General features: G+C 37.9%; 1 protein-coding gene and 1 long non-coding RNA gene across 3 annotated transcripts; both read left to right on the plus strand.

Annotated features, from left to right (window-relative positions):
- Positions 1–12,408: 12,408 nt before the first annotated feature.
- LOC133853758 (adenine phosphoribosyltransferase 3) lies at positions 12,409–20,202 on the plus strand. 2 transcript variants are annotated; one of them, XM_062289776.1, is made up of 6 exons: positions 12,416–12,724; positions 13,123–13,233; positions 16,381–16,473; positions 17,839–17,988; positions 18,870–18,928; positions 19,871–20,202. In XM_062289776.1, exons 1-6 carry the CDS (start codon positions 12,643–12,645, stop codon positions 19,922–19,924), a joined length of 549 nt encoding a protein of 182 aa, XP_062145760.1. In that variant the 5' UTR covers positions 12,416–12,642; the 3' UTR covers positions 19,925–20,202. The 2 variants fall into 2 exon arrangements, 1 of the variants encoding a protein (XP_062145760.1); XR_009896732.1 differs by lacking the exons at positions 18,870–18,928; positions 19,871–20,202 and adding an exon at positions 16,819–16,900 and having other exon boundaries at positions 12,409–12,724; positions 17,839–17,974.
- A 3,499-nt stretch (positions 20,203–23,701) lies between these two features.
- Positions 23,702–26,222, plus strand: LOC133854860 (uncharacterized). The gene is made up of 3 exons (XR_009896871.1): positions 23,702–24,240; positions 25,728–25,819; positions 25,952–26,222. It is a non-coding gene; the product is annotated as an uncharacterized LOC133854860 (long non-coding RNA).
- The last annotated feature ends 45,867 nt before the right edge of the window (positions 26,223–72,089 follow it).

A 72,089-nucleotide genomic window follows, 5' to 3' on the forward strand; every position in this document is an offset into this window, starting at 1 on the left:
CATAATAAGGCCATTTCTATATTAGAGAAATAAACTCTGAATATCTGAAGACTCTGAAATAAACAGTATTCCTGTTTAAGACAGCATCATTACATGATAGTGATTCTGTCAACAAAATAAAGCCAATAAAACTAACAAACTCCCTCTTTGGCCATTCTGGGACAAAAATCACTTGACCGGTTTAAAAATACAATCCCGGTTCAAAAATAAAAATACTCCCCCTTTTTGTCTCAAAAGGACAAAGGGTAAACATTGTATAGAAAAATCACAAAAATACAGTTCCAAAGTCCAAACAAAGGAAAAGAAAACTGTAAAAAGCCAAAAAGAACATCTTGTTGAAAAGGGAGAGGAAGACAACAAGGTTAATCCTTTCACAAGAAAAGCATCACACGCATGTATCTAAACTTGAGAAATCAGTCAGATTGCAAGTCAAAATATGCAAACATATAGTTGAGAGACAAGTATTTAATGAGCATAAATTTCCCTGCAGACAGAAAACATAAATAGCTTACTCAACTCATGCAATGCGTGTGTGTGTGTAAAAGCTTTCTCAATAAGGTATGATGTTTGTTGATATGATTTAAAGCAACTGAATTTTCAAAATAAGAGAGAAATTAATGGTAGATCAGTCAAAAGTCAAACCTTATTTTACTAGGGCCTAGTCACCCTCATGTGATACACTCCCCCTAAGATGCAGCAGTTTTTTTTTACTTAGTCCTTTAGTGACCATCTATTTCCGTAATGAATTGGTCACTGATTGTTTCTATAGGGACAAGTTTAAGAACATATTTATAGTACAATAAGCAGTGCATCTTTTCAAATATCAATTTTTACTGAAGAATAAATTTTTTTATCACTTGGTTCTGTAACCTATAAATCATGCCAGAATTTATGAGTTCAAGGTTCAACTAGTGAGTTGGTCAATTTGGCCAACATACCAAAAAAAAAAATTCTCATCAAAATTTTTAGAAGATAAAAATCAGAGAGTAAAAAAAATGTACCTTAGGGGAGCTTTGGATAGTGCACAATATTTCATTGTATGAGAAAAGCAACTATCTAGTATTAAGATGCAATAGGAAAACTTAGCAAATATTAGACTTAGGATCTCAAACATAGGTAATCATATTATATCAAAGCACAATGAACTAAGATATCAGATTAAAAAACATGAGATAGCTGAAAGACTTAAAAAGAACAACCTGCCACCTTTCCCCCAATTTTTTTTTTATTATTATTACAAAAACACATCATGCTTCCAAAGGAAAAGACTAAGGAACAAAATAAAGTCTAATCCTAGCATGAAGAGAGACATGTCTAGGACATGCCACAAACAACAATGGCTTTTCTAAGAGACTCAAACCTGCTTCCATCGAGAGGTTTGGTAAGAATGTCAGTCAATTGGTTGTCAGTGGGTATAAAAGAAAGAGATACTACCCAGGATTCCACAAGATCACGAATGAAGTGATGTCTGATGTCTATGTGCTTGGTACAAGAATGATGAACCGGATTCTTGGAAATATTGATGGCACTTGTGTTGTCACAGTAGATGGCCATGGTTTCCTGAGTGAATCCATAGTCACACAGAAGTTTCTTCATCCATAACAATTGAGTTGCAACAACTTCCAGCAGCAATTTATTTGGCATCAGCAGTTGAGAGGGAAATAGAAGATTGTTTCCTACTCATCCAGGCCATAAGATTAGTCCTTACATAAAAACATCATCCATAAGTACTCTTTCTGTCATGCGCATTGCCAGCCCAATCTGCATCAGAGTAACCTGCAAGCACAAGATTTGTTTATCTAGAATACCAAATGCCATGGGTAATAGTATCATTAACATGCCCGATGATACGCTTGACTGCAGTGAGGTGAGATTCCTTAGGATTTGCTTGAAATTGAGCACAAACTCCAACATTGAAAGCAATATCTGATTGGCTGGCTATAAGGTTGAAAATTAAATTGACTTCTAATTTAATTGTGTGTGTGTGCAACATGTAACAAAATATCAAAATGCAGAATTTAAAGAAGACAAATATTTTGTTAACGAAGTGGAAACTCAATTAAAAAAAAAAACCACTCCGGGGCAGCAAAACCTAGAAAATTCACTATTAGAAAACAAAGCTAGTACAAAAACAGTAACACTCACATACTCGATGCAGCGATTGTATCTTGCACTCTGACACGTAACCCAACGTGAACGCCTCCCAATCAAGTCTCATACTTGAAGGGGTCTTTTATGGATTCTTTTACCTTAGGGCTCCTCCCTAAGATAGACTTCAAACACAAGCACATCAACAGCACAACAGAAACAGCTTGAGAGCTAGCGGATCTTCACAATTTTTCTTTAAACACCCTCTCTAAGCTATAAAGAATTCAATACCGAATTTTGTCAATAATACATGCCTAGAGATCTCTATTTATAGGCTATAGAAGACCTAAATCGACTTTGAAGCCGTTCAGACAAACAACTATGCAACCGCCTTTCCATAACGCGCTTCACACTCTCCATATTAAAGCCGCGTCCAAACGGTGTTGCCCTAGCATCCGGATGGTTGCAACTCTACTGCACGTAATTTTCATAATAAGGACTGCGTCCGGACTGTGTTGCCCTAACGTCTGGATGGTTGCAATTCTTGTCCACGTCTTGCCTTATTAAGGACCTCGTCCGAACGGTGTTGCCCTATCGTCCGAACGGATGCAGCTGTCGGTGAAGGAAAATTGGAGTCTACTCGAACCCTGAAGTGCGTTCAAATGGGTTGCCATGACGTCTGCACGGATGCAACCTTGAACTGTCCGGCTTCTTGACACTGATGGGCGTCTAGACGCATGACTAAGCCGTTCGAATGGAAACTTGGGATCCAATTTCTCTGAGTTGGAATCTACACAGAATCTTATTTGAACATCTTGAAACACTTTTCTAAAATGAAGACTCTAAAAAATACGACATCTTTGAATATGACAACTTTACATGATAGTGATTTTGTCAAACAGAATGCAGCCAACACAAACTAACAAAAGTAGAGAAGACTCCGGATCATACTTTTGTAGAGAGTAGGATCGACTTGCTTGCCTATAAGATCAGCACTAATCTTGACACTTGTGCTCATGGGAGTACGAGCATGACTCTTCCCATCTAGACTGAACCACTTGACCAAATCTTTGGCATACTTGGATTGAGAGATAAAGATCCCTTCAGCAGTTTGCTTAACTTGAAGCCCCAGAAAGTAAGTCAACTCACCAATCATGCTCATCTCAAACTCTTGCTTCATCTCCTCAGAAAAATCATGAGCTTGGAAATCCAGAGTTGCTCCAAATATGATATCATCTACACAAATTTGAGCAATGAGCTTATGATTACCTTGATTCTTGATGAATAGAGTCCGATTAGCTTGTCTTCTTATGAACCCTTTAGCTAGAAGGTAAATAGTCAGACGCTCGTACCATGCCCGGGGAGCTTGCTTGAGGCCGTACAGTGCTTTCTTCAGCTTGTAGACATGTTGAGAATGATGAGGACCTTGAAACCCTTTTGGTTGTTCAGCATACACCTCTTCCTGATGTATGCCATTTAGAAAAGCACTTTTAACATCCATCTGATAAAGTTTGAATCCAAGATGACAAGCAATGGAAAGCAGAATTGGGATGGACTCTAACCGAGCAACTAAAGCAAAAGTTTCATCAAAATCTACCCCTTCAATTTGAGTATACACCTGAGCAACGAGACAATCCTTATTTCTGATCCCTGTACCATGCTTATCTAATTTGTTCTTGAAGATCCACTTAGTGCCAATGATATTGTGATCGGAATGTCTGGGAACAAGAGTCCATACAGTGTTTCTGGTAAACTAATGCAATTCCTAATGTGTGGCAATGATCCAGCTCTTATCTTATAGAGCTTCATCAACCTTCTTTGATTCAACCTATGCAAGATAACAGCAGTATGTGACTTGATTGGCTACTTCATTTGATGGCTAGATCACTCTGTTTCTTAGACGACGTCCTTCTTCAAGATCCCCAATTAGCTGCCGGGAAGGATGATTAAGCTTGACCCATGACCTTTTAGAAGGATTAATGGATTCTTCGTCATCTTCAAATGCACTGGTAGTATTCCCAAAAGTCACAACTTTTGGAGAATCTAGAAGAGAATCAATTACTGAAGGAATGACAAGAGGATTTGGTAGAGAATCAATTGCTGAAGGAATGAAAAATGTTTCTTGGGTTGAAGAAGATGGCTTGACCATATCAGCTGAAGGAGTAGGCAACTCTTCCAAGAAGGACTAAGTTTTCTCCCCCTTGCTAGGTGGCCCAACTTCATCATCATCAATTACCACATTGATTGATTCCATCATAGTTTCTGTTCTTTTATTGAAAACCCTGTAAGCATGATTGTTGGTGGAGTATCCAAGAATATTCCTTCATCACTTTTGGGATCAAATTTTTCCAGATTTTCTCTGTCTCGAAGAATGTAGCACTTACTTCCAAAGATCCGGAAGTACTTGACTATGGGCTTCTTTCCTCCCCATATCTCATAAGGAGTCTTGTTGGTTTTTGGCTACAGGTAGACTCTATTGATGATGTGGCACAGCTTCTCCCCAAAAGTGTTGAGCTAGATTCTTTGAATGGATCATTACTCAAGCCATCTCTTGAATAACCCTGTTTTTCCACTCTACAACCCTATTTTGTTGAGGAGTAATGGGGGATGAAAACTCTTGTTAAATGCCATGTGATTGGCAAAATTCTTCAAATATGGCATTCTCAAATTCTCTTCCATGATCACTGTGGATTCTCATGATGGGTTAGTTTTGCTCAATCTGAATTTTCTTGAATGTTGAGCTGCATCAAAAGCATCAAACTTTTCCAGGAGAAGAAGAGCCCATGTGAAACGAGAATAGTCATCCACAACCATTAATATATACTTTCTTCCACCTAGACTAGCAGTTCTAGTAGGACCCATGAGATCCATATGCAGTAATTCTAAGTTTCTGGAAGTGAGAATACCTGAAGTTTTCTTGTGAGCTACTCGAGTCTGCTTTCCCAGCTGGCATGGACCACAAACTCCTTTCCCTGTTTTCTCCATCTTTGTTGGCAATCTTGAACATATCTGTGAAGTTTAAATGTCCCAACCTTTGATGCCACAACTCGCTGTCATCAATGGTTGCCTTCTTGCAGATTATATGAGGCTCTGAAGTGAAGCCTGGGTGGCCATAGCAGTTGTCAATAGTCATTTCTCCTCCCATTAGTCACTTGCCACTGCTGTCAAAGATATTGCATTCCTTTTTGGAGAATTGAACCACCGAGTCATTGTCACAGAATTGGCTGATGCTGAGGAGATTTGCCTTGAGTCCTTCCACATATAAGGCTTCTTGAGATGGTCCCAATCCTGAAATATCAATAAGCCCTTTTCCTATGACCTTGGACTGACTTCCATCCCCATAGGTGATTCTTCCCCCTCTGCCCATCTGAACATCTTTTAGAAGTGTCTTGTCACCTGTCATATATTTAGAGCATCCACTATCCAAATACCATAGCCAAGTAACAAGTATTTTCAAATCAGTGTGGGCAACCAAACACAGGTTGTCTTCTTTCTTAATCTAGACTTGTTTATTGGTGATATTCTTCTTTTTATTAAGCATGACAAGTTTTCTCTCATTAGGGGTACGACTTCCTAGCTTTTCACTAATGAGTTTGACTTAATCACTTAAGGTCTTGACTTGGTTCTCAATACTAGGTTCATCTTTCCTAGGCATATGCTGTTTATCCCAAGGTTTTTAAGAACGTATCTAAAAGTAAATAGGGAGAATATGACCACTAACTCCACAGTGATGATAGGTAGGGATATAATTGAAATTTTTATGCCCAATCCCTTTAGTACCTTTACCCTTGTCCCCGCCAGTAGAATGAGTATGATGTTTAGACATTCTAGGTTTAACAAACATAGTTCTATAAACAGGCATAGCATGTGAAGAATAAGCAACACTATCAATACTCAAAACAGAATCAAAAGGTTTTCCCAAAGGCAGTTTTGATTTCATTAGAGCATCTTCCAAAGACTTAATTTTTTCAATAAGAACATATTTCTCTATTTCAAAATTTTTAAGTCTTTGTAGATGATCAATGCTAGAATTTTTAAAATCTTCAAATTGTGTGAACAATTTGACACACATCCTTTGGAGTTCACCTTTTTCCATCAAATCAACATTGATAGACATGATAAAAAATAATTATAACTCAAAGAGAGTCAAACTCAAGAATTTAATCTATACAGAGTGTACTAAGCTCTGATACCAATTGAAAAATAATAAAGACTTCTTATTTACAGTGTGTGTGTGTGTGTGTGTGTGTGTGTGTGTGAACAATGTGTAACAAAATATCATAGGTGCGAAATTTAAATGAGACAGATGTTTTGTTAACGAAGTGAAAACTCAATTAAGAGAAAAACCACTCCGGGACAGCCAAACCCAAGAATTTCACTATTCAGAAGACAGAGCTAGTAACAAGACAGTAACACTCACACACCAATATGCAGTGATCGTATCTTGCACCCTAACACGTAATCTATATTGAACGCCTCCCAACCAGGTCTCCTACCTGAAGGGGTCTTCAATGGATTCCTTTAGCTTAGGGCTCCTCCCTAAGCTAGACTTCACACAAACAAAGTAACCACACACCGGCAACAGCTAGAGAGCTAGCAGATATTCACAATATCTCCTTAAACACCCTCTCTAAGCTATAGAGAATTCAATTCTGAATTCTGTAAATAATACATGCCTAGAAAGCCTCTATTTATAGGCTTAGAAGACCTAAATCGCCACTGATTCGGATTTCTCTAGGCGGTGTTCGGACGGAGTCATAGAGCGTCCGGACGATGAACTATGCAACCGCATTTCCATAACGCGCTTCAAGCGTTTCCATATTAAGGCCGCGTTCAGACGGTTGCATGTTGTCTTTCCCGATCCGTGTCTGCAAAGGAAAACTGGATTACACTAAGCTTGTCAGAATCTTCTAGACACAGGCTTGCGTCCGGACGCTTCACTGGACCATCGAAACAGAAACAAGGGATCCAACTATTGCTGAGTTGGAAACTTCGCAGAATCTTCCTGGAACTTTGAAATTGCCTTCTTGAAGCTTGTGAGACTGAAACTTGTCATAATAAGGTCATTTCCATATTAGAGAAATAAACTTTGAATATCTGACGACTCTGAAATAAATGTTATTCCTGTTTAAGACAGCATCATTACATGATAGTGATTTTGTCAACTGAATTATGCCAATAAAACTAAATCACAATAATCAACATATTGTTGGTTCGATATAAAAACCATCATATCATTTCATTTCTATAAAATACTTAAAACATAATAACTTTTCTCAGTGAGTAGAATACTCACCTTTGGCTATGCGGATGTTGAACTCAACTATGGTTTCCTAGCCAATGGCTTGCAATGTATCACTAAAAATTAACACATTGCACAACACTTAGCATTTTCTAACATTAGACTCACATTTAGCTCTTAAATTGCTCAAGAGCTAGATCCATGGAAAAGCCATAGAATTTATAGGGTTCCAATCAACTATCCAACAACAATAAACACTAACCTATAAGATAATCTTAGGGTTAGGCACTCAAAATTACAATTTAAACACATACCCACAAAGTTAGGGTTTTGGAAAACTTACCAAAATTTACCCAAATGCAACCCAACACTTGGAGAATGTTTAGGAAACTCCAAAACACTCAAAACCTAAAGAATAATCAAGATTAAACTCCAACATTTCAAGATTTAACCCAAAATCTCAAAAGACAAGAGTTTAGAAATTTACCTCAAACCAATCAGTCAAAACGTAGATCTCTTCACGTAGATCACGTTCCTGATGTTAGATTTGAGGTATGAGGCTTGAATATTCGTGGATGAAGGGTTTTCTATCAAAACCCTAAGAGAAATGAGAGATAATGTGAGAAGTTTCTGAAAAAATGAGCTAAAATCGCTCATTTTCACTTTTATATCACGTGCTGTCCGGGCACGCGTGTTAAAAGCTGTAGAATTACATTCTGTGGAAACTGTCCAGACGGCTGATGTGCCCGTCTGGACACAACCCACAGAGAGTAAATTCCAACTCTCTAGAGCTCCCATCCTCACCCCGTTCAGAGCCCGTCTGGACCCGACTCCCCAAAACTCCATTTTTTAACTTTCTAAGTGTTTTCTTGGTGTTTTCTTGCCATTTTACTAACTCTAATCAATTTCTTAATCTAATTTGCATCTTAAAAACGTACAAGTAATGTCTCAGACATTACATGATTTGTGTTTTATGATGATTTCATGACTAGATGTATCAGTATGCCTATGAGTTTGAATGGAACAGAGCATATGTAGACAGTTACAGCTAGGTTGCATAGATGTTTTATATGGAATTTCTTACTAGACATACCAATATGCCTATGAGTTTGAATGGAACATAATGTATGTATATGGTTATGGCTAGAGTGCATATGATATTTTATATGGTACTATGCTTAATTGTGCCTAGATACTTGTATTTTCCGAAGGTTTGGAAATGCTCGTATCCCTATATAGTTGGGTTATGATGCCACTCATCTTTTGCTTAGACGTACTTGAATGCTTGTATTTCTCGAATGTTTGGAAAGCTTGTATACAAGTATGGCTTATCCACTTTATACATGTACAATGAGGGTATAAAGTAGTAAAGTTTCTCTTGGTACAAAGCGCCTATGTTTACCATATTATCTACGAAACATTTTAAAATAAAGATTCTCACTAATAGTAGCTATTAGAGTAAGCGTAAGGTAGAAAAGAAAAGAGTTGGCTCATTTTGAAAACTTAGTCAGTTGTTGATGCTTTGGTTGCAAGTATCGCTAAAGTCGATGAGGACCCAGTAGCTTTATATTTGAGGTATTACGACTGAAGCATCTCGCGACGGTTATATTTGTCGGACTATGGATAGTCCATCTTTTGTATAGACTTTATATATGACTTGTGTCGCATGTCACACTTTTGTACAACCATTCTTTTGGTTATGTAACTAATACATTGATAAGCTTTAATTATATAGATAGTCAAATGGCTCTGATGTTATAATTACTATTTTTAGTTAATGAATTTGGTTTCCGATGCAATGTGTTATCTCTGATATATTATGCGTATGTTATGAGATGTATTAGATTGATCTTGGCTAATGACTAATCGTCATGCCACTATAATGATTTCGTTTTGTATTAAAAAAAATGGGTCACAACACATATGGCTAGTGTGGATGTGGAGAGGACCTAGTGAATCCTGCCAGGATATGATAGATATCATCTTTATGCTTTATCTTCTTTAGTGTACGATTTGACTCTTGATGTTGGTGACTCTTATACCTTTGGCTTTGGATCTGTACTTATTATTTTCTATGACTAGTCTTATGACCGTACTTGAAAGCTTTAGCTATCTATGTTATGATATTTTAGTTAATTCTAGCTATTCTTGTGGTGGTTGTGGATTTTAGAATGCTATCTTTATTATTTTAAGTGAAAGTATTCCATTGCAGACTCTCTTTGAAAAGGATTAGATCATTGTGGTCTTGTTCTATTTAGAATAAGACTGAGATGCGAACCATGAAATTAACTACCAGTTCGTTATTTTCACTGGAGCGTTACACTTTGAGCTCTTGGAAAGAATTGCCTATTGAACTCTTCAACAAACCTTTCCCAAGGAATGAGAGCTCTAGGTCCTAGCTCTATATGCAAGAGTTCTATCTTAGATTTCCACTATATCACAGCTTCGTCTATCATCCTCAATCTAGTGAGACCTTTTGTTCATCAATACACCCGAGTGTCTCATGTAATAACTAGATGTCTGTGATCCAGGTTTCAACTACTAAAGGTCATTGAGCCCCTTCAAACAGGAGGAATTGTTGGCTAGCAAAATCGTGCATTGAGTAACCTATTTGGTCAAACCGTCCAACAGGTTGAGGAATCCTTGCCACTACTTCGGCAAACTGCCAAGTAGTATCAGCCATAAATTGTGCTTTTCAATTTCTACATTCCTGGGTATTTCTAAATTCGTAAGTTCAGAATGATTTCTACATTTCTTGCTTTCAATAGCATAGCCAAAAACCAAGACCTACAGAAAATACTAATAAATGCAAAATTAGTGTCGGATGTTGAAATTTCATTTATGGCATGGACTGAATTGGACCACCGAAACACCCAAGCTGCCAAAAGGTGTAGCCTACAATACCCATAACCAGCAAAAGTTATGTTATAATTTTGAATTTCAGAAATAGTCTAGGAATTGATCTCTTCTTCGCTCCCACCTTTCTCAAAGTCTTTTTATTTGCCCTTTTTGGACATCACTGTGTGGTGGATTATACGGTTAATTAAAGGCTTTAGTTTAGAGCCACAAATCCAAATTATTGAAATATCTCTCATGACTCTTATCCGCAATAACAACAAAAACAAAACAAAAAAAAAAAAAATATATATATATATATATATAGAGAAAGGAAAAATATTTCAGAAATTCTTTGTTCATTTTCCAGATTTTCCTTTTAAATTCTAGTTTTTAATTTGATCAATTTTAAGATCCAAGTTTACAAATATTTCCAATTTAAGACATATATACATATATATATTTCAAATAAATAGCAAAAATAGTATTATGCTATTCTCATTTAAAAAAATAAATAATAAGTGGATGCCTTGCGGCGACTTAGTATTTTTATTTTTTTAAAAAAAATGATATAATGGGATTTTAGAGCCATATTTCACCAATTGACCTTGGTAGATGTTAAATATTGTGTCCCATTTTTAACGGCATTTTTCACCAACATTGCAAAGGTCTTTAAATTTTGTAAGTTATAGGGTTGTATTTGTATAGTCCTTGAAGACAATGCGAAAGCTCAAGCGATCGTAGCCTCGCTCAATTCAGACGAAAGAGAGTTGGATGTCTTTACTGCAAATGCTTCTGCTACAGTAAACATTCAATATTACACAGTAAGCCACAGTGGTAAGCTTAGCCACGTCGCCACGTGGCATGCCCTTTTTTTTTTACAACTAATCATGAATTGATTATGTAAATATGATTTTTAATATCTCAATAAAACAAGTATAAAACAAACTAGGACCGACAATTTTTAACACGATTTGTGAATTTGATACGAACTCAACATAAAATTAACAGATTAGGATTGAAACGTCTGTTCATTTAACTAAATTGGTCAAATTAGGGTTAATTTATATAGTTTTTATACACATGTCTAGACATAACTCAAACCCAACACCTGAACATAAATTGCCAAGCCTACAACTATTCAACAAAATTTGAAAAAAAAAAAAAAAAAAAAATAGTAGGCATATATTGTGAAAAGAGAATTTTTTGAAGAAAAAAAAAAGTAGACATAAGGAATAACTTCACTTAAGAGTATTGAACTTTCACCATTTTTGAAAGAAAATACTTGAAATTCAAAACGTCTCAATTTAGGGTATCCATATTTTGGAAAGTCTCAATTAGAGGTTCTTCGTTAAGATTTTCTCTTAAAATCCTATCAAAATTCTCAAAATACCCATGTGTTTATTATTTTAAAAATATTATAAAAATATCCAAAGATTCAGGCATGAGCATTTTTGTACGTTAAATTCTAACCAACACCTAAATCCTAGCATTTTCTTTTTCTTTTTTTTTTTTTCTAAATAAAACAGAGATATTTTAAAAATTTTGATAAGATTTAACGGAAAATCTTAACAGAGGACTTCTAAGTGGGATTATTCGAAAAATGGATATTCTAAATTGAAATGTTTTGAAATTCAAGTATCTTCTTTCAAAAATAGTGGAAGTTCAATACCTTTAAGTGAAGTTCTCTCAACATAAAATGATCTCCTTGTTATGTACTTAAAAAAAAGACTATCTACTCTAAATCTTAGTCCATTTACATGACATATCCAAATGTATCAAGAATTAAATGTAGAAAATGTAATATATAACTAATTGTGAACATGTAACACTCTATTTTCATTAACCCCGCCCAAAAATGAAGTTAGGGAATTTCCCTATTTAGCCTTTATGCCCCTTGTTTGTAACTCGTGTGTGAGTTTACAATAATCAACCAACACTAGCAAGATCCACAAAGCCAACCCTCGGCCATAATTACATGAATCTACTTTATATATATACTCACACAACAACACTTGGAGAAAAACCATTTGCATGTTTATGTGGATATATTTTGTGTATATTTCTTATAAATTTTACTGTAGAAATATATTGATAGAAAATTATAAAAATATATCTGGAAAGATGTTGAAACAAGAGAGAGTAATAAAAGCACCTCGTGATACCAGTTTTTGTATTTTGTTACCACCTTTTACGATCCCTCTGTTTCTTACTCATCGAAAAGATTTGGTCTCTCTCATATATATATTCTCGTGCAGAGAGCCCCTCTCTCCCGAAGCACTCTCTCCATCTATTATAAATACCCACCTTTCTCTGCCACTCTCTCTCTCTCTTCCATTACTTTCTCTCTGTTGAGAGTTTTCAGCTACCGAGCTGGTTCAACTGTGAGAAAGGGAAAGAAAATAAAAGAGAGAGGGAGGAGGGACGGTTTTCTTTTTTACCTGTTTGTGAGTTGGGTTTGTGACATAGATACTATAATGTCGGCTTACAGAGACGAAGATCCTCGTATCCATGGCATCAAAACTAAGATTCGGGTCGTCCCCAATTTCCCCAAACAAGGTTCGTCCTGTGATTTCTTTTCTTCTCTCTGTTCGCTCGCTGAGAAAATGTGGGGAATGAATGTTCCACAACCCCAGAATAAAAAATAAAAAATAAAAAAACCAAGCTACGCGTTGTACAACTGTCTTGCTTGATGGAAGTGGGTTTCCATTTTTCTTTTGTAGAAACAATGGCCCATGAGTCTGTAAAGTTCAAAATTTTTTCTACCCCAAAGAAGAAAGTTTATAATTTTATGTTTCTTTCAGTTTTTTTTTTTTTCTCTTTTCCTCAAATTTCCTGGCTACCACATAAAGCGTCTGTTTGTATTATTTTCTTATGCTTCTTTTTCTTTTTTCGGGTTTATTTGGTTTCACATTTTTTATTTTTTATTTTTAAATGGTAAATGGACAAAATGACAGGAATTATGTTCCAAGACATTACGACTCTATTACTGGATCCCAAAGCCTTCAAAGACACAATCGATTTGTTCGTTGAGCGATACAAAGGCAAAAACATTTCAGTTGTTGCAGGTAAAAAGAAAATGAAAAATCCTATTTTTTTTTTTTTTCTTTTTGGCGAAAAAGATTTAGTTGTTGTGGGGTTAGCATTTTGATCGAAAGCTTTTTGGGGAGAACTTTTATCTCGCTGTGATTAGCTTGAAGGTGGTGGGGTCCATTGCTTACGAAAGAGTGGGGGTGGGAGATGCAGAAAGTGCTTTCTCTTTCCTTCTTGTCTTTCTATTGCATAAGTTTCTGGTTGTCTTTTTGAATGCTTTCGAGAGACATTATGGAATGGAAGAGACTGTGGGTGGTTTTTGGGGGAGTGATTTTTTGTTTGACTATGAGCTTTGGTAGTGGGTTGTGCCATTGATTGCTCCCTCTGAAATTTTTCTTGAGCGGCTCACATTGCTCGCTCTCTGCGGCATGTGCTTTGATTCAATTTGCATGGATGGTGGTTGGTGATGGATGCCCAGGATGCCCAACTTGTTCAAATGTGGACCCGCCTGATGCGAGTTTCGATTGGGCCGGTCTTTTGGCTCCATTGTAATGTGGGTTTCACGTTTTACTGTTCACTGGCTTTGGCTTGCTTCTATGCCTCCTTTGTTCTTGTTATTTGTCATGCTTTATTTATTTATTATTATTATTATTATTATTATTATATTTTGGAGAAATCCTGTCTAAATTTGAGGGGCATTGTTGATTTCGCCGGATGAACTGTAAATTCTATGCGTCGTTTTTTTTTTTTTTTTTTTTTTTTTTTTTTTTTTTTTTTTTTTTTTAAATTTTAATGTGATTCTCTTAGGATTGCTGGCTTATTTGAGCTTCTTGAGATTAACCCTTGAAACTTTGATAACTAAATTATCGAATATTATCCTTTTTATCTTTTTTTCTCCATGTGTTTTGTATTGCCCGTTTTGTGATAACAACCTGTTAGCTTCAAGATATTCCATTTTCACATTTTGGAAACTATTGATGAAAATAAGAATCTGATGATGGTAGCAATATTTTTTGCGGCTATAATTGCTTCTTCATGTCATACAACTTACTATGTACTTTGATTTACTCGTGCACACAATATGTTTCTACTAACATTTCTTGCAAAAACTTGAGAGTAGTAAAACCTATATGATCTAATTATTGATAATAGGGCCTTGGACTCTCTCTGTCTCTGTCTCTCTCTCTCTCTCTCTCTCTCTCTCATTTTATTTTCTTTCTTTTGGTAAGTTTTCTCTCATTTCTATTATATCTGATTCAGAAATGATTTTGGTTGACATTTATTTTATGTATTTTGTCCTCGTGTGTGCCTTAGGATCTCTTGATTCTCTTCCCTATTGTGCTTTGTAGACTTTGTCTGTCTTCTTGTCTTTTATTTCTGAGAACCTTTGTGGAATCTTCTGTTACAAAATTCAGTCGCATGAATAAGATGCAGTTTTTTCCCCGTAAAAGATAAAGAGTAGCACCTTGTTGATTTTCATTATAGTTGATGTTATTGTGTGGATAGAATTCGATTATTACAAAATCTAGTTTGTTGAGTGCGTCATAAGGGTATGTTGCATTCAGTTAGGATGACATCTGACACAATGTCGTGATGTTATGTGCAATCATGCCAATACATGTGTTCATTTCAATATCTTTTTCCAATGCATTTTTTTCAAAAGTTGATTGTCCAAGTCGGTATCGTTTTTCCACTTCTTCAGCTACTATATCAGTCTTCTGTATTTTCAAATAATTTTTAATAATTGATATTTCCAAGCTGACTCTTGCGATTGGATATTAGTGTTTCGTAGGAGGTTTACTCATCAAAACATTTGTCCCCTATGAGGAACTTCAAAATTTGAAAACAAGGCTTCCACGCATCTCTATCTTTTATTTTTAATTTTTGTACTTGCATACACTAGCTCCACTACTACCAATAGGATTTGTGTTTCCCATTGGACTTGTAATGGTTCAAGTGATTTGACCAATGGTCATAAAAATTAAAGTGAAGTACCATAACCTGCTCCTTTCTGTTGTCAATCTCATTCAGGATTGTCAGGTGGTGCACCCGGAGCCCTTAAAGGGTTTCTGTGTGTGTTTGAGTGTACCTCTTGTCATTGGATTGTGAATTTACTATAAATATGCTGATGTGGATCCATTGTTACATAATTCATGAAGTTTTTCCTTTCATATTGATGTTACATGCACAGCTATTCCTTAGTTGACATTTGGACCGACGAATTCTTAATTGTCAAATATTTGAGTTCATGAATGGTGTGAGGTCATTTGGTGATTGTCATTCCTATTTGATTGCAAGGAAAGACAAATAGACCTTGATCACTTTGACAACAATCCGGATGGCACCTTTAGCATTTTTTGGGTGGGTGGTAGATTTTGAATTATATGTGTCAATGGAGTTTTATTGTGGTCAGCTGATGGAGAATAATCTAGGTTAGCACTCTGGTTTAAAATGGTTTGTGACAAGTACGAATTTTAAAAAAGGGGGGCTCTTTATAAGTTATTTTTGTTTCAACTTCACATTTTTTTTTTTTAAAAAAAAAAAAAAAAAAAAGATTGTCATGGTTGAGGTGATTGTCTACATTTGAATGTCTTCTTTCTATTGCTGTGTGACTTACTTTAGCATTCTTGTTTCAATCCTGTTTGTAGATTATTTGTTTGGTTATGAGCTTTAGGTGTTCGCCGATGCCATGCCTATGCTACTAGTATGATTCAGGAATGTTACTTATTTTATGATAGATTATTTCTTATTTGTTTAAAGTAATGTTCTTTCAACATTTATACTCATTGATGTTCTTGACAGGTTGGAGAGATATGATTTGTGTATGAGACATCCCCTTGTGCTTTAGAAGTTTCTATGTAGTTTTTTTATATAATGTTATAAGGACTGACAACGTGTAACTCATCATTCTTTGTTTGGTCCCACCTTTTAGTGCAGTGTATATAGTTTCTATTTGTTTTTTTATAGAAAGGTTCTTTTTTCTTCTTCTTCTTTTTTTTTTTTTTTTTTTTTTTTTTTTTTTTCAGTTTTCTTAGAATATAGAAAAATCAGCAATTATTTTTTATGCAATTTTTGGATCAATAAGGGAAAAGTTACATTAAGTTGTAGTCGGCTATATTTTGGTGTCCTGTTTTTCTGAAAAATAAGGGTGCCATTTTTTTTTTTTGTTTTGATTTTTCCAGGAATAGAAGCTCGGGGTTTTATATTTGGTCCTCCCATTGCTTTGGCTATAGGGGCAAAGTTTGTTCCCTTGAGAAAACCAAGGAAGCTGCCTGGTATTTTTCATCTTGCTACTGTAATTTCCTGTATCTCTTGCTATGAGTGCACTGATTCTCCCATTTTATGTTTTCTTAAGACAAGATTTTTCTTTCTTGCGATGTTGGTTCCTGGCAATGCTATTTGATTCAATGCATTTTTTTTAAGAAACATTTATAATGTTGCTTTTAATGATATTTTGATTAATTATTAAAAAAATATATATAATTTTGCTTTTACTTTATCTGCTTGTTCATACTGATCCACGAACCTGTAGCCTCTTGTGATTTTGAAAATTCCTTAATTTATTTTCCATTATTTCAAATTATTAAGAGTCCAACTTTCTCAATGTGTGGATCTAGCAGAGGTTACTGAAACTACATAACCAGAGGAATTTTCTATAGATAGTGACCGTATGAGATTCAAGTGCTTTGTTTCCATTGTCTTGTAAGTACTACACCTTGCTTTGGAAGCTGTAATCTAATTTGCTAGAACTGAGTAGTGTTAATCACCATTAAAGAGAATATCTTGGATTTCTTTGGCACTGTAACTGCATATTCTCCAACTGAATGATGACTAATAATCCTGATGATTTTGGACCTTGGTTGTCGGGGGGAAGCCCGACTACTGCTGACTGCTGCTTTGTTGTGGAGCATTATTGTTATTTTTTATATTTACTGCCATTCTGTGTTTGAATGATTGTTATGATTTCTAGGTTTTTTTTTTTTTTTGGATAAGTAAGAGAATTTTATTAAAAAAAGCGTAAAGTGCTTCTAAGTACACGAGAAGTATATATAGAAGCAACTCAGCTAGCCCACATAAAAAACTCAAGAAAACCTACAAGGAACCCACAAGAAAACCCGTAACAAGCATAATAGTAACCTCCACAATACAATAGAAACCCCCATTAGTAACCCACATGTTTTCTAGTTCTTGCATGTACAATATAATTGTTCTTGTTCTCTTGTGGTCGTCAGTCTTGGTCCATCTAGTGAATTGGTGGTCCGTATTTCGTGTGGTTTATTGTAGCCTGGTAATCACAATGATATGACACAACCATGTTTTAAGCTGAAGTCACCATGCCATGTGTCTCGTGATTTTAGCATTTTAGAAATTATGGTATTCTTAGTGCTTCAATAAAATATATTTCCTATCAGTATTGTGTGTTGCTTGGCATTTCACACTGTTCTGGTGTTCATTAATCATGGACATATATAGTAATATTTTGATATGACTCTTCCTGAGCATATTAGGGGCTTAACAAGACTTGTCCTTGAATCTCTTTGGGTTTTGAATATTTGCAGTCAACTTTGAAGATGTTGTGGCTACTACATAGATTCATATGTTGTTAGTTTTGTTCAACTATAATCTCGACTTAATGTCAGGTGAAGTTATTTCTGAAGAGTATATTTTGGAATACGGAAGGGATTGTCTTGAGATGCATGTTGGGGCAGTTGAACCTGGTGAACGTGCTTTAGTGGTCGATGATTTAATTGCCACAGGTGGCACACTCTGTGCGGCTATGAACTTACTAGGTAATTGCATTGTAAATTCTTAATACAATGTTTTGGGTCAAATTTTAGAACAAATAATCCCCTTCCATCTAGGGGCTTTTAATTTTATACATAAGTTTTTTACATCCTTGGGTGGGGAGTGTAAATGAATGTCCAATTCATCTTGGAAGTTGTATGAATTGGTGACATTTTTTTTCTTAATTTTTTTGGGGGAACCATTGGAATAACAGTTCTAAGCTACATTACACACTTTATATACTGTGTTAATTCAGCCTCAAATTAACATTTAGACATCGAGAACTTTATCAGACCAGAACACAAGCAAGCAGAGCCAGGGCCGGCTCAATAGTATAGGCAGCTTAGGCCACTGCCTTGGGCCTGTAGAGGCCCCTAAAAATGCCTCTACAGAGAGAGAGAGAGAGAGGGAGGGCCGGCTCAATAGTATAGGCAGCTTAGGCTACTGCCTTAGGCCTGTAAAGTCCCCTAAAACATGCCTCTACAGAGAGAGGCTATTTAGCATGCTATGGGGACCTAAAAACAAAACAAAAGCTGACAAGGGATGTTTAAAACCTTAAAAGATTTCAAACAAAAGTACATGTACCCCTTTCTTTTTTCACTTCTTTTATTTTTTTTCATCATCCCTAATCAAATCTTAAATGCAAAAATTTGATTAGTAATTTTGCATCTCAAATTTAGAAGGAAAAAAAAAAAAAAAAACACAGGTACTTTGTTGCCTTGATCGATTTACTTGTTTGGTTGAACTTGGTGCACTACTTATATTCATCTTCAAAATCATATCTAATTTTATGTTCTCTCTTTCGTATTTTCATACTTGCTGATGCTATCAAATCTTTGTGCTAATTACTTTAGTCAATTTTTTATTTTATCATGTTGCTTCTCAGAACGTGTCGGAGCAGAAGTATTTGAATGTGCATGTGTAATTGAGTTACCAGAATTAAAGGTGCACTTATTGTTTCAACTCTTTGTTTCTCTTTTCAGTTATTAAACTATCAAGTGATTATAGTATTTGCTAGTGTTGCTTTAGTGCTTCCGTTACCTTGTTTTCACCTGGAACATATGAGCATAATTTCTGCGCACAAAATGATTAAATTTTATTGGAAATTGAGTTTTGCCACCCATATACACTCACCCATGCATGACTAGGTTAATGGTTTCATATGTTAATTTTGGGAAATTGACAAATCATGGTAATGTGAAGATAAGGAAAAGCAAAGTAGAAGAGACATGTCAAGAACACAAGTTGGCGTTGGCTTACACACAGTACTCATTTACACATTGTTGGTACTTGTAATAGTATTGAGTAATGAAACACTGCTGTGCTAATTGTGAGAGATGGTTATTCAAGTCTTAAAACACTGTAATCTAGATATACAGGCACGGCTACTTTTAAGCATGTGGTGCATCTATGGTATCAAGCTCAAGGCTGGTAGTTGAAAGGGTACCCCCTTTTGGACGTCTTGAATGTTTGGATCTTTAGTTGATGCCTCCAATTAGGAAACTAGTGCAGTCAATTAATTTAGAGAAAATGAGTAGAGTTTATTTGATTCTCTTGTTGATATTAACGTTGATGTTTAGGTATGTTAAAATGACTGCTTGGTAAATGGAACACAGAACCTAATGAATCATTTACCTTCGAATAGATTTTCCATGAAGAATATATTGTCTTTCTTTTTCCTCTACAATTACAATCCAAAGTTTCAAGTTTGTTTTGAATATATTCAGGGAATATCCAATTAAGCATGAAGCTAGTTTTTTTCTGTAATGCTTGTTTATCTTTTTCTGGACTATCATGCCTTTGTCTTAGGTCTGCAACAGACCAAAGAAAGATCATTGATTTCGGCTATAACATGTCTGTACTTCTAAATTTTTCTGGACATTGCAGGGTCGTGGGCGATTGAACGGCAAGCCATTGTATGTACTAGTGGAGTACCAATAATTGTGGCAGATGATACAATTAGCCTGCAATGGTTCACCATGACAACGTGTAGAATAGAGGGATATTATTGGGACTTTTTTGCCCAATTATTAATGAATTTTGATGAACCTTGGTTGTTGAGATCCTTCATTTTTCCTAGTAGCATAGGACATTGAATTGTGGAAAGGGCTTGATTTGAAAAATGCTTCTAGTGGAGCACATTTTTTCTTAAGAAAATGAATTCATATAACCTGTCATGGGTTTCATTTGGGGTTCGAATAATAGCTGTCCTGCCATGAGATGCTAGTTTCACCATGTGACTTTGACATGAAAAGAGTGAAAACTCTCGAAATACTTGCAATCAATCAGACTTGCTTCTTTGGTCATTCAGATTGTTTCACATCTCTCTCAGGCTTGCTAAACTTTGGGACTATGCAATGTGTAATAGTCCCTTAGTAGCTGGATGGGCTTAATTGTGGTAATGGGCTTGGCCCATTCTAATTGTTAGAGTTAGTTTAGGGCTTTGTCTATATAAAGCCTAATAGTCTAATTGTAGGAGTATCTTGAATCATTTGTATTGTTCTTAGAACAAGAGGAGATTAGCACTCTCGAATGTTGCTAAGGAGACCGGCAATCTCGAATTTGCCATTATCATTACTACTTGATTCTCTTTCAATTGTTCATCTTTTCCCTCTCAAATCTACTTCCATTTTCATATTTCTTGTTAAAATTCCGTAACAGTTTTGGGAACTGTTACAAGTGGTATCAGAGCCTAGATCCACTGATTTTCTATTTTGTTCATTTCCAAACCCTAGATCTATGGATCTTCACCATTTTGATGGAAAAAACCTCTCGGTTTGGATGTTCCAGCTTCAGCAAAATTTCCTCTACTACAATACCCCCAACAATCTTCACAAATATATGATGGCCTCATATTACATGGAAGGTGAGGCTCTCGATTGGTTGGTAACAATGGAACGGGGTGGAGTTTTTACAATGGATGCTGATTGGGAGAATTTTGTGCGACTTATTCACCTTCGATTTGGACAAGAATCGGAGGACCAACAATGTCAGCAACTCAGTGATTTCATGGCAAACTGTGAGCAAGTCCAGAAAGGAGAAGAGGAGAAAAGCGAAGACGGAGCCACAAAATCGGTTGGAGAAATTGTTGAGGCTATTCTAGAACGATTTTCGATTCCTGCGGAGGTAGAAAACCAAGAGGAATTCACGACCGAACAGTTTCCGAAGGAGGAGCATTTGGCTGTGGACGGGAGTGAAATGCTTGAAGCGACGGAAGCAGTTCCTCTAGCGATTGACTCCCTCGCAGTTGTAGAGCAGTTTTCAGCTCCTGAAAAGGTAGAAAACCTAGACCTCATTCACATTCCAGATCCGGTTGAAGACGTTGACACCACACAACCAATTCCAGAATCTGAAACAGCTCTGGTTGGAGATACCTATCACCAGCTCGATGAAATTCCTCAACCAAAAAATTCTTCCAATCCAAATCTGTTTGTTCCTTTTCAAGATGATGAACATGCTGACAGGGAGAAGGTGTTGTTTGCACTCAGACACACAAAATCTGAAGCGCAAAATCGAAAAACTTCCATTTACACGGTGAGTTCCTTTGTGTCTCGGGGTGTGATGGACAACGCAGTAGATGTTTTTGTCCTTAAGCATAGGTGGCGATGGAAACTAGTAGACCAAAATGAGGATGAGGAGGCGATGAACGCGAGCCTTCTACCGGAAAACGCCTCACGATTTTTGCAGATTGGTTGTTTGTGAAAATGCAACCAAAATATCAAACACGAGAAAAATTTCTAGAATTTGCAGATGGAAGAAGAAGCAAATGCGCTGGCTGAAATGGACGCGCCGATATGCCGCTGTCGCCGGAGCCGAGCGCGACTGGAGACAGGATGTCCGAGAGGCCGGACTCGGGGCAGACGACTTAGTTCTAAAACGAATCAGAAATAAGGACAGGTGGCAGCATCACATGATTTGTTTTAAACAAAGAACGGACAGCTGGAGTCCATTAAGCTGGTATGTTGCAGGGGACAACTAGAAATAGGACACAGTGGCAGCAGGGCTGAAGTGACGAGAAGAACCTACAAGCTCCTACGTGGCAGCAGCAGCAACGTAAAGGTTGAAAAAAATTCAATAGTGGGCTGGCTTTGGAGTTGTTGGGCCGTGAGTGCAAAGTTCAGCCTAGAAGAAATTCTGCTGCAAGTGGCTTAAAGTGGGCCCAGAAGTCTATGGGTTGGCAAATAAATAAATAATGGATTTGCTTTTGTTTTGTTCAACCCGCACCTTGAGGGCAAGGTGCTTTTAAGGGGTGGGTAATGTAATAGTCCCTTAGTAGCTGGATGGGCTTAATTGTGGCAATGGGCTTGGCCCATTCTAATTGTTAGAGTTAGTTTAGGGCTTTGTCTATATAAAGCCTAATAGTCTAATTGTATGAGTATCTTGAATCATTTGTATTGTTCTTAGAACAAGAGGAGATCAGCACTCTCAAATGTTGCTAAGGAGACCGGCAATCTCGAATTTGCCATTATCATTACTACTTGATTCTCTTTCAATTGTTCATCTTTTCCCTCTCAAATCTACTTCCATTTTCATATTTCTTGTTAAAATTCCGTAACAGTTTTGGGAACTGTTACACAATGTGTATAGCTGCTTGAGTAGACCCTTTCCTTTTTGTTCAGTATCGCAACGTCGTTTGATTGTTATGTTCTTCCAGTTGCCAGAGTGATCACCACCTACCGAGAACTTTATTAACACAATCGAATTCCTATTATGATGCATGAAAATTTAGCTGTTAATCTTCCACCTAAAATAGGTTCAGTTTATTTCAATGAAAGGACATTTTCTTCTCTAAACTAAAGTAAAAGGGTTTAGGCTGCAGGAATTTTATTTAATTCAGTCTATTAAACTAACATGTGTTTAAACAGTTTTTACATATAATTTTAATTTTTATATGTATTTTGGACACATGCCAATTTATTTTGACATCCATAATTTCTCAGGCTCCACCTATTTTCTGTCAGCACCAACCCCATCGGAGCCACCTATTATGATCAATGTAGTATCTCATATGTTGAGACGTTCACTAAATGTGGGAAAATCAGATGTGCATGAAAAATGTTCGATGAAATGTTTGAGAAAGATTAGGACGATATAGATGGATATGCTTAACTGGGTGAGGCTGGCTGTAATACCCCGTATTTTAAATATGGATATAAATATTCATTTACTAAAGAACCTTTCTTGTTTTAATTTAATAAAAGTTTAAATAGACCTTAAACTTTAGAATAATGAAAATAGGGTCAAACGAACTCCGTTTTGGTCGATTCAAAAGTCAAAACGCTCGTCTCAAAGTCCTTTAGCTACCCTCCGAATTTCATAATTTTTGGACTTCATTAAGGATACGAAAACAGCCACGAAAAATATTACATCTGTTTTGGACGAAAATTGATAAATAATATTTGTGGGCTTTTCTATTCCTTAAGAGCCCAGCCCAGTCCACACGTGAAGCCCAGCCAGCCCATGTTGATTCAGCTCTCTCTCACTCTCTGCCTCTGCACCTCTCATGTTCCAACAGGTGTTCCCCTTAATTGATTTTTTTACGAAAATCTCCCCTTCTTGACGCCCAAGACGTGCTGCCCAAGTATAAATCTCAGCTTTTGATTCTTCTTGCTGCCCACGCTTGGATTCAGAGCCATCGATCAGTTTTGATACAAGCAATCTCAACCACCCGTTTCAGTGAGAAACAAATTTCCCCTTTAGATCATCGCACAGCTTCTTCTTCAAATTCTCTCTCGGGTTTCTCTTCTCCTTGCTCTCTTGTTGCAGAATTTTTCCTGCAACTTCTTCCCTTGGTTTAGTGCGTAAAAGCTCCACTTTCTCTTACCTCTTCACCCATCAGGACATAGAAGGAAGCAAGAAAAAAAAAAAAGAAGAAGAAATAGTTCCCTCCTCTCTACCCTTATATCTCTCGGTCCAGCCGCTCTCTCCCTTCTTCCTTCATGAACAGCAGGCAGCAAATCATTTCTCTTCTTTATTTCTCTCTGTTTCGGTCAAGCCCAAATAAAGAGCTCTCAGTTCTCTCTCTATACATATCTTTTGGTTTGTAGCTTTTAACAAAGAGAAAAGGAAAACAAGAAGAAAGAAAAAGGGAAAAAGACAAAAGGAAAAAGGACATCTCTCTCTCTCTCGTGAAACAAAGGAAAAGAATTAAAAAATAATTAATCAATAAATAAGAGGAAGAAGCTTTGGATAGCCATAAAAGAAAAGAAAAGAAAACAAAGAAGAGAACCTGTACTTGTCACTCGGCAGTATGTGCGGTAAGCTTCTTTTACTCATGGGTATTATTTTAGTACATGTACAACTTTTAGTTATTAGACATAAGTTAATGGTTTTCATAAAGTTAAGTTATTAGTATATATGCGTAAAAGAATATTTTTAAAGTGGTATATTTTGTTATATATTCTGGGCAAGTTTCTAAACCTTGGTTATTGTAATTTTTAAAGTTAATTATTAAGTATTCTAATATTTTAAGTTGTGTTTTAAACAGAGGATTTCAAAGCGGAGTACTTAATTTAATAAATACGTCGTTCTAATGCCCTAGTAAAAAGTCATTATTTTATAAAAGCGTCGTTACGCTGCCCAAATATTTTAAAGTATTTTAAGTGTTATTAATATTAATACCCTTATTCTGCCCGAATTTTATAAGAATAAAATAAAGTTATTATTCTATTAATTTGTTTTGATACATGAAACTCATTATTTATATTTGGTAAGCTATTATGTTTATCTGTTATAAAAATGATATATATATGTGTTTAATTAATTGACGAAAGAAAAGAAATAATAAGGAGATGATACTTTAGTTTAAGTTTTAGGTTTCAAATCTTAGAATATTTCTCTAAATTTCTTCTTGCAATTTATTTAAGTAGAAGGTAGCTAAAATATTGCTCAGAAGATATCAGGTAAGGGGACACAACTTTAAAACCCGGCGAAACTTTTAAATAAAATCTTTTCAAGAGTAAAACGTCGGGAATTTTCAAAGGACTTTTTCACTGTAATATTACTTGTTATTTTTCTTCAGTTATAATAATTCTTTTATGAAATGTAATTGAACCTCCATATGATTATTTGATAGCTCTCAAGAATGAAATAATAAATATGTTACCTGTGAATCACATGGATGAATGAAGCTAAAAATTATATGTTACATGTGCACCATATGAATGAAGAGGATGATGTAATTATGATTTTCAAAAATGATACATATGCACCATGAGAATGAGGATGATGATGACTCTCAAAATATATGTGTTACATGTGCACTATATGAACAAGATGATGAAATTATGTTGAATATTTGTTTTATGTGCATCACACAAAGTTTTGTCCCACGGTACCATAATGCTGTGATCCGGATCTTATGATGATGATGATGATGGGTAGCGGGGCAACCACACCAAAAGTGTGGGGCTATCGGCCGGGGGGTTCTCACCTAGGGAGCTTCCTAACCCGGCAGCTCTCTCCTGTGACGACAGGATGAGCCATGGATCCTTCGGGATCGGTCCTTTGGACGAGTCCAACGTGCACCGCTCATGGTAAAAATGCGGAAGTGGTCCAGTGGTAGACAAAACTTACACACTATGAATGATGATTGCATATGCATATTTATTATTGATGCTGATGTTTCTATATGTGAACTCCGAAAATTCTAAGTTTTTAAACTAAACTTTTTATACCACCTTGTACTATGTTGTGTTACTTACTGAGTTATCAAACTCACCCCTTACCCCTTTAACCTTTTTAGGATATAATAATCAGAGTCACCTTTTGGTAATGGCATAGACCTGGCTAAGAGCAATAGATGGTATCTTGGGGAACTGATGTAACCTTTGTAATGTATAATATGTTTCCCTATTGGAAATTTATAACTTTGTGAAAAGCTACTCTTTTATGGATATATATAAAATAGATGGATAAAATCTATAACTATTAGAGATATGCTTTATGTAAATATATATTTTTTTTTAGGCTCAAGTTCGCGTTTCCCTTATTTCCCGAAACGGGGGCGCGACACTGGCTGTGGAACAAACGGAACCTTAGTGAAAGTGATCCATCCATTCTGATCAAATATATGGCAAAGCCAGGCCAAGCCGAGGTGTAGAGCTACAAAGTGTCTTCCCCCTAATATAATTAATTGACGAGATATGATATGTTTATAATATTTGTATAATTTTTGTACAATTATTTTTCAAAATAAACATTAGATCTGCTTTCATACATGTGGGTCTTATATATTTAATGGTTGATTTTTTTTTAAAAAAATATATATATATTATTGGAATTGTACATTAATTATACAAAAGTGTAATCATATCATATCTCTTGTTTAATTCTCTTTGACATGGTAAAGGATCCCATTGATCCTTGTTTTTTCGGTTTTCGATTAATAGCTTCAGAAAAAAGAAAAAGAAATAAAGAAAAGTAGAGGAGAGAGAGTTCATTCCCCCTTTCTTTGGGGTCGCTGGAACTCTTTCTTGGTTCATTCAGTAATTCTCTAAGCAAATACGCCATGCTAGACGGTAGAGAATTAGTTAACTACACGCAAATATACATTATTGAGGTGTTGTTGGGAGTGGTGTGGTATGATCTTTGATTTCTCATTGCGAGGACACTTCACTTTAAAAATTGGCCTAATTTGTTAAATTTTTGTTTTCTCTTCTAAATACAAAAACATTAACAGACAATCAAAGCATAAAAACAACTTTCATATTTATGTCACTTCAAATTTCTTTTTCAAACAAGAAATAAAAATACTCTTAGAACACATTAACAAACATACTATCTTTTATGGGAAAAATTATCCTTTTATGAGATAAATTATGATAGAGCAACATCCATCAAATTTGATCAAGTATATTTCTTTCTAACAAGCTTTGTTGTTAGAATATTTTGTATTCTATTTTATTATATTTCCTATTAAGGTCTAGGGTTTCTTACTCATTACTCATTCTCTCTGTCTATATATAGAGTTATGTAATATTGTTCTGCATAATTCAATATTGTAAAGATGTAGCTCATACGCCTCTTTATGCTTCTGCTCTCTCTTCTCTCTTTTTCTGTAATATATCTAACATAGCATCAGAGCCACTTTCTTCTAGCCTTCAACATCCTTGACGTTTTCCAAGTGTCCTTTATGTGCTCTGATGTGTGTTTTAAATAATACTCGCAAGTGCACGAATCGTTTTGCAATATAGTGTTATGCAAGTGCGAGGTCGATCCCACAGGGAAATGGTCAAATATTGGTGTCTTGCTTAATCAACCTCATTTTAACCTAGTTCCAAAGGTTTGAGACTTGATTCAAGAACAAAAGACTAAATGAAAGAGATGTAATGAAATATGTAAAATAAAAGGAACTAAGGTTAAGGAATCCACCAAACCAAATCCTACAACTCACACTCTTGGTTTCCACTTGAACACCCAAAGAACATTAAGCTTAGGGTGTTATTCAAGTTTCTTAACCATAAACCCAAGAACCATTAAATGAATCCAACACATTGACAATTCACAAAGGGTACCGATTGAAATCAAAACATCCAATGTATCATTCAATCACAATGGATATCATCATTCAAACCGATAAAACAATGTATTAGTCGGTTGAAACACATAAAATGTCCTCTATCCACCACTAACCACATTCATTGCAAAAGATAAAGCTTTAAATGAATGGAACTTGAACAACTAACATGATATATCATTAAATGTGCAAGTGGTACAGCAAGGTTGTGAGTGTCATCAATGGAAAGGTTTCATCCTCAACCCTAGTTGAGGTTACTAGCCTTCCATGACTAAGAACACCACAAGAAAATGATGAACAACCATGGAAATGAAAGAAAAGCTCTACAAAGAGAAAGTATTCTGAAAATAAACTACTGAATTACACTACAATAAGCACGAAATTAAAACTAACTACAGAGTTTCTGCTCTATTCTTTCCTCTCCTACTCTCTCTACTACTCTCTCAACAAGGGGATGGCTATGGCTTTTATAGAGGAAAGCCATGGCAAGAAATGACTCCTCTACCCTCCTCTAGGGTTCTTCTGCAGCTAGAGACAACCCCAAACACGAAACCAGCGTGTTCTGCAGCGGAAATCAGAAGGAGGACTGCTTTTTGGCTTCTGATTGGGCGTTCTGGCGCGCTCTGCAAAAGCAGTTTCTGGGAAAATTCGATCGATCGACTTTTATTTCGATCGATCGACTTGTCAGGGTCTTCGAATTTCCAGTTATCTTCTTATGAAATTTGTCATTCCTCTCTTATTGTCCTACAGAAACAGAAAACACAAAAACTAACCAAAACATTAGAAAAATAACAAGGCTAAAGGTCTAACTAGTGCAAATCAAGGGGTCCAAATACACAATATTTGGCACTCATCATGCTCCATGATTGTCTCATAATTCCACTCGTCCACAAGCCCTCCTGCCTTTGAAGATGCTGCCAATCTCTTCAATGCCTTCACCGCAGCTCAATCTGAAAAATAAAATAAAAATCCCATAATCAAGCTTGTAAGGTACATATCTATCAATCTGTGGAAGAATCGTCACTAATGTCATCCAAACGCGTCGCCACGCACTGCCAAAGTCATCCTATCGACTATGTAGTAGTGCCACTAAACAAATTAGGGGCCGACGAGTTTATCGCCGCCGAGAATAGCCTCATTGGAGCTCCTACGGGCCTCCACACGCGGCTCCTAGGTTCTGCTGCTCAAGCAACGCGCCACCACACTCAGCCAATCATCTTAGTATATGCCAATTGACAAATCAGACACCGACGAGTCAAAATCTGTCGAGATCATAGTTGTGCAAGCTTCAACGAGCCTTCACGCGCACCACATGTCGCCCCTCTATCGCACGTGCCCACATGCGCCGATATAGCCTCTCTGTGCATCCAACTCACACGCCATTACTACTCGCACTATCATGTGCATTAGATTCACACGCCAACATGCCTTGATCTCTGTCAGAGCATCATGCAACACGACGGATTCGTCGATCAAATCCATTAAACCGATCCAGGTCTATTAGGCCCGTTATCAAACCTGTCCATAAAGCTTAGCCAAACAGGCCAGCCCGTCAACCCGACCCATTGAGTTAGACCTAATTATGTGTCCCAACTGTCCAAGCCGGCAAAAATCAGCCCAAACCCATCCACCTAGTTCAACCGAGTAGGCGAATCGAGTTTGTCTCAACCAGGCTTAGCCGACAACTCTAGCCAGCCCAATTTGTCACTCTGTCCATCCCAACAACAGCAACCCGGTTCATCATCCTGAACCCGAATCTTCGGGTTCAAACTGGTTCAAATATGGTTCAACTTGGTTCAGCCTAACCCGACCCATACAAAACTCAAGTCAAGCCACTTCAAATATGGGCCCAGCTAATCAAATTGGCCCATTTTTTTAACACTGGTTGAGCCTATCACGCCAACCCAGTTCTCTGAGTTAGACCTAGATCACCCTAATTCAAGCCCAACCAACATGTCCAACCATGATTTTTCGGTTCAACCTGGTGCAACTCAATTGATCCGGCTCAATTCTGGTCAACCTGTCTTCTCCAATTCTGCCAACAGCCCATTTCAGTGGCCTAGTCCACTAGCCCAGTCAGTTGCCTTTTGCCACTACCGCCTCCTTCTGCCTTCGGCAACTTTTCAGGTGATCCTCCGATGACCTTTTTAGCCAATTCCAATAGTTTTCTAACGACTTTTACAGCAAAGTTAAAATAATAATAATAATAATAATAATTCATTTCTTTTTGCCAAACTCAAGCTTACACCTATTGGGGATCATGCCCTAATCAAAGTATGCGCAGCGAAATACCAATCCCATAAAAAATTTCTTCAAGATAAACAATGCTAGATTAATTAAACTAATATGTTTAGGGTACTTACAATTGAAATCTGCATCTCCTAACCTATTAGGGCCAATTAATTTTAGTTGATTTGCTTATTGCATGTTGAATGATGAAGAACGCATTTTTCATGTTCTTCATTCAACCTCCAGATCTTCTCTCAAATGGCTGATATAACTGTTAGTGTGGACTCACAACTTAAAGTACTAAATTTGTTAATAATACTTCACTATGACCATCTATTTATAGACTTGGATGTAATGATAGGCTTAGAAAATAAGATAGAGTTGTGGCAAAGATAGGACTGGAGTCATAGGAGGAGTAGAATTCCAACTCCTACAATATTGGGTGCATGGCCAAGGCAAGTTAAACACTTCCATTGGCCATGCACGACATAGCCATGAGGAGATATGCGTCTAGGGCTAGGGTTAAAACCCTTGCCCATTGCTACTAATTTTCCAGCATGGGCTTGGGTTTTATCCCTTAAGCCCAATGCTTCTTTATCTCTACTTAAGCCTTTTGGAATTAATTCCAAGTGCCTATAGCTCTTAAATGCTTAAGCTCATAGGAAATTAATTTCTAGGCCCATAGCTCTTTAATTGCTTAAGTCCATAAGTAATAATTTCTAAGCTCAATCATCTCTATGTAATGAGCCATTTAGGAATCATATTCCTTTGGCCCATGTTTTATCAAATAAAACAATCCAAATAAATAAATACATAGCTGAGGCACATAGCATATGGTCAATTTACATCAGCTCAAAGAGGGACCTATAGGAAACAATACAATTAGCTTCAAATAGGTCTGTGACATTATCACACAACCTTATTAATAATAATTGATTCCACTAAATAAATGTGAACGAACTCTAATATGTATTTTAAAATTAATGAATAAATCGCCGCGACTTACTTATTTATTACATATTACCCCTCCATAAAATCATTTCGTAGTCAAACCAAAGTCAATACATTGTTACTTAGTTCACTACATATTTTCCTTGATAATCTAGATTTAATTTCATGATCCCTTTTGTACCTTGCGAGATTTCTTCTCACCTTGTACAAAACAAAGTTTTAGTAAATACCACTGAAACACTCAAGCTCAAGTATTAGGATAATCATTCCCATTAAATCTACATCAAGGGAAATATTCCTTATCACTTTGTTCCATGACAAATGATTTGGATTCCTTCTTGAAGGTGTTCTCACAATGCTACATGCGATCACCCAACAAATAGAAGTGTAGACCAACGATTTGATCTCATTCTCGTACATCAAAGTGACCTACACTTTTACATCTAAGTTCACAATCTTCTCAAGATTTGCAGTAACTGTTATAAGTCGTCGTGCACGTACATCATTCTTAATAACAATGTTGAAAGAATGATGACTCACGTAGTTCGTTCAGTTCATGGAACTACCTTGCACTTGCACTGACATATCAAACCGAAGCTCTTCCTGCTTCTCCTAATCAAGATAGATTGTTCAGATTGACATGTTATAGTCTAGATGGATTTTCCATATCCATATATGACTATGAACAATATTTTATAAATTACAAGGACCTATGACTATGACTTTCTGTGTGATAATTTTGTTACCCACACCTTAGTCAAATACAATGTAACTTAGGAGCCTTACACATATATCATATAAAATATTCAAACATATATGTACATGTAAAGCAATGATATATATGTCCAATATTCAATATTATACAATTATAGAAAAGCAAGATCAATGCAATTAGAGTTTTAGACACCAGTCCCAACATTCTCCCACTTGTCTTAATTCTAATTATACACTTATCTATAATCCTTATTCACAAAATGAAACATCCAATGTTTCACCATAGAATCATGCCACCTCACTAGAATCATGACTTAGTCACCACATCCCAATTTACCTTGTAAATGCCCGTTGGGGGAGCTTGCCATTTAGTCTGGATCCCACCCCTCGTCTCGTTTAGTAACTTTATCGCCTTCAAGTTCACCTTCTTATACTCTTCGAAAGATTCTAGTTCCTCTCTAACAAGATTATTTGGACGATGGAAAACTCCACCATGTATCACTGCATTTCTTCTGAACCATACCTTCCTTGCAATTCCCACAAACAAGGCAAATTCATCCCTTTCGCATCTCCTCCACCTCTTGTATACATTCAGATCCACACTAGGTACTTTTCTGAAATTTCCTGCCTCCCACTCCCAAACATCCATCACTGATGGGTGATATGCAAATTTTAATACTCATAAGCGAACGAATCGTATGTAGCAAAGTGTATGAAAGTGCGAGATCATATCCACAGGGAAATGTGTGTGATGAGTGCCAAATATTGTATATTTGGACCCCTTAATTTTCATTTGTTAAACATTTAGCTTTGTTATTTTTTGATTTCTTGGTTAGTTTTGGTGTTTCAGTGTTTTGTAGGACTTTGAGATAAAATGCAATATTTTTCTGTGGAACTTGCAAAAAAAAGGAGAAGTCGTTAGAGCCATTCAAAGCACAGGTGTTAGGGCTAACATGGCAGTATCTTTGGAGAATCAAGCACCTGAAAGGCACACAAGGGCTCAAGCATCGATGCGATTGATCGATCAAGCTATTTGATCGAGCGCATTGTCGATCTATCGACCAAAATAGTCGATCGAGCGACAATCAAGGCTGAAGTGGCATGCGCGAATTCCAATGCTCTGACGACTGCTAATAATCCTATTAGGGTTTTCTAGGGGTAGAGGTGCCATTTTTGAAAATATGGCATAAACCCTAGCGTTCTTTTCTCCTATTAGGGTTTAGAGGGGTAGGTGTGTCATTTTGTAAAAATTGGGTTTAACCTAATCTTCTACTATAAATACCCTATGCTAGGCACCACTTAGATCATTTTTTCTTCACAGCACTTGTCTTAGCTCTTGTCTTTTCTTTTGTAAGTTGTTACTTCGTTCATATTGCTTTTAATTTAAAGTTATTCAATTTTCCATTCTTCTTTCTTTTCTTTGCATTTTAATTCATCGCTTTAATTTAAAATTATTTAATTTTCTATTCTTCTTCATTCTTTTCAATTTAATTTATTGCTTACTTTTTGTTTATTGTTATATAGTTTCTGTTCTTCCTTTCTTTCTCATTATTTCAACTTATCATTTTATTTTTACTTTTATTAAATTTCTGTTCTTCTTTCTCTTCTTCGCTTTTATCATTTTATATTTTCATTTCAAGAGTTTTTGGTGTTTTTAGCCATGAGAGGCTAAAATCCTCAACTAAGGTTGAGGATGAAACCTCATCAATGATAACACCTATACTCTTGTCATGATATTCATAGATTCAATGTTCTTATCTATATTCATGTTCCATGTCAATTTATTGAATTATATTCTTTAGATTGATAATTTTATTGGAAGTTTGTTGTAAGTCAATCGATGGATACATCGATTGATTTCTTTGAGATTGAGATATCTATTGTGATTTCCAGATACAATAGATAATTTCGACTCTAAAGGGATAATCGTTATGATTTGTTTGAGTTGAATTCTTCAAATATTTTCATGCTTTGTTACTTAAAAATTTGAATATTGAGCTTCTTGAATTGAATTTATGAATAAAATGCAAGAGTAGGGTGTTTGATTTGATTTGATGAATTCTGATACCTTAGTATTTTTCCATTTTGCATTATTTACTCAATTTTTCTTAGTCTTTAAAAGAAATCAAAAATCTTGGCTCTAGGTTTAAAACAAAAGCAATTTAAATAGAAATTGATTTTCTTTTCTTTACACAAACGTCCATGTGGATACGATCTCGCAACTTGCATGTACTATGCTACATACGACTCGTGCGCTTGCGAGTAAAATTTGCACATCAGTGTGCAAACAAAAAAATCAATTCCTATTTAAATGAACCTTATTTTAACCTAGTTCCATGTTTTGGATTTTAAAAAAAAAATAAAATATAAAATATAAAAATAAAGGTAAAGATGAGTAAATAAACAAAGAGAAAAGTACTAAGATTTTGGAATCCACCAAACCAAATCAAACACTACATTCCTGCACTCGATTCAAATGTGTTTGTTATTCAAGTTCTTTAACAATAAATCATGAAATTATTCGATAAATTCAACTCAAAGATAAATCACAACGATTACCCCTTTGAGATCAAATCATCCATTGTATCCGTTTGTTAAACAAATCACAATGGATATCCATTCTCAAATAAATCAATCGATGTATCCATCGGTTGAAAAACATCAAATATCCACAGAACAATAATAAAATTTTCAATCTAAAGGCATTAATCAATAAGCTGAAATAGAACTTGAATATAATCTTATAAATATCGAATTTACAAATATCATGACAAGAATGTAGGTGTTATCAATGATGAGGTTTCATCATCAACCTTAGTTAAGGATTTTAACCTCTCATGACTAAAAACACCAAACGCACTTGTAATGAAAACATAGAAATTGTTAGTTTGTAATTGGCTACATTCTGTTGGACAAAATCACTTCTATATAATGATGCATTTATATAGGGATTCAGCTATTCAGAAGTCTTCTAGAAAATTATGCACAGTCTACAAGTCAGAGAAATCAGATCCCTTGCAGCCATCTGGACGACGTGATATACTGTCCAGACGCTCAACTGTCCAAGCATCATCCGTCCGAACGACGAGAACTTTCCGTCCGGACCTTCCTCTGTGTTGAGAAGCTTGGAACTGCTCCAGCTTGCATCCGTCCGGATGTTTCAGCAGCACGTCCGAACGCCACTTAGTGTTCAATCAGCTATGGGATTTCTTTCCAAAACACAGATATAGGAAGACAGCTGCAATCGTCCTGACGATGTGGATTCCCGTCTGGAATCGTTCATCCATAAGGCAAGTCGCGCATTCAAAATTCAGACTTACGGACACCAGCCTTCACGGTCCGGACGTGCGAGCTACATATATGGAAATTGCGTGCATGAGATCAATCGTCCGGACGACCATTCCTATGGTTTGGACGCCCGAAGCCTTGATGTGGAAATTGCATGGAGCGGAAGTGCAACCGTCCGGACGACAGGGCAACACCGTTCGGACGCGGCTCCAATCTGGAAAGAATTTCAGCAAAATTTTGGAAAGCCGATCGTACAGTTGTCCGTCCGGATGCCTTATGTCTACCGTCCGGACGGCGCCTAGGTTTTTCAAGCCAGACGCTCATTTGAACTTGCAGCCTATAAATAAAGGTCCTAGGCTTGAGAACTGCAAGAATTCTATATTGAATTCCATAGTGCTTAGAGAGTTATATTTTTAGAGTTATTGTGCTGAGTTAGTCTCTCTCAAGCCATTGCCGCTGTGTGTTGTTGCTGCACTGAATTGAAGTATATCTTAGGGGTTGGCCCTAGGGTAAAGGATTTCATTGAAGACCTCTTCAAGTATGAGACTTGGTTGGGAGGCGTTCGTGTTGGGTTACACGTCAGAGTTCAAGGTACGACCACTGTATAAGGGGTATGTGAGTGCTTCTACTTTGTAACTTGCTTTGTCTTCTGAATGGTGGATATCCTGTGTTTGGCTGCCCCGAAGTGGCTTTTCTCTTAATTGAGTTTTTCACTTCGTCAACAAAATATTTGTCTCCTTTAAATTCCGCATTTAATATTTTGTTGCACACCGTTCACACACACAGTTAATTAGAAGTCTATTTATTTTTCAATTGGTATCAGAGAGGGTACACTCCGTTTATAGGATTTATTTCTTGAGTGTGATCCTTATCTTTTGTGACTTCTATTTTTTTGATTATACCTTTTAACATGGATTTCTCTCAGTTATCTGAAGAAAATTGTGATATTGAGCTCTCTAAAGTTTTTGCTAAATTGGATAAAATTGTTTCTCCAAAAGAACTCAAAAAGGTGAAGAAAGAAAAAGAGTCTTTGATTGTTCAGTTATCTAAATCACATGTTTTGATTGACTCTTTGAGATCTGAGAATACCATGCTGTTTGACATTATTGATACTCTTGAGAATAAATTAAAAGAATCTAAAGATCTCTTGAAAAAATTCTCAAGTGATAATTTGAAAAGCATGCTTTGTATTCATTCAGATATTTCTAACAAGCCTGCTTTAATTGTTGATGATATGAGTACTTCTACTTCACATGCTTCTGATTCTGAATTAGATTCTATTGATATTAAGCCTGTAATAGTAGATACAGCTTGCTTATAAAATTCTTGCTTAGATAATCATGTGATGCCAAAGTCCAAGAAATCAAGAACACGAGGTAAGTTTGTTCCTATTTGTCATCATTGTGGGAAGGTTGGTCATATTAGACCAAAGTGTTATCTATTAAAATCCCACAGACCTTGGAAGAAGCAGGAGGATTCCAAAAAGGGCTTTATTGAGAAAACCTCTTCAGATAAATATGTTCCACCCCATAGGAGGCATATATCTCAAAGAGGTAAGGACTTTGTTATTTGTGAAAATGCTAATCGTAAATTTGCAGAGCCCACCAAGAAGCATTTCAGCAAACGAAGTCAGCCTACTTGCTATCAATGTGGTGTCTCTGGACACATCAAGCCACACTGTCCTTAGATCCGACATCAGCAACCTCGGATCAGGAAAACAGAGCAAAAGACTGGTAAGTCTAGCTCAAAACCTTCCAAGCCTCATCATACTTTTCGGCAACAATGGCATTATCCTCAAAGGGATTCTCCCACATGCCATCACTGTGGTAAGTATGGCCACATCAAAGCCGAATGCTTCAAAGTGCAACCTCGCAAACCCAAGAAGAATCAAACCAATGAAGGGCTTGTCAACATGATGAAGAATGTCCTAGTCAGACTGATCAATTGGGACATGGCTCACACCCATGTTTCACAGGTAGAGAAGGTATGGGTAAGGAATGATGGGACCATTTACCCCTTGAAGGGGAGTGGACTCACCTAGTAGGTGAGGTCTCCCATGTCTAGGATTTTGGTTCCTAAATCCTAGTGCATGTCAGGTATGTTTGCATTGCATTGCTTATCATGTCATATCTTATTCATGCCTTGCATTTTGTTTGAGGAATCGTTTATTTTATCCCCCATATTTTCTCTTGTCATCTTGAGAAACTTCTGCAGATATTTTTTTTTGGGATGACAGTTAAAAGCACATCGGGAGGCTGCTTTTCTGTATTGGTATTTCTAAACCTCTCTCCCTGAGGACAGGTTTGATTTTACCTTACATGCTGGGACTAGATGTCATTTCCTTTTCCATAAGCATGTCTTTGTTGTTTTTCTGTTTATTGGCTTTCAACCAAAAAAAAAAATTGGGGGAGAAGATGCAGAATTTTATTTTATTTTTTTTCGTTTGATAGCTTTTTAGATATTGTATATGTTTTTTCCTGATATCTCAGTTCATTGCGCATTAATTGAATATGCTTATATATGATTAAGAGTTTATGTCTGATATCTGCTAAGTTTTCCTGTTGCATCTTAATGATAGATAGTTGCTTTTCTCATACGATGAAATATTGTGTACTATCCAAGGCTCTCCTAAGGTACATCATTTTTCTCTCTAACTTCTTGAGAGATGTTTATGAAAAGATGGTCAAATTGACGAACATGCTAGTTGAACCTAGAGCCTAAAAATTCTAGCATTCTCTCTAGGTTGTAGCACCAACAAGAATCAAGCAATAATTCTTTAGTTTTTTGTGCTATATGCTTATATTCGCTGCTTCTGTGCTGAATTAGCTTTATATCTTGTCCTTCATGGTGCAAGTTAAAATTTTATCTTGTCCTTCATGGTACAAGTAAAACAATTAGGTGTTGCATCTTAAGGGGAGTGTATCAGACGAGGGTGGCTAGGCCCTAATAAGATAAGGTTTGACTTTTGACTGATCTATCATTGATTTTCTCTCTTGTTTAGAAAATCCGATTGCTTTAAGTCATATCAGTGAACTTCATATCTTATTGAGAAAGCTTTCACACACACACACATTGCATGAGTTGAGTAATCTATTTAAAATTTCTATCTGGGAGAAAATTTGTGCTTATTGAATACTTAACTCTCATTTATATCTTTGCATATTTTTGCAATGCTATTTGACTGCCTTATCAGTTGATTATATATGCGTGTTCTAAAGCTAACTTTAGGGAAAAATATTTTTCTGCAAATTTTCCTCAAGTTTCAGATTTTAAGTGTGAAGCATCTGGAAGGACCTATTCTTATATCCGGACGAGCGCAGTCTTGCCGTACGCTATCCAAGCAGTAGCTGTTCGGACGGTTAAGTGACATGTCCGAACGGGATCTCTACAGGTTTAAGACTTGCGCCTCTTTCTTTGCCATACACACATCTCTGCATTTTTATTGATTTACCATGTCATGTTGTGTGTTTTCTTGCGGATTTCTCCCGAGACTTTGGCATTCTCTGCACATTTCTTCTCATTCCATGGTATTTGATGTATCTTCCTTTGTTCTTTTAAGTTTTTGTGCTTTTTAGAATATTGGAATATTTGGTGATTGGAATTTTTTTTGAGATATTGGGCATAAAAATCCTATTATGTCTGTGTGTTGGCTTGATATTGATATATCTGGGTCATTTGGATTGTGATCTTTGCTTTTGTAATACTTGGGCATCCAATTGACAGCTGTCATAATACCACTTTCTTTTTAGGACTAACAGGATCTAATATTTCTTTGTAGTGTTATTTTTGAAAATATTTCTGTTTAAATCTTTTCAAGAATATGCCGTCTAGCAGCTCCCAGCACAATATATGACAGATGGATCCTTTGGAAAACTGACTATTGTTGAAGTCGGATGTTCAAATTTCAAAGGTTTCAGGATTAAGATGAGCCTTTCCCCCAGCTCATGCATAGCCTTCTATAGCATCTTCCTCGAATCTGTATCAGTCAGAGGTTAGGTGGTGAATCTCCTATTTTATCTTGCAGACCAGCTACTTAGTGGACATCAATCTGAGGATAACCAGGTCCAGGCCTTGCAAAATCAAGCGATTGAAGGTTTTCCAGTCAATGGTTCTCGGCTTCCTGAGCTAGAAGCCGAAGTAGTACAAATCCAGCTTTTTATACGGATTTCTCTCCGTTATTTGATTTCAGTGGATCAACAGGATTTGGTACTTGGAGGATTTTTGTTCCTCTCTTTTGAGCCACTTGCAGGCTCTTCTCTATTTTTCTATTGTTTTGGATTTTAGAACGTTTTTGTCTATGGATTTTGTATACTCTGTTTACCCTTGTCCTTCTAAGACATTTAGGGGGAGTAATTTATGTGTGTTCTCATTACTCTGTTTAATCCTTTGTCCCTTTCTGACAAAAAATGGGGAGTAAATTTTTGATTGGACCTGGATTGTATTTTTAACCGGTCAAGTGATTTTTGTCCTAGAATGGCCAAAGGGGGAGTTTGTTAGTTTATAATTGGTTACATTCTGTTGGACAAAATCACTTATATGTAATGATGCATTTATACAGGGATTCAGCTATTCAAAAGTCTTTTAGAAGATTCTGCACAGTCTACAAGTCAGAGAAATCGGATCCCTTGCAACCGTCCGGATGACGTGATATATCGTCTTGACACTCAACTGTCCAAGCATTATCCATCCAGACGATGAGAACTTTCCATCCGGACCTTCCTCTGTGTCGAGAAGTTCGAACAACTCTAGCTTGCATCCGTCTGGACGTTTCAGCAGTACGTCCAAACGCCACTCAGTGTTCGATTAGCTATTGGATTTCTTTCCAAAACACAGATATGGGAAGACAGTTACAACCATCCGGACGATGTGGATTCTCGTCTAGACGTGCTCATCCATAAGGCAAGTCGCGCTTTCAAAATGCAGACATCCGGACACCAGCCTTCATGGTCAAGACGTCCGAGCTACATATATGGAAATTACGTGCATCAGACCAACCGTCCGGACGACCATTCCTATGGTCTGGACGCGCGAAGCCTTGATATGAAAATTACGGGCAGCTGAAGTGCAAATGTCTGAAAGACAGAGCAACACCGTCCAGATGCAGCTCAAATATGGAAAGAATTTCAGCAAAATTTTGGAAAGCCGATCGTAGAATTGTCCGTCCAGACACGTTATGTCTACCGTCTGGACAGTGCCTAGGTTTTTCAATCCAGACGCTCATTTAAACCTGCAGCTTATAAATAGAGATCCATAGGCTTGAGAACTGCAAGAATTCGGTATTGAATTCCATAGTGCTTAGAGAGTTATATTTTTAGAGTTATTGTGCTGAGTTAGTCTCTCTCAAGCCGTTGTCGTTGTGTGCTATTGCTGTGCTGAATTGAAGTCTATCTTAGAGGTTGGCCCTAGGGTAAAGGATTCCATTGAAGACCCCTTCAAGTAGGAGACTTGGTTGGGAAGCGTTCGTGTTTGGTTACACGTCAGAGTTCAAGGTACGACCACTGCATCAGAGGTATGTGAGTACTACTGCTTTGTAACTAGCTTTATCTTCTGAATAGTGGATATCCTGGGTTTGGCTGCCCCGAAGTGGTTTTTCTCTTAATTGAGTTTCCACTCCGTCAACAAAATATTTGTCTCCTTTAAATTCTGCATTTAATATTTTGTTGCACATTGTTCACACACAGTTAATTAAAAGTCTCTTTATTTTTCAAAAATAAAAGAAACTAAGAAAGAAAGAATTAATATAAATTACAAAAGAAAGAAATGAGCTAAAAATATGCTCTGAAAAAAAAAAATGTGAATCCTTAAGTGGTATTTATAGAGCTAGCTAGGGTTTTTACGAATCTAGGTCAGCATAGGTGCGCTCGAGCGCACTCGGGTGTTCATAAGGGCTTCCGAGGCACAATGCATGAGCGTTGCTTGAGCTGAGTGCAGGGGATGCGCTCGAGTGCATTATGCTGTGCTCGATCATATCTTTGAGGGGAAAGATAATCTGCCTGCTTCTCTGCATTTCCACATGAAAAATCATCATTTTTCTCTCAATGATGTGCAAAACACTAAAATACTAAAACTAACAAAAAACATTAGAAAATAACAAAGCTAAAGGTTTAACTAATGCAAATTAAGGGGTCCAAATATAAAATATTTGGCACTCATCAAATACCCCCAAACTTACATTTTGCTAGTCCCTTAGCGAACAAAATGAAAAGCAAAATCAAAGCATGAAACCTAAATCCGCTGTCGTGGGAGAAACGATTGCACTTAGTGTATGCGATAAGCCTTTTAAACCCCTAGGCATACTTAGAGGACGAGTGAAGTCTCGTGAGGGTTTGCCAGAAATGATACCCACAAACATTTTAAAACACTATGTTGTTGACAAACAATGACTTTCACACAAATAGATGGTTCATACATCATGAGCAAGTTTAACAAAATGAATATCACATCATCAGGATATCAAAAATCAATCAACTCATAGCTGAAAAATTGAGACTACACATGCTCAAATAAGTGCAAAGTGAGATTAACATTGACTCATAAGGTTTCAATTTTTCTCAAAGTTTGTGTACCCCAAAATTCATAGGAATTCTATCAGATGAAAACAACCAAGGATTAAATCAAAATGTGCATTTTTTTTTCTTTTTTTTTTTTTGTGTAGGCTGTGCAAGACTTGACTCCCTTAAGCTTTCTAATTGACCTATGTAATGAGTGATGGACCAGTGACTTCCAGATCATATGGTTTTAGGACACTAGATGTAGAAACATCCCTAAGGGCTTAATTACTTAAGTCAAAAAGGCTACGAAGCCAAACTAGCCATACAATCGACCAAATTGATTTTCTCATCTTTTTACGCGAACACTCAATGCTTGGTGAGGCAAGAGGTCTAGTTACTCAATGAAAACTCAAACTAATGATATTTTTTTTTTTTTTTTTAATTTAAGCCAAGGTTTCACCAGCAAGTCATCCTACAAATCTCAAGATACACATTTCTCAATTCAAATCCCACACCTCACAGACCCTATGCTAATGTGCTTGTAATAAACAACTCAAACAAGTGAAGTCTCTCTAATTCAACAGATAAGTTAAAAGATTTAGATTTTTAATGACATGCAGTGTTCAAGATGTTAAACTAAACAATGATATACAAACCACAATTGCAATGTAATCATGCTCAATCAACAACATAGCAATTTTTATTTTTATTTTACACAAAAGCAATAAAAATGACAACAAAATAACAGATAGAAATGTCTACCCCACCCCCAAACTAAAATGACGCATTGTCCCCCAATGTGACCAAAAATACAATATTGAATGGTTGACGCAAGTCAGGTGTAACGAAGAAGAACGCTCCCCCAAACTTGAATGGCAGATACTTATCGTGTAAAACAAAACAAACAAATAAAATCAAGTGACAAGGAAATGAATGAGGGTTGCCTCCCACAAGCGCTAAGTTTTCAGTCTTCAACCAGACTTTCCACAATCGACGACCATCACTCTAAATAACTGGGATCCTCCAACAGTGTCGTCTTAATCTCCGGACTCATCAACTCCAAGAATGGTTTCAGTTTTTGTCCATTAACCTTGAAAGTAGTACCATTCTTTGGATCCTCAATCTCAATGGCCCCATAAGGAAAAACAGAGCGAATAGTAAATGGGCATGTCCATCGAGATCTAAGCTTCCCTGGAAAAAGATGCAGACGTGAATTGTACAGGACTTTTTTATCAGGTTCAAAAGAGCGTCTCAAAATGCTCTGGTCATGAGCCTTCTTCATCTGTGCCTTGTACAATGTTGCACAATCATAGCTATCATTCCTCAGCTCTTCTAATTCATTGAGATGGAGCTTCCTTTGTGAGCTAACCTTCGAAAGATTGGAATTCAGCTGCTTGATAGCCCAGTATGCTTTATGCTCTAACTCCAACAGAAGATGACAAGCTTTGTCGTACACAAGACTATAAGGAGACATGCCAATCGGGGTCTTGAACGCTGTACAGTAAGCCCACAATGCATCATTCAATCGCAGAGACCAATCTTTCCTTAAAGGGTTCATAGTCTTTTCCAAAATTCTCTTCATCTCCCAATTCGATACCTCCACTTGTCCACTAGTCTGAGGGTGATATTGATGTGTACCCCGTCAAGAATAACGAGACCTAACAATGAAAGGGAACCCAAGACCGTTCTAAGGACAGATTCGAATGGAAAAACCTCGACCCGTTGTTTATGACAAACAAGAACCTCGGTATAAGGAAGACACCACAAACGGTGGTGGAAATTCCGTTTCATAAGTCGAGATGAACGCCACGGGAAATCCCGATAAGTTCGAGTAGTTCTTCAAAGAACCAAAGAGAATAAAACCTCACAAGTTTTATGAATCATCAATGTCTCCTCGATTACATGGTAGGTACACCTATTTATACAAGAAAATTACTTGCGGAGAAAGTAGTTCTAATCCTAATAAGTAAACAAATCAATTCCTAGCAAGGAAAGAAAATAAAGTCCAAATCAATTCCTAGCAAGGAAAGAAAATAAATAAAGATCTTAGGTAGGTAAAGAAAATAAGTCTTGCAATCCGACCCTTCTAAATTAACGAACAATCTCAGCAGTTCTTAGCCTTGACCGGATCCTTCTAGAACTTGAATCAAGGTGACAATTCTTTGTTGCCCACGTGGATCATGCTCAATGGGCCTCCCCGAATTTGCTTGAGCCCATAACTCTTGGATGAGTCCGTTGAGCACATCCTTGAACTTCTTTGCTCGTGCTCTCGTAACCGGCCCAATTGGTACTTGAACGAGATCCTTCAAAGCGGTGCCTTGATCTCCATCATTCCCCTCCTCTTGAAAAGGATTTGCCCTCAAATCATCACCTACATCAAAAGGACTCAAATCAGTAACATTAAAAGTGGTACTGACATTGTACTCACTAGGTAAATCTAGCTTGTAAGCGTTGTCATTGATACGCTCGAGGGCTTGAAAAGGGCCATCTCCTCTTGGGAGCAATTTGGAACGTATTTTCACTGGGAATCTTTCTTTTCTCATATGCAGCCAAACCCAATCTCCGGGTTCAAAAACCAGGTTGCGACGTCCCTTGTTGGCTTGTGTGGCATATTGTTTCGTTCTTCGCTCAATGTTGAGTCTTGCTTTCTCTTGTTCTTCTCCCCACCGAAATCCAACGTTCTTCTTGATCACTTCGATAAGCGGTGCGGCTAAGCTACTGAAGTCCTTCACGAACCGCCAGTAGAAACTAGTAAGTCCATGAAAACTACGAACATTACCTACACTTGTGGGGCTTGGCCAATCTTGGATTGCACGTACCTTCTCCTCATCAACCTGTATACCTTGTGCACTAACAACAAATCCCAAAAATACAAGCTTATCGGTGTAAAAAGTGCACTTCTTTAAATTAGCAAACAACTTTTCTTTCCTTAGCACATCTAAAACGGATTTCAAATGTACTACATGATCGTCTATGTTCTTGCTATAAATGAGTATATCATCAAAATAGACAACAACAAATCTACCTATAAATGCACGCAAAACATGGTTCATAAGTCTCATAAAGGTGCTCGGAGCATTAGTCAAACCAAAAGGCATAACTAACCATTCATTCAAACCATATTTTGTTTTAAAGGCAGTTTTCCATTCATCTCCTTCTTTTATCCTAATTTGATGATAACCACTTTTTAAATCAATCTTAGAAAATATGCAAGAACCATGCAGCTCATCTAACATATCATCTAAGTGTGGGATAGGATGACGATACTTTACCATTATGTTGTTGATGGCTCGGCAATCAACTCACATTTGCCACGTCCCATCCTTCTTAGGTACAAGTAAGACCGGAACCGCACATGGGCTCATGCTCTCCCTCACGTGCCCTTTCTCCAACAATTCACTTACCTGCCGTTGAAGCTCCTTTGTCTCCTCGGGATTGCTCCTATAAGCTGGTCGGTTTGGGATGGTTGCACCGGGAACTAAATCAATTTGATGTTCAATCCCTCGGATTGGAGGTAACCCATGTGGTGTTTTCTCGGGGAAGACATCCTCGTACTCCTGCAAAAGAGAAACAATAGAACTAGGCAAAGCAAGGTCAAGTTCGTTATTGTTTAAAAGTGCCTCTTTGTACAAAAGTACAATCATCGGCTGTTTTGAAAACATTGCCCGCTTGATCTCACTCACTTTTGCATAAAAATTCTTTTGTTTTCTCTCTGATTTTCTCTCAAGGGCCGAACTTTGATTTTCTTTCTCTCTCTCATTTTTCTCGGCCTCTCTCTGTTTTTCACTCTTTTTCTTTTGCTCACTCTCTTTCTTTTGATCACTCTCCTTTTGTAATCTCACTTGATCCTCGTATACTTGCTGCAGTGTCAATGGTACAAGAGTGATTGATCGTTGATTAAGTACAAAAGAGTACTTGTTCGTAAAGCCATCATGCTTCACTTGCCTATCGAATTGCCATGGACGCCCTAGCAATAAGTGTCCCGCCTGCATCGGTACTACATCACACAACACTTCATCTTCATATTTATCGATTCGAAATGCAACTAACACTTGCTTGTTCACCCTTATCTCACCACTATCATTTAGCCATTGCAACTTGTACGGTCTAGGGTGCTTTATCATGGGCAATCCCAATTTCTCCACCATAATTGTGCTTGCAACATTAGTACAGCTACCACCATCAATAATCACATTACATACCTTGTCTTTAACGTAGCACCTTGTGTGAAAGATGTTCTCCCGCTGTACTTCATCAACTCCTTTTGCTTGCAAGCTCAATGCTCTTCTCGCCACCAATGTCAATGCGTCAGGGGCTAAATACTCCTCATTGGAAACATCCTCCAATGGCGGCATGTTGTCGGTGTCGGAATCTTCATTATCGGTCACAATTTCTCCATTGGCTTGCAACACCATGGCTTGCTTGTTTGGACATTGACTTGCTATGTGGCCCCTGCCTTGACATATAAAAAACTTAATATCACGATTCCTAGAGGTAGAGGCTTCGGTTTTACCTTGAGGAACGTGGCTGGTGGTCACGGACTTGGGCTCGGGTTTGGGCGTTTGTGACTTGTCCAGCGGCTTGGCTTGACTCAATTTCCAAGAGGTAGAACTAGAGTTATGGCCTGCACGTGTCCCACTCCCTCTCTTGAGTTGTTGTTCCACTTTGATAGCCATATGCACCATATCTTCCAATTCCACATAATGCTGCATCTCTACCTTATCATGGATCTCCCGGTTTAAGCCAAGTAAAAATCTAGCCATTGTAGCCTCCCGATCTTCCTCTACATTAGCGCGGATCATAGCAATCTCCATCTCCTTGTAGTAATCCTCTACGCTTCGACTCCCTTGTCTAAGACCTTGTAGCCTTTTGTACAACTCTCGGTAGTAGTAACTTGGAACGAACCGTTTTCTCATCACTACTTTCATCTCCTCCCATGTGTCTATTGGGCGTTCTCTATTCCGCCTCCTGTTTATCACAAGCTGATCCCACCAAGTAATAGCATATTCAGAAAATTCAATCACAGCTAATTTTACCTTCTTTGTCTCGGAGGAGTTGTGACAATCAAACACGAACTCCATCTTCTTCTCCCATTCAAGATATGCCTCAGGATCAGATCTACCTTGAAAGGACGGAATCTTCATCTTAATACCACCCAAGTTGTTATCTTCACGATTCCTAGCTTCTCTAAATCTTCCTCCAGGTCTCCTATTGTTAACAATGGAACCCCGATCTTCTTCTTCATCAAAACCAGACCCATAACGCTCTTCATCCTCCTCCCTCGGTGGAACTCTTTCCCTTCTACGAAAATTACGACCGTTTTGTGGTTGCTCCTCACGTCTATTCTCCATCTGATCTATCCGTTCGTGAACCTGCTCCATCTCCATCTTCATCACTCGCCTCATCTCACTCATCATGGCCTCCATAAACATTTTCGGATCGGCCAATTTTGTATCACCTTCGACAATGCTCTTACCACTATTGTGAGACATGATTGCTGCAAAACAAAGGTTAGAAAGAAAAAAAAAGATCCTCACGAATCACTCCCTTACGTGTGTTTACACTCAAGAAGGTGGATCACTCTCCACTCGTGTTTCACTCAAAATAATATGGCTTTTACCCTCTGATGTTCTCACCACTCTTGCCTTTTTCCACTCGATAATTCTCTCTTAGTTCTTTTGAAACTAAACAAACAACTCAAAATTTCCAGCAACAATTCACCCAGAACTACTCAAGGAATTTCAGATTTGAACACAAGGAATATGGAAATTTTCAGATTAGAAATAGAAGGAATATGACAGTTTGGAATTTCGGAAGCACAGAATAATGAATTTATTTTTTTTTTTTTTGGACTTTTTTTTTTTTTGTCCGCAACTTTTTTTTTTTTTTTTTTTTTTCTAGTCACAAGCAGCAATAATAATTGTAATTGCCAAAAACGATTGATCAGATTTCAACAAGCACATGAAACTATACAAAGGACAATTGAAAGCGACATGTAATTCAAAGATGGAAGTTGCAGATATGGAAAGAAAATCCAAATCTTGAAATTATTGATCTGAAAATTAAAGCAAAGATTCGCGTAATCAATTAAGAATGGAATTCAAATCTGAAAATTTCAAATCTGAAAAATTAAAGCAAAGATTCGCGTAATCAATTAAGAATGGAATTCAAATCTGAAAATTTCAAATATGAAAAATTAAAGCAAAGATTCACGAAAATCACAAATCTGAATTTTGACACGAATTTTTTTTTTTTGATGATTAGCAACTGGCTTTTAAGAATAATGAAATAAAATTTCAAAATAGCGATGTGAAGGGATATGCAAACCTAAACTAGAAACTAAGCTCTGATACCAAATGATGTGAACCCCGTCAAGAATAATGAGACCCAACAACGAAAGGGAACCCAAGACCGTTCTAAGGACAGATTCGAATGGAAAAACCTCGACCCGTTGTTTATGACAAACAAGAACCTCGGTATAAGGAAGACGCCACAAACGGTGGTGGAAATTCCGTTTCATAAGTCGAGATGAACACCACGGGAAATCCCGATAAGTTCGAGTAGTTCTTCAAAGAACCAAAGAAAATAAAACCTCACAAGTTTTATGAATCATCAATGTCTCCTCGATTACATGGTAGGTACACCTATTTATACAAGAAAATTACTTGCGGAGAAAGTAGTTCTAATCCTAATAAGTAAACAAATCAATTCCTAGCAAGGAAAGAAAATAAAGTCCAAATCAATTCCTAGCAAGGAAAGAAAATAAATAAAGATCTTAGGTAGATAAAGAAAATAAGTCTTGCAATCCGATCCTTCTAAATTAACAAACAATCTCAGCAGTTCTTAGCCTTGACCAGATCCTTCTAGAACTTGAATCAATGTGACAATTCTTTGTTGCCCACGTGGATCATGCTCAATGGGCCTCCCCGAATTTGCTTGAGCCCATAACTCTTGGATGAGTCCGTTGAGCACATCCTTGAACTTCTTTGCTCGTGCTCTCGTAACCGGCCCAATTGGTACTTGAACGAGATCCTTCAAAGCGGTGCCTTGATCTCCATCAGATATGGGGTGGCAACCTTATGTGTGATGAAATACTTCTTCATCAATTGTTCAAAAATCCTACTACAGAAATGCTTGCCTCCATCACTTATGATTGCTCGAGGAGTACCAATGTGAGCAAAAATAGTGTCTCTTAGGAACTAGACCACAACTCTGTGGTCATTGGTCTTGCATGCAATAGCCTCCACCCATTTGGACACATAGTCCACAGCAACGAGAATGTATAGAAAGCCAAAGGAGTTTGGAAAAGGTCCCATGAAGTCAATGCCCCACACATCGAAAATCTAAACAATTAGAATGGGGTTGAGGGGCATCATATTCCATCTTGAAATACTTCCTAGCTTCTGGCAACGCTCACATGATGTACAGTAGGTGTGAGCATCTCTGAATAAGGCGGGCCAGTAAAATCCACACTGCAAAATCTTTGCAACGGTCTTCTTCACATTGAAATGGCCTCCACTAGCGTGATCATGACAAAAGGAGATGACATTGGATTGCTCATGCTCAGTGATACATCTCCTAATGATCTTATCAGGACAATATTTGAAAAGATAAGGATCGTCCCAGAAAAAGTACTTCACCATGGCCATAAACTTGGATGTATCTTGTCACCCCCAATGCAAAGGCATGTGACTGGTGACAAGATAGTTCACTATATCAGCAAACCATGGCGAAGGAGTGTGAACAACGTGCATCAATTGCTCATCATGGAAGGTCTCAAAGATGGGAGTGGCCTTGTCGGTGAAATCCACAGTGATCTTAGAAAGATGATTGACCACCATATTTTCGGAACCCTTCTTGTCTCGAATCTCTATGTCGAACTCTTGCGAAAGTAATATCTACTGGATGAGGCGAGATTTAGCATCTTTTTTTGAGAAAAGATACTTCAATGCCGCGTGATACGAGTAGATAATGACTTTGGATCATAGCAAGTACGAACGAAATTTGTCAAAAGCAAAAAATGACCGCTATCAACTCATTCTCAGTAGAAGAGTAGTTGAGTTGTGCACCGTTCAGAGTTCTGCTTGTATAGTAAATGACATGGGAGAGTTTGTCAATACATTGCCCCAAAATAGCTCTGATTGCATAATTTGATACGCCACACATAATCAAAAGAGGTACCCCAACTAGGTGGTTGATTAATGGGTGTGGATGTCAGAATCATCTTAAGGGCCCCAAATGCCTTCTTGCAGTCCTCATCAAATACAAATGGGGTCTCTTTTGCCAACAACATGCACAAGGGCCTGGCAATCTTGCTGAAATCCTAGATAAATCGCCTATAGAATCCTACATGGCCCAAAAAAGAACGAACCTCCTTCACCGTATGTGGGGGTGGAAGATTGGAAATTATATCCACCTTTGCTTTATCAACCTCAATCCCACGATGAGAAATGACGTGCTCGACCACAATACCTTGCTTCACCATAAAGTAAAACTTCTCCCAATTGAGCACCAGGTTCTTCTCCTTGCATCGCGCTAAAACCAAAGTGAGGTGATGCAAACACTCATCAAAAGATGAACCAAAGACGGAGAAGTCATCCATGAATATTTCCAGGAAACATTCTACCATATCTGAGAAAATGCTGATCATGTACCACTAAAAAGTAACGAGTGCATTGCATAACACAAAGGGCATCCGACGGTAGGCGAACGTCCCAAAATGACAAGTGAACATCATCTTCTCCTGATCTTCGGGGTCCACAGGGACCTGGTTATATCCAGAATAACCATCCAAGAAACAATAGTAGTCATACCCTGCCAAGTGCTCCACCATCTAATCAATGAATGGAAGTGGGAAATGATCCTTCCTAGTGGCAGCATTCAACTTACGGTAGTCTATACATACTCTCCATCCAAATTGAATACGAGTTGGCACCAACTCCCCTTCCTTATTCTCTACTACCGTCAATCCAATCCACTTAGGCACAACATGAATCGGGCTCACCCACTTGCTATTAGAAATTGGATATATAATGCCTGTATCCAATAACTTAATCACTTCAACTCTTACAACTTCCTGCATAGCTGGGTTGAGCCTTCTCTGTGGCTCCCTCAATGGTTTAGCATCTTCCTCCAAATGTATCTTGTGCATGACCACCGAAGGGCTGATTCCTTTGATATCTTCAATGGTCCAGCAAATTATTTCCTTGTGCTCGCTCAAGACGTCCAATAACTGTTTCTCTTTAACATCAACCAGATCTAAAGCTATAGTCACAGGCAAAGATTCTGTGGACCTAGGAACTTATACTTAAGATTGTCAGGTAGGGGCTTAAGTTCTTTCTTGGGAGGTCGGGAACTGATGCCTCTTCTTCCTCATTGCTCTCTAGAGCAGCAAATTCTAACATGGCATTTGCTTGCTCAAGTAATTTGTCCAAGTCCGGATCATCTCCGAATTGAGCAAAGCATGCTTTCAGGGGGTCCTCAATGCTTGTTTCTTCAATAGTCTCCTCCATTATCTCCTCAATTAAGCATACCTTCCAATCTCATTATTCTCTAATGGCTGCTTGCTGATATTGAAGATGTTTAGCTCCACTATCATGTTACCAAAAGAGATCGTCATGACCCCCGTTCTACAATTGATTAGGGTGTTAGCCGTAGCTAAGAATGGTCACCCTAGAATTACCAGTATTTGAATCCCTACATTCTGAACCGGTTATGTGTCTAGCACTATAAAATCCATGGGGAAATAGAATTTGTCAACTTTAATCAAAATGTCCTCGATGATTCCCCATGGTATGACCTGTCAGCCAATTGAAGCGTTATAAAGGTAGGCTTCAATTCTCCCAACCCCAGTTGCAGGTAGACTGAATAGGGTAAGAGATTGACATTTGCTCCAAGATCTAGCAATGCCTTCTCTATTTGGCTGACTCCTATCATGCAAGAGATAGTAGGACATCCAGGGTCCTTGTACTTGATGGGCAGCATGCATTGAAGGATAGAGCTAACTTGTTATGTCAAACACACCTTCTTTGGGACATTGGTTCTCCTCTTAACCATGATGAAGTCCTTCAAGAACTTGGCATAAGATGGCACTTGCTGGATGGCACCCAAAAATGGAATATTAATTTGGACTTGCTTGAACACCTCTAGAATGTCCTCAAATTTTCCTCCCTTCTTAGGCTCTTGTAGTCTGTCTAAGTATGGCGCCTTAGGTATAAAAGATCTAGGAGGATCCTCAACAGTAATTGTCGCTTTAGATGGCTCCGCATCTCTTTCCTCCTTGTTGCCACTATCTTGCCCTTGAGGCACAACGGGGTTCTCTCCAGGAAGAACCACTTGATTGTTCACCCGTCTTCCACCTTCTTAAGCTCTTGTAGTCTGTCTAGGTATGGCGCCTTAGGTATAAAAGATCTCGGAGGATCCTCAATAGTAATTGTGGCTTTAGATGGCTCCACATCTCTTTCCTCCTTGTTGCCACTATCTTGCCCTTAAGGCACAACGGGGTTCTCTTCAGGAAGAACCACTTGATTGTCCACCCGTCTTCCAAATCTAAGTGTGACAATAGCTTGTACATGCTCCTGCTCATGTGTAGGATTTGAAGAACTTCCACCACCAAACTGCAGCTTTGGATTGGGAACTGGTTGACTATGGAGCTTACCCTTCTCTCTCTTACTCAAGTGATTTGCCATTTGACCCATCTGAACCTCCATCTTGGCAAACGCTTGGCCTATAATCTGCATGAAGGACTTGAGAGTGTCTTCCAAAGTTGACTTTGAAGATGAGGTTGGCACTTAAGTGAGTGCTTGGTGCACCAAAGCTATTTGAGCCGAACGACCATGAAATCTAGAGGAGGTATTGGCTTTGGGCATGATGAGGGGCTCCTCCCTGGCCCATGGGCTGGTTCTGCTTCCATGAAAAATTTAGGTGGTTCCGCCACCCAAGGTTGTAGGACTCAGAGAATGGTCCATTTGGTTGCTTCTTATAGTCATTAAAAGCGTTCACTTGTTCCATCAGGCACTCAACAAAAGTCGATGAAGATGGACAATTATGTGCTAAGTGCATAGGACTAGCACAAATGTATTAGCAGCATTGATGGACCGGCCTACAATGAGAGCATCGACCTTTCTAGTGAGAGCATCTATTTTCATTTTCAAATCACTATCCTCCTTAACCTCATAGATGCCTCCTTTCTTGGGGATTCCGACAGATTTATCCCGACAACTTGAAAAATCCCACTACTCCGAATTGTCGGACAATTTATCCTAAGTCCTATATGCTTCATCCCTCGTCAAACTTAAGAATGCTCCTCCATTCATTGACTCAATCATACTACGGTTGGATTGGGTTATTCCTTGGTAGAAGAATTGAACGAGTCTCCACTTCTCATATCCATGTGGAGGGAATTTGATCAACATCTCTTGGAATCTCTCCCAACTTTCTGAAAACTTCTCATCTTCCTTTTGAGTGAAAGAACTTATCTCCTTACGGTACTCATTCACTTTCTCATTGGGAAGAATTTGTTGTAGAACTTGTTCAACAAATTTTCCCAAGATGTAATATACCCGTGCATGTTTGAATCCAACCATGCCTTGGCTCTGTCGTGAAGAGAAAAAGGGAAAAGTCTAAGATGAACCGACTCCTTCGAGAAGTTTTGGAATTTGAATGTGGTGCAAATATCCTTAAACTTCTTCGCATGGCTGTAGGGGTTTTCAAGCTCTAAGCCATGGAATGAGGGAAGGAGTTGGATGAGGTGAGGCTTGAGATCAAAATGGATGGCGTTGGTAGGTGGCAATACGATACACGATGAGGAATTTATCATAACTGGTGCGAACAAATCCTTAAGCGACCTATTATGATCAACGCTGTAATAACCCCGACCCCCTTTCGAGGGTAGAATAGTCTTTACCACCTATGAGAATGGATAACTAGACGGGATTAATAAACACCTGATTTTACATATGAATTTTTATTTCTTAATATTAATTCATATTTCTTGATATTAAATAACCACTCATATATTTTATTAAAACATCTACTTTTAAATTTAATAAATTTATATCAATTTAAGTTCTACTTTTATATTTTATATTTCTAAAAAAATATGAGGACCAGATTTTATATTTTTATGCAATTTTATTCTTATTAAAATACCTGTTTTATTATATAAAACCCTAGTAGCCAAAGAATAAAACCCTACTCCTATAAATACCCCCTCTTAGCCGTCACTCCCCTTCCTCACCTCACAAAATATTTTCCTACCAACCGTCTCTTCATTGTTGCACGTAGGACCACTGCAGCACAGGATCAGTCTTTTCCTTTTCTTTTTCTTCTAACCAAGGTACCGTAGCAGGTGTGTGATAGTTCAGATCAGTCATTTAGTAGCAGTATCGAGGATATGAACAAAGAGACCTAGGCGGCCGGGATGGGATCTAGGCTAGCAGTAGGATACTATTTTTTTCTGTTACCTTAATAAGTGCACTTGCACAATAAATCCAGTTCCTTTGCATTTCAATTATTGTATTAAACATTATTACTCTTTTTAAAATAATCGTTTCCGCATTTATTGAAGCTCTAAGTTTTAAAATTATTTTCTAGTAATTTACTTAATTCAACATATTAGCTAGGTTACCTAGTAGACCTTATGAATCTTTGCGGTTTGGTGTTTGAAAATGGACGAACCTAACCCTTAGCGGTTTGGGGGCGTTACACACGTTCTCCGTTGCAAAAACTAAAATTTAACTAAAAAGAAAATGCAAGTGGAGTAAATAGAATTATCCAAGGTGTAACTAGGTTAGTTCCCAAGAAAATGAAGGGGGTCACAAGTACACTCTTAAATCCCAAGACTTTCCTAGCCAAAACTTGCCTAGACATTGCATTCTGGCATAGCACCATAAGCCCACGCTAGCAATTTTTTTTTTTTATAAGATAAAATAAATAATATAAAATCAAAAAATGAAAACTAATACAGAAGCATAAGACGAAACAAAGATACCAAAAAGTAAAAACTAAAACTTAAAACCTCACAAAATTGGACCAAAAAAAAAATTGGCAAAAATTTCAGCTACTGAACTTCCGTAGGTGGCTCCCCCTACGTTGGTGCGCTCGAGCTTAGGTGATGTGTGCTCTAGTGGACTGGCTGTAATTCGCTCAAGCTTCTTGGAAGTGGCTCGGTGCGCTCGAGCGACTTAGATGTTTGCTCAATCGACTTCTGAAATTCTGCAGAACCTAAAACAAAAACAAAAACAGAACAAAAAATCTAAAACAGAATTATTTACTTATTTTTTTTTAGAACATAAACAAATCTAAACAGTAAGAATTAGACAAAAACAAAAACCTAGTAGGAAAATAAAATTAATTTAAACAAAACTTGATTTTTTTTTTCTTCACAAATCAACACAGTTTGTAAATAAACAAAGAGAAAAGTACTAAGGTTTTGGAATCCTCCAAACCAAATCAAACACTACATTCTCTTGCACTCTATTCATAAATCCGATTCAAATGTGTTTGATATTCAAGTTCTTTAACAATAAATTGTGAAATCATTTGATGAATTCAACTCAAAGATAATTCACAACGATTACCCCTTTGAGATCAAATCATCCATTGTATCCATTTGTCAAACAAATAACAATGGATATCTATTCTCAAAGAAATCAATCGATGTATCCATCGGTTAAAACACATCTAATATCCACTAAATAATAATAAAATTTTCAATCTAAAGACATGAATCAATAAGCTGAAATAGAACTTGAATATAATCTTATAAATATCGAATTTACAAATATTATGACAAGAATGTAGGTGTTATCAATGATGAGGTGTTAACCTCTCATGACTAAAAACACCAAACACAATTGTGATGAAAACATAAAAATAAAAGAAACTAAAGTAGAATAGAGAAGATAGAAAGAAAGAATTAATCTAAATTACAAAAGAAAGAAAAGAGCTAAAAACATGCTCTAAAAAAATTTGAATCCTTAAATGGTGCCTATCATGGGGTTTTTATAGCAAAACATTAGGTTAAAACCCATATTTTCAAAATAGCACCTCTACCCCTTAAAACCCTAATAAGAGAAAACAATGGTATTTATAGAGCTAGCTAGGGTTTCTACGAATCCATGTCAGCATAGGTGCGCTCGAGCGCACTCGGGTGTTCATAAAGGCTTCCGCGGCACAGCGCACGAGCGCTGCTTGCCCTGTGTACGGGGGATGCGCTCGAGCGCATTATGCTGCACTCGATCGTATCTTTCAAGGGAAATATAATCTTCCCACTTCTCTACATTTCCACATGAAAAATCGCAATTTTCTCTCAATGATCTGCAAAACACTAAAATACCAAAACTAATCAAAAACATTAGAAAATAACAAAGTTAAAGGTTTAACTAATGCAAATTAAAGGGTCCAAATATACAATATTTGGCACTCATCAATGGGCAACTCCACAAGATATGTTTAGAACTTTCAAGTTCTATCTCACAAATAGGGTATAAGGGTTCCTTAACTATATCCTGTTTTAATAGATTATCTTTGGTGGGCAGTAAATGTAACACCCAAGGAGTTTATTAGGTTAACTAAGAATACTTTAATATAAATAATAGTTTTAAGTTTGATTAAATATATTTGTAAAAAATATTTGATGTCTAATTTTATACCCTCAGTTTGAACTGAGAAGTGAATAGTTCGAACTAGGCTCTGATTCGCATTATGGATAGTTTAACATTTAAGATTTAAATGCTTTGATTCAAAGTAGATTAACTAAAATAGTGGGAAATTTATATGTAATTTATACAAAGATTAATTATGGGTCTTTACTTTAAATATATATATATATATAAGAAAAGTTTAAGATGGGTCAAGTCTGTAACAGAAAAGAAATAACAAAGAGAAAAAGAAGCCCCAAAGTTTGCGTAGAAAAATAAAGGAAATAAAAGAAGAAAGAATAAAAGAAAGAGGCAGGAGAAGTTGACTGAATGGTAGGGAGGACTTTTCAATGGAAAAAGAAAAGAAATAAGCTTAGTTGTTGACAAGTCAAACTATGTAGAAGATTTTAGTGTGCAGTAGAAGAATCAAGAAATAAATGTTGAAGGGTTAAGCTTGAATCGAAAAACCAGTGTGAAAACGAAACAAATTTCCGCACCTACCTTTTTCAACTTTGTTCCTCTGGGTCTTATTCTCCACTACTTTTCACCCAATCACTATCTTCCCAACTACATCAGCAGGCCCACCATCTTGTCTCTTTCACTCACAATGGCTTTGATCTCTTCCAACTTACAGGCACTTATACAGGCCACTGTTGCTCTCAACTGTGACGATTCGTTCCCTCTTGAGTCGGTGCCTATTTCTCTTCCTCAGGAGGCTGGTTTTCGACTTCTTGGTCATATCATCTTGCCAAATCCGCCTACGCTAGTCACGGGTGTTTCTCTTCCAGCGGTTCAGGGTGCTATTCCTTCTCCAGTTGCCAGTGGTTTCCCTGATCCCCCTTTGGCCACGTCTCACCAGCAGGAACAGGCCAGGTGTCCCAAAGGCAAGGCAAAAATATCCTATTCCTCGGTTCCGACTGAACCAGTTCTAGATTCCCGATCCATGGGTATCTCTGGCCCTTTATTTCCTCCTGGCTTTGGACCACCCACTTATGGTTTTCCTCCTCCTACTATGGGGCCTTCTTTTATGGGCCCAACTCTTCATGGACCCACAACGCAGCACTGTCAATCGGGCCACTTGCAATTGGCTTAGCAATTAACTGGGGTAATGGGGCATTCTTCATCGGGCTTGACTCTTTTTGGCCCGTCTGCTCTTCATTTTTATCAAGGGCCTTCTTCTACAGGCCTGTCTTTGGTGCCTCATGAGCCTTCTTCTCTTTTTGGTTCTCCTTTCTCTCGCAACATCCAAGCCAGTCTAATAGTTACCTGTTCTTCTCCTTTGCCTTCCATGTTGTCTGCTGGATCCATGGCATCACCCCTGCAAGCTCCCAATCTCCCATTTTCTTCTCCCCCTATAAATCTTCCTCACCAAATATATACTAATCCCATTATTTCCCTGCCACCTTCCCCTGTTCAGCCTTATACCACCAATTCCCCACATCTAGTATATCCTATGGCTCCTCTACCCCACAAATTACCCTCTTATTCTACTAGATCTGTAACTCGCCATCACCCATATCACAAAAAAGGCTCTGCAGCAACCTCTAAAGATCACCCCCCCTTTTAAGGACACATACCCATCTCCACTTTCTGAGTTGAGTAAAACAAGTGGACAGAAACGGATGGCTGTTTCGGAAATCTCTGATCTTTTCCCTGTTCCCTCTAAAAAGATTGCAATTGGTAGTAGTCAGGAGGATCGGATGCTGCTGGCGGCTCATTCTCTTTCGTCTTTGAGGGAGTCACCACCAGCACCAACCACCCCAGTATTCCCTACAACTCCTTTGGTGACTTATTCCTCTTTTACTGAATCTTCCCTCCAGCCAGAGTTGAATCTATGGGTTTTTCTATAGCTCCAATGTCCCCTACTTTGGGAAAGAAAGTTTACAAGGCTGCCAAAAAATCAAGAAGTGTTACTCAATTGATTTTGATGGATGCAGGTTCCCATGCAGTGGCTACTACTTCTGCACAAGTTGAGGCGGCTGGCTTGACCATGCCCCCTCCAGACATATGATTACTGTATCTTGGAATTGTAGGGGTTTGGCCCAAACCACTACAATTCGCAGTCTTAGGGCTCTGATCAAGAAACATAATCCTGATATTTTGTTTTTTTCTAAAACCAAAGTTTTACCTTCGGTTTCTGCCCCTATTTTGCGTCAACTGGGGTTTTCTTTAATGGCTCATTCACCTCCCTCTGGTTCTAAGGGAGGTCTTTTGCTTGCTTGGCGAACTGATGTTAATATTGTCTGTTTTCATGTTTCTTGTAATATAATCTGTGTTTGGCACTATTCTGATGATCCATGATGTTAGTATTTTGGCCTCATTCTGTGTTTGGAAAAAATCACTTAAGTGTAAAGATGCTGTAAACAGGGATTCCACTATTCAGAGTATGCAAGTCAGAAGAATTCAAGTTCCCTATCAGCCGTCCGGACGATCGAGCCATCCCGTCCGGATGCCCATCTGTCCACTGTTCCATCCGTCCTGACGATGTGCCATCCCGTCCGGACGCTAGACAGACCAGCATCATCCGTCCGGACCCCATACTGTATCGAGAAGTTTCTGTGCCAGCTTGCATCCGTCCAGACGGTTCAACAGCATGTCCGGACGCCTCCCAATACTCGATCAGTTTCTGATTTCTTTCCAAGTTCCAAGAAAGGGAAGATCAATAAACCGTCCGGACGATGTGGTATCCCGTCCAGACGCGCGTCTCCTTAAGGCAAGAATCGCAATTCAAATATTACCGCCCGGACGTCTGACAGCTGTGGTCCAGACGCGAGTGCATCAAAGAAGGAAATTGCCGATTCGACTTCAACCGTCTGGACGAGTGCCAATCATGGTCCGGACGCGCGCATTACCGATATGGAAATTGCGTGTTGAAGAATAGTCGTCTGAACGATCATCCCCCATGGTCCGGACGCTCGAGAGCCTTATAAGGAAATTACTTACAGCGGACGTGCGACTGTCCGAACGATGTGCCATCCCGTCCAGACGATGTCCTTAAACAAGAAAGATTTCTTCGTGAATTTTTCGGAAAATCTTGTCGCACAGTTTTTCGTCCGGACGGTGCCTAGGTATATTTTGCCTGACGCTCATTTGAGCCCCCAGCCTATAAATAGAGGCTCCTGGGCACTGAGAACTGCAAGAATTCGGTGTGAATTCCATTAGAGCTCAGAGAAGTCATCAATCCCTCTGAAGCTGTTTTACAAGTGTGCTGTGCTGTAAACCGAAGTCTATCTTAGAGGTCGGTTCTAAGGTAAGGAGTTCCATTGAAGACCTCTTTCAGGTAGGTGAACCTGGTTGGGAAGCATTCGTGTTGGGTTACACGTTAGAGATCAAGGTACGACCACTGCATCGGTACATGTGAGTGTTACTGTCTTGAATCTAGCTATGTCTTCTGAATAGTGGAATTTCTTGGTTTGGCTGCCCCGGAGTGGTTTTTCTCTTAACTGAGTTTCCATTTCGTCAACAAAAATCTGTGTGTCATTTACTTTCAGCTGTGGTTTAATTTTTGTTGACATTTATGTACACACTTTATTTTTAGAAGTCAATTCAATTTTTCACATGCATTAAATGTTTGCTTACTTTTGTTTATGGCCCCCTATACAAGAATTTATGTGCTGAATTTTGGAATGCAATGGATGGCTTTGGGGCTTCTTATAATGATCTGTGGGTTTGTATCGGGGATTTTAATGCTATTATATAGCCTAATGATAAATTGGGGGGTCGACCTTTTGACTCTTACTCTTCCAATCCATTTACTGATTTTATGGATGGTTATGGAATGATTGATTTAGGGTTTTGTGGAAATCCTTATACGTGGTCCAACCATCAACAGGGATCTAGTTTGATTAAAGAGCGTCTTGACAGGGGGATTGTGAATAGTAATTGGATAAATTTTTTCCCATCTTATTCGGTTATACATCTCCCAGCACATAATTCAGATCATAGTCCTCTACTTCTTAATTCCAATATTCCTGTCCAATCCCTTCCTCGACCTTTTCGGTTTGCGGCTTTTTGGACAAGGGATCCTACTTGTGGTATTGTTATTGATGAAGCTTGGTCAACGCTTATTACAGGTTCTCCCTCTTTCTGTTTGACTCAGAAGTTAAAAATTCTAAGGAGGCTATCAAATACTGGAATAAGTATTATTTTAGTAATATTAAACGCAAGTTGGATAACACTCTCTCTCTGCTTGACACGGTTCAACAAGCTTCGCCTTCAGATTCCAATTTGGCTTTGAACTTCATCTTCATAACTTATTGGATGAATATTTAAAACAGGAAGAAACTCTCTGGAAAACTAAGTCCAGAGAATTATGGCTCACTGCTTCTGATCTCAATACTAGATTCTTTCATACTAGTACTTTGATTCGTCGGCGCCGTAACTCTATTTCTCTTCTACAGACCCCGAATGGTGGGTGGATTTCTAATCGAACGGATATTGGCAACTGTTTTGTGAATAATTTTAAACAGTTGTTCACATCTTCTGCTTCCCCCCTCCCTCCGGAATTATTGGATCTTTTTCAGCCTGTTGTCTCAGATTTGGATAACATTTCTTTATGTGCTATCCCTGAAGAAGCGGAAATCTTTGAAGCTTTGCTCAGTCTAGGTCATGAAAAGGCTCCTGGTCCTGATGGGTTCACAGCCTTATTTTATGTTAAATATTGGGATTGCATAAAATCTTCAGTTCTTCCGGCCATTGGGAATTTTTTCACTTCAAATGAATTGCTCAGAGAACAGAATCATACTTTCATCACTTTAATTCCCAAGAAACTGGGCCCTTCGACGGTTCATCATTTTCGTCCTATTAGTCTTTGCAACATTATATACAAGATCATATCAAAGCTCCTTGCTAATCGATTAAAGCCTTTGTTGTCTAAAATTATATCTCCATTTCAAACTGCTTTTGTTCCAGGTCGCCATATTCAAGATAATTCCATCCTATCTCATGAGATGCTCCACTCACTCAAAACGAAGCGTGGACGTGGTGGCCTTATGGCAGTTAATATTGATATAGAGAAAGCTTTTGACAAAATGGAATGGGACTTTCTGTTGACTATCATGGAAAAATTGGGCTTCCAATCTCAGTGGATTACCAGGATCCGACTTTGTATTTCTACTTCTTCATTCTCAGTTCTGTTAAATGGCTCCCCTTTTGGTCTTTTTCGGCCTTCCAGGGGTTTGCGCCAAGGTGACCCTTTATCACCTTTTCTTTTTATCTTGGGTACTGAGGTTATTTCCCGACTTCTTCATGAGAATTTGCAAGGTTATAAAATCTCTCGGGGCTGCCTCCCTCTTAACCATCTGTTATTTGCGGATGATCTGATTATTTTTACTCATGCTAATGCCATCCAGGCGGGTATCATTAAAGTGTGTCTTGCCAAATATAGCCTTTGGTCTGGCCAGTCTGTGAATGTTGGAAAGTCTAACATCCTGTTTAGTCCGAATACTTCCCTTTCTTCAAAGGCCAGCATTTTGGATATTATTTCGGCAAAGCATTTGGGTCTTCCTATGTTTTTTGGCAGATCAAAACAGTCTTCTTTTATGGATATCCTGGATTAAGTGCACAGTAAGATTGAAGGTTGGAGATCTAAAATCCTCTCACAAGGTGGTAAGTCGGTTCTTCTCAAGGTGGTGGCTTCTTCTATCCCTTCGTATGCAATGAGCTCCTTTATTTTTCCAGATATTCTTTGTCATCGTTTGGACACAGCTTTCAAAAACTTTTGGTGGGGATTTCCTAAAGGGAAATCTCGTAATCTTTCTCTCAAATCGTGGAGTTCTTTATGTCTCCCAAAGGATCAGGGCGGTATGGGTTTTTGTTTAATGAAAGACATCAATATTTCTCTTATTGCCAAACTTGGTTGGAAAATTCTCTCAAACCACGATTGTCTTAGGGTGTCTCATTTCAGAGAGAAATATGTTAAGTATGGCTCTCTCATCTCCTGTCCCTTGGGTTCCGGTTCCTATGTGTGGAATGGTATCAAATCTATTATTCCCCTATTAAAATTCGGCTCATGTTTTGTTCCACATGTCTATAGTTCACTAGCTATTTGGTGTTCTCGTTGGATTCCCACTGTGCTGAATTTTACTCCTACACCCCGGATCCCTTGGTTGGTTGATAGGCATCCTTTAGCAGTTTCAGATCTTATCATTCCTGATTCCCTGACCTGGAATTTGCCTCTTCTACAATTTTTGATTGATCCTCTTTCGGTGATAGAGATTTTGCGTATCAAAATTAGATCTCTTTCTTATGCTCTTCTATGGACTGCTTCCTCCTCGGGGTGTTTTACTACCAAATCAGCTCATCATCTATATACTTCTCAACGGCCTATCCAACCTTCTCCAGTGTTGGCTTCTAGCTGGAAAGGTCTCTGGAAACTTAAGCTTACTTATCGGCTTAAACTTTTCCTTTGGAAAATGGTTTGGAATATTGTTCCAACAAAAACTCGTATTTCTTTATCCATTCATTCTGGGTTGGATACGTCATGTTCTCTCTGCTCCAATGCAAGTGACTCCTTGCTTCATTTATTTTTCTCTTGTCCTATTGCAGGAGTCATATGGAGAAATTCTTTCTGGCCTTTGGATATTTCAGCTTTGCCTATTGCTTCTATGTCTGACTGGTTAAATATTATTTTGCATCCGGAGACGATTGGTATTCCTCTTGTGGATACCCATTTCTTTCAGATTTTTGCTGTGATTGCTTGCGATCAGATCTGGTACTCGCGTAATAAGGCTTTTCATGAAGGTTTGATTCCAAATGCTTTAACAGTCTCTTCTTCAGTTAATCAAATCTCCAGGACTCATTTCTCTGCTTGGGCTACTAAAACCTTTTCAATAAAGGAAGTATGGAAGAAGCCTAATCCTGGCTACTTCAAGATTAATTATGACACAGCCATTCGTTCTACTTTCTTAGCATAATCGGCTGTATGCCGAGATTCAAATGGCTTCATTCTCAAATGTATTACTCAAATTAGCCCACCTTACACGGCCTTGTATGGGGAAGTGACTGCTGCTCAACTCTGCTTTTCAATGCAACTATCTCATGTTAATTTTGAAGGGGATTCTCTCACCGTTAACCTTGCCATTAACAATCCAACAATTACTCAAGACTGGCGTATCTCACTTATCATTTCAGATTTCTTTTCCACCATCCCATCTACAACTAGCTGGTTTGCTAGCTCCATCAACTGAAGTGCAAACTTCTGTGCCCACCATGTGGCTTACTGGGCCGCAACTAGATTCTCTTTTAGCTGCATTCCCACCTCTTCTAGTTTTTTATTTTCTGGAACCGTACCTCCCTATTTTGGAACGGATTCCTCTTTTTCATTTCTAGTTCCATAAGTTTTTCGCTTCCTCCTATTGTACTCACAAAAAAAAAAAAAAAAAAAAAAAAAAAAAAAGAAAAGGTACCAACTAAACTTTAATCAAAAATACTGATTGGGTCCCTAAAATCTACCTATAAATACCCATAGGATGCGGTAACAAAATTCACTATCACCTTCTCTCACTCGCTCTCTTGTACAATTGAAAAAAAAAAAAAAAAAAAAAAAAAAAAAAAAAAAAAAAGAGAGAGAGAGAAAAATAAATACTTAAAATATTTAAATAAGATTTGGAGCTACTTGAAGTGGGAGTGCTAGGTATAATTCTTTTATCCTTAGTTTATGTCAATTCTAGTTATTAGAATTTAAATTATGTCGATATAATGCCTAAATTGCTTGGGAAAGTGTGATTGAATGAATATCTCAGGGAATGATATTATATTCAATCATTCTTTTAAATATTACGATTGCGTAGTTGTGCTGCCTAAATATTATTAAGTTTTTTATAATAGCGCTGCATGTTGTAATGCCTAAGTAATGTTAGAAATTTCAGATAAATATTATACTAGTGCCGTAGTAATGCCCGTGTGAAAATACGTGGTAAAGCTACATAGTCGTTATGATACCCAAATAATATTAAGATATTTTAGATATGTCGTTATGATGCCCAAATAATATTAAGATATTTAGATATTGCGTTATGATGCCCAAGTTGCATTATGACATTGTAAACATGGCGCTATGCTATCCAAATTTTTAGGATTTAAAATAAGACTAATGAATGAGAAATAAAGAATATATGCTAATATGGAGGTACAATATTAATGCAGAAAATATACAAAGACATAGAAAGTCATCTTAAGAGTATAAGCCTAAACGGTAAGTTCAAACTTACTGACCCTGCATTATTTTACAAAAGCATGTTATATATGTTTTCTTGAGCCCTGTTATTTTGATTACACATATGAAAATATTTTGAGATATTTTACATGTGTTAAATGAAAATGTGTTTTCAAAGAATATGATTTATGAAAAGTGATTGAATTTTGGAAGAAAAATGTGATTTGCGAAAATGATAATATTATATGGAAATTATGTATGAATGCATGTAAAGGCCCGGCGGTTAGGTGGGGATTATGCGCCTAACACCTCAAAGCTATAAGAGGGATAAATTATTAGTCACCTTGAGGTTAAGTGGGTAGCACTTAGCAAACTCCTAAGGATAAGTAGGAGTATAAATTCACTTATTGTTATGATGAGATGTTGTGTTGTGTTATGTTATGTTATGTTAAGCAATGTTATGTGCTAAAGTATGTTAATTTTAACTGATGTTTTACTTAAAATGCTATAAATTGTTTTGAGGGCTGCTACACTTACAACCAAGTTCTCACACCCAACTTCTCACAACCTGACGTGGCATGCCACGTTAGATTTTTTTTTTTTTTCCCCGTTTTCCACCCTCGAACTACCCACCCCGAGGCCGGAATTCGGCCGGGAAAGTGCCAGATCCCGGCCAGCCGGCCAGGATCCGGCCGTTCTGGCCGAGGAAGGGCTGGATTCAGCCGTTCTCCGGCCAGCCGAACGGGATCCGACCGTTCTGGCCGAGGAAAGGACAGCCGGCTCTCCAAATCCCGAGATGTAGTCGCCGGTGATCTTTGGGGTCTGGATCTCGTCGTCTCGGTTGCGCTGGCGTCGTTCCGGTTGTATCTACCTCGGTGAGGCCCTTCATCGGTGGGTGTGTTTCCGGATCTTCGTCGGTGGGTGCGTTTTCGATCCGGGCGTGCTAAGTTTTTCGATGACTCTGGTGATGAGATCGGCCGGGTCCAGCGGCGCGGAGGGTCCACGTGGAACGACGGTCGGCTTCAGGCGGTGCGGAAGGTCAGGCGCGGGGTTCTTCTCCACACACGGATCCGACCCAGAACTCGGGTGTGCGTGATCTGGGGTGCCGGATGGGTGTTGCCGGCGTGGTCAGTGGTGGACAGTGACGGCTTGTTCCAAGGTGGGCGGCGCCTGTATGGGTCGCCGGGATGGTTCAGGGTGGGTGGCGCCGGGGTGGGTGGTTTTGGTTTTGGATCGAAGAAGAATGAGAGAGAAGAAGAAGAACGAGAGAGAGAGAGAGAGAGAGAGAGAGAGAGAGAGAGAGAGAGAGAGAGAGAGAGAGAGAGAGAGAGAGAGAGAGAGAGAGCGTTGGTTGAAAACAAAAATATATATATATATATATATATATATATATATATATATATATATATATATATATATATATATATATATATATCTGATGTGGAATTTCCACGTCAGGTTGTAAGGATTTGGTAGTAAGTGTAGCATTTTCCAATTGTTTTACTACTTCATATTATAAAATGTGGAGTTAATTATGTAGTAAGAAAATGCAAAGGAAGATATTTATGTTTTATTACTATGTATCAAACTGTCTATCACATGGTTTATTATTTAGCCACACATTTATTGAAAACTATTAGTTTTTGTGTTGGCTGCATTCTGTTGGACAAAATCACTTCTATGTAATGTTGCTACTTTCACAGGGATGCCGTTTATTTTAGAGTCTTCAGATATTCAGAGTTTATTTCTCTGATATGGAAAGAGCCTTTTATAACAAAGTTCGAGTGTCACAAGCTGCAAGAAGACTACTTCAGTGTTCAAGGCTATTTTATGTATCCAAGAAAGATTCTGTATAGATTCCAACTCAAAGAAATCGGATCCCATGTTTCCATCCGGACGACCCAGTCTAAGCGTCCGGACGCTCATCAGTCAGCAACTTACGTCCGGACAAGGTGGCAATACCGTCCGGACTCCCATCAGTGTCTAGAAACTTCAAACTGTTCAAAGTTGGGTCCGTCCGAACGTAATGGTAAATCGTCCAGCCGCTCTTCAGAGTTCGAGAAGAATCCAACGTTCAAGTGCATCCATCCAGATGACATGGCAATACCGTCCAGATGTCATTCAGTGTTCGACAAGTAATAGAGTTTCTGTCTCAAACATAGTTATGGAAAGACAGCTGCAACTGTCCGGACGATGTGTACTCCCGTCCAAATGCGTTCATTCATAAGGCAAGTCTTGCATTCAAAATCCAGATGTCTAGATGTTAGTATTCATGGTTCGGACGCTCAAGCTTCATATATGGAAATTGCGTGCATCAGATCAATCGTCCGGAAGACAAATATTATGGTCCGGACGCGCCAAGCCTTGATATGAAAATTGCGTGCAGCTAAAGTGCGACCGTCCGGACGTTAGGGCAACAACGTCCGGATGCAGCTCAATTCAGGAAAGAATTTCAGCAAAATTTGGAAAGCCGATCGCACAGTTGTCCGTCCGGACGCCTTATGTCTACCATCTGAACGACGCCTAGGTATTTCAAGTCAAACGCTCATTTGAACCTGCAGCCTATAAATAGAGGCTCTTAGGCTTGAGAATTGTAAGAATTCAGTATTGAATTCTGTAGTGTTTAGAGAGTTATATTTTAGAGTTACTGTGCTGAGTTAGTCTCTCTCAAGCCGTTGACAAGTGCTGTTGCTATGCTGAACTGAAGTCTATCTTAGGGGTTGACCCTAAGGTAAAGAATTCCATTGAAGACCCTTTCAAGTAGGTGACTTGGTTGGGAGGCGGTCGTGTTGGGTTACACGTCAGAGTTCAAGGTACGACCACTGCATAAGGGTATGTGAGTGCTACTGCTTTGTAACTAGCTTTATCTTCTGAATAGTGGATATCTTGGGTTTGGCTGCCCAGGAGTGGTTTTTCTCTTAATTGAGTTTCCATTTTGTCAACAAAATATCTGTCTCTTTATTTTCCGCATTGTGATATTTTGTTGCACACTTTTGCACACACTTGTTAAAATTAGAAGTCCTTTAATTTTCAATTGGTATCAGAGCGGGTACACTCCGTTTAAAGGATTTAATTCCTGAGTGTGATCCGTATCTCTTTGTGACTTCTATTTTTTTATTACACCTTTTATCATGGATCTCTCTCAATTATTTGAAGAAAATTATGATATTGAGCTCTCTAAAGTTTTTGCTAAATTGGATAAAATCGTTTCTCCAAAAGAGCTCAAAAAGGTGAAGCAAGAAAAAGAGTCTTTGATTGCTCAGTTATCTGAATCACATGCTTTGATTGATTCTTTGAAATCTGAGAACACCATGCTATTTGACATTATTGATACACTTGAGAATAAGTTAAAAGAATCTGAAGATCTCTTGAAAAAAATTATCTAATGATAATTTAAAGAGCATGTTTTATATTCATTCAGATATTTCCAACAAACCTGAATTAATTGTTAATGATTTGAGTGTTTCTACTTCACATGCTTCTGATTCTAAATTTGATTCTATTGTTATTAAGCCTGTGATAGAAGACACTGCTTGTTTGGATATTTCTGAAAACTCTTGCTTAACTAATCATGTGATGCCTAAATCCAAGGAATCAAGAATGCAAGTAAGTTTATTCCTAAGTGTCATAATTGTGGGAAGATTGGTCATATTAAGCCAAATTGTTATTTGTTGAGATCCCACAAGCCTTGGATTAAGCAGGATGCTATGAGAAAAAGTGAAGTTGAAGATTCTTCCTCATCAAAATATCTCCCTCCGCATAGGAGACATATAAAAGGTAAGGACAATATTATTTGTAATGCTAGAGAATTGATAGGGAGGGGACGTTCAGCCGTCCCCTCTCCTCCTTTTAATAATAAAAAAATCAAATTCAAAAGTAAAAGTACACTTTTCTTTTGTTTTTATTTTTCTTTTTGATTGAAATTAATTTTTTTATTATATAAAGGAGGAGAGGGGACGGTTGAACGTCCCCTCTCAATCAATTCTCAAGAATGCTAACCATATTTGTGCAGAGAAAGTCAAGCAGCATTCCAACAAAAGAAGCCTGCCCACTTGTCATTAGTGTGGCATCATTGGTCACATCCGGCCCAAATGTTCACATCTCCTGGCTCAGAAGTCGAAGGTGCAGAGGGAGCTGCCAGCAAGAGCTACATTCGGCACTCTACCTCCGACAGCACATCAGGCTCCACGGCATCAGCAGCAGTTTGTTCCTGCCAATCAGAGTGGTAAATCAAAGAAGAACAAAACAAGGAGCTACAAGAGAAAGCCACAGAAGCCCACTAGCAACCATGGCTATGAAGGGTTGCTGAGCCTAATGCAAGGTATGCTAAGAAGAATTGACAACATGGACAAGACCTGCAAACCACCGCCATGGGTCAAGCAAGTATGGGTCAGGAATGATGAAACCATTCACCCCTTGAGGGGAAGTGGACTCACCTAGCAGAGGTGCAGTCTCACCATGTTTAGGATTTTGGTTCCTAAATCCTAGTGCATGTCAGGAATGTTGCATTACATAATTTATCATGTCCTATCTTATTCATGTCTTGCATTCTGTTTGACGAACCGTTTATTTTATCCCCCATATTTTCTCTTGTTATCTTGAGAAACTTCTGCAGATATTTTTTTAGGGATGACAGTTAAAAGCACGTCAGGCGGCTGCTTTTCTGTCTCGGTATTTCTAAACCTCTCTCCCTGAAGATAGGTTTGATTTTACCTTACATGCTGGGACTAGATGTTATTTCATTTTCCATGAGCATGTCCTTGTTGTTTTTCTGTTTTATTTTTTTTTCTGTTTTATTGTTTTCAACATAAAAATTAAAAAATTAAAAAAAAAAATTGGAGAGAAGATGCAGAATTTTATTTTTTTTCTTTTGGTAGCTTTTCAGATATTGTATGTGTTTTTTCCTGATATCTCAGTTCATTGTGCATTAATTGAATATGTTTATATATGATTGAGAGTTTATGTTTGATATCTGCTAAGCTTTCATGTTGCATCTTAATGATAGATAGTTGCTTTTCTCATGCAATGAAATAATGTGCACTATCCAAGGCTCCCCTAAGGTACATCATTTTCCTCTCTGGCTTCTTGCTTTTGAAAATTCTAATGAGAGAGATGTCTTTGATAAGATAGTCAAATTGACCAATATGCTAATTGAACCTAGAGCCTAAAAATTCTAGCATTCTCTCTAGGTTGCAGCACAAAAAAAAAACAATCAGTTATTCATTTGAATTCTTTGTTATATTCATATATTCACTACTTCTGTGCTGAATTAGCTTTATATCTTGCTCTTCATGGTGCAAGTAAAAATTTTATCTTGTCCTTCATGGTACAAGTAAAACAATTAGGTGTTGCATCTTAAGGGGAGTGTATCAAATGAGGATGGCTAGGCCCCTAATAAAATAAGGTTTGACTTTTGACTGATCTATCATTGATTTTCTCTCTTGTTTAGAAAATCCGGTTGCTTTAAGTCATATCAGTGAACTTCATACCTTATTCAGAAAGCTTTCACACACACACGCATTGCATGAGTTGAGTAATCTATTTAAAATTTCTATCTGCAGGGAAATTTGTGCTTATTGAATACTTGATTCTCAATTATATCTTTACATATTTTTGCAATGCTATTTGACTGCTTTATCAATTGATTATATATGCGTGTTTTGAAGCTAACTTGAGGGAAAAATATTTTTCTGCAAATTTTTCTCCAGTTTCAGGTTTTCAGTACGAAGCGTCCGGACGAACCTATTCTTAAGTCCAGATGAGAGCAGTCTTGCTGAACGCTGACCTAGCAGTAGCCGTCCAGATGGTTAAGTGACACGTCCAGACGGGATCTCTATAGGTTTAAGACTTGTGTCTCTTTCTCTGCCATACACACATCTCTGCCTTTTTATTGATTTATCATGTCATGTTGTGTATTTTTCTCACGGATTTTTCCAGAGATTTTGGCATTCTTTGCACATATCTTCTCCTTCCATGATCTTCATTGTGTCTTCCGTTATTCTTTTAAGTTTTTGTGCTTTTAGAATATTGGAAGATTTGTTGATTGGGATATTTTCTTGAGATATTGTGCATAAAAAACCTACTCTGTCTGTGTGCTGGGTTGATCTTGATATATTTATGCCTTATGAATTGTTGCATTGCTTATATGTTTCTTTGGCATTCATTTGATAGCCGTCATAAATACCATATTGTTTTTGGAACTAATAGGATCTAATTTTTCTTGGTAATGGTATTTTTGGAGATATTTTTGTTTAAATCTTTTCAGGAATATGTTGTCCAACAGCTTATAGCACAATATCTGACAGATGGATCCTTTGGAAAATAGGCTATTGTTGAAGCCAGATGTTCAAAGTCCAAAGGTCTCAAGATTAAGATGAGCTCTTCCCCCGTGCTTATGCAAAGTCTTCCGTAGCATCTCCCTTAGATCTAAATCAGTTAGAGGTTCAGTGGTGAATCTCCTCATTTATCTTGCAAACCAGTTACTTAGAGGATGTCAATCTGCGGATAACCAGGTTCAGACTTTGCAAAATCAAGCGACTGAAGGTTTTTCAGTCCATGGTTCCTGGCTTTCGGAGCTAGAAGCCGAAATAGTACAAATCTAGCTTTTTTTATAGTTTTCTCTCTGTTACTTGATTTCAGTGGATCAGTAGGATTTGGTACTTGGAGGATTTTTGTTCCTTTCTTTTGGGCCACTTGCAGACTTTTCTCTATTTTCCTATTGTTTAGGATTTTAGAACGATTTTTGTCTGTGGATTTTATATACTCTGTTTACCCTTGTCCTGTTGAGACGTCAAGCGGGAGTATTTTATTACTGTGGTCTTTCTATACTCTATTTACCCTTTGTCCCTTTGAGACAAAAAGGGGGAGTATATGTTAGTTTTGGACCGGGAATGTATTCTTAACCCGGTCAAATGATTTTTGTCCCAGAATGGCCAAAGGGGGAGTTTGTTAGTTTTTGTGTTGGCTGCATTCTGTTGGACAAAATCACTTCTATGTAATGTTGTTGCTTTCACAAGGATGCCGTTTATTTCAGAGTCTTCAGATATTCAGAGTTTATTTCTCTGATATGGAAAGAGTCTTTTATGACAAAGTTCGAGTGTCACAAGCTTCAAGAAGACTACTTCATTGTTCAAGTCTATTTTGTGTATCCAAGGAAGATTCTGTGTAGATTCCAACTCAGAGAAATCGGATCCCATGTTTCTGTCCGGACAACCCAGTCTAAGCGTCTGGACGCTCATCAGTCAACAACTTACGTCCGGAGGAGGTGGCAATACCGTCCGGACTCCCATCAATGTCTAGAAACTTTGAATTGTTCAAAGTTACATCCGTCCGAACGTAATGGAAAATCGTTCGGTCGCTCTTTAGAGTTCGAGAAGAATCTAACGTTCAAGTGCATCCATCCGGACGACGTGGCAATACCGTCCGGACGCCATTCAGTGTTTGACAAGTAATAGGGTTTCTGTCTCAGACACAGTTATGGGAAGACAGCTGCAACCGTCCGGACGATGTGTATTCCCGTCCCGACGTGCTCATTCATAGGGCAAGTCGTGCATTCAAAATCCAGACGTTTAGACGTTAGTATTCATTGTCCGAACGCTCAAGCTTCATATATGGAAATTGCGTGCATCAGATCAACCGTCCAGACGACAGATGTTATGGTCCGGACATGCCAAGCCTTGATATTGAAATTGCATGCAGCTAAAGTGCGACCATCCGAACGCTAGGGCAACACCATCCGAACATGGCTCAATTCAAGAAAGAATTTTAGAGAAATTTGGAAAGCCGATCGCACAATTGTCTGTCCGAACGCCTTATGTCTACCGTCCGGACGGCGCCAAGTGTTTTTGCTGTGCTGAACTAAAGTCTATCTTAAGAGTTGGCCCTAAGGTAAAGGATTACATCGAAGACCCCTTCAAGTAGGTGACTTGGTTGGGAGACGTTCGTGTTGGGTTATATGTCAGAGTTCAAGGTACGACCACTGCATAAGGGTATGTGAATGCTACTGCTTTGTAACTAGCTTTGTCTTCTGAATAGTGGATATCCTGGGTTTGGCTGCCCCAGAGTGGTTTTTCTCTTAATTGAGTTTCCACTTTGTCAATAAAAATATGTCTCTTTATTT

The sequence above is a fragment of the Alnus glutinosa genome, chromosome 13, assembly GCF_958979055.1.
Source record: "Alnus glutinosa chromosome 13, dhAlnGlut1.1, whole genome shotgun sequence".
NCBI lineage: Eukaryota > Viridiplantae > Streptophyta > Magnoliopsida > Fagales > Betulaceae > Alnus > Alnus glutinosa.

Coding starts and splice junctions, on each gene's coding strand:
- LOC133853758 (XM_062289776.1), top strand. CDS start 12,643: ATGTCGGCTTACAGAGACGAAGATCCTCGTATCCATGGCATCAAAACT. Junction 17,989..18,869: donor TGCGGCTATGAACTTACTAG/GTAATTGCATTG, acceptor GTTGCTTCTCAG/AACGTGTCGGAGCAGAAGTA. Junction 18,929..19,870: donor TTGAGTTACCAGAATTAAAG/GTGCACTTATTG, acceptor TGGACATTGCAG/GGTCGTGGGCGATTGAACGG.